Source organism: Protobothrops mucrosquamatus, unplaced genomic scaffold, assembly GCF_001527695.2.
Source record: "Protobothrops mucrosquamatus isolate PMUCROS unplaced genomic scaffold, P.Mucros_1.0 scaffold78, whole genome shotgun sequence".
NCBI classification, from domain to species: Eukaryota; Metazoa; Chordata; class Lepidosauria; order Squamata; family Viperidae; genus Protobothrops; species Protobothrops mucrosquamatus.
Genome location: NW_015386455.1, coordinates 959,289 through 1,019,493, shown reverse-complemented (window position 1 = coordinate 1,019,493; position 60,205 = coordinate 959,289). Strand labels below are relative to the sequence as shown.

The following is a 60,205-nucleotide window of genomic DNA, read 5'->3' as shown; positions in this document are numbered from 1 at the left end:
TTTTTTTAAAGATTTTAATAATGACACAGCCATAAATATATTTGGTTTTTAATTGGTTTTATAGGGGAAATGTTTTTTGTGTTGTTTTTTAATATGCTGTGAGCCGCCCTGAGTCCCGTGGGGAGAAGGGCGGCATAGAAGTTGGAAAAATAATAATAATAATAAATAATAATAATAATATATTTTGAATATTCTCTGGAATTTTTGGTAAGTCTGCTTTTTTAAAGTACTGCTGTATTTTTTCTTTTGAAATTTCCTCTGCTTTATAAAGTATCTCATAAAAGTCTTTAATACTTTTTTTAATTGTGTCATTTTGAAACTGTAGTTCATCATTTGGGTCTTGCAACTTGTTTATCAGTTTTTCCTCTGTTTCTTTTTTCAGTCTATATGCTAACCATCTCCCCGGTTTATTGGCATTTTCAACACAGTTCTGTTTAGCCCTTTTAATCTGTTGTGCCATTATTTCCACCTCTGCTAAGTTTAGTTTATATTTTATTATCTCCATTTGTTTTTTAAGTATTTTCTTTTGTGGGTCTATTTGTAGTTCTATTTCTAATTTTGTAAATTCTTCCTTCAGCTTTAACTGTTGTTGTTTTCTTTCTTTATTCTTTTTAGCAATATAGTTTATAGCCAACCCTCTGAAATATGCTTTGGCTGTGCCCCACACATTTTGAAGTGACATCTCTTCTTTCTTATTTATTTTAAAAAAGAAGTCAATTTCCTTTGTTGCTAGTTGTATAAATTCTTTTTCTTTCAATATAGATTTGTTCAAGGACCATCTTAATTTTTCTTGTATCATCACGGTAAGTTCCGAAGATGTCCATATCATATCAATTCTAGACCATGATTTATGTATATTTGAATAAAATGTATATTGCAGTTTGTTTGGATTTTTTCTCTCCATGTGTCTTGAATACAGAGTTCTTCTGCCATTTTTAAAAATACTTTAGGTAATATATTTCTTCCTTTCTTCCCTTGTTTGTTGCTTTTATAGTCCATCTTTAAATTTAACAAAAAGCCATACAGTTTCGTAATCAATTTTTCATCTGAAGACAGTAGTATCTGGTCAAACACTGTCTGATCTTTATAAAAACCAGATATTTTGGCATCTTTCTCATCTCTCATTTGTATTTGCAAGTACAGCCACAATGATAGCTCAATGGGGGCTTTCGGTTTCGTCACGCAGCCGCCATGGACGGCTGGGAGATCTGCTCTCTCTCCCCCGTTCAGTTTTGCATCACTGGGGGGCCCTGAAAAGGGCCAAAAATTGCCCCAAAGAGGTGATCAGCAAGGAGGGGCTTTTGCTGGATCGCAGGAGAGCAGCAACGCTCCTGTTAGACCTGGCAATCTCTCCAAACCGGTGGACAAAAGGACCGGCCATAGAAATATGGCTCATCCCTAGGCTGCTAACAGCCGAAGTCACATTAACATCTGGCACTTCAAAGCAGCGTGGAAAGGATTGGGTGAGATCTGCCTCTCTTACATCCTAATTACTTAATTACCTGCATAAGCTGCTAAAGTACTTCCCCCCCTGTGGTGAGGGAAGGGGGATTTTAGCCCTCCCTCCAGAAACAGCGGCTATCAACCACTTGGGAGTCTAAAACATTGGAAAAATACTGGGATCCTAATTGGAATTCTATTTTCTAAAACTGGTGGATTATAAGACTTGTAACTTTCTACTCTCTGTTTTTTTTCTTCTTCTCTGATTTTTATTCTAACTATTATTAAAGATTTGGGTTCTTTTTCTCCCCCTTAAAATAGAGGGGGAAAAGAAAACTGAAAAGATCTAACTAACTCTGAGATGACATTTGCTGGCTAAATTTGAGACTGTAATCTGCTATTCTTTAAGAGAGACTTGTTGACAGCTTTGAAAATAGATAAGATATAAACCAACCTTGAAGCACCATCTGCAAGAAACTCAGCTCAGCTTTTTACTTGGTGGACTTTCTGATTGTAAGCTTTTTGTTTAGTTTAATACATGACAATGGAAGAAGAACAGGAATGGATTTCTCCCACAGAGGAAGTACAGGAACAAATTCTTTATATGTTAAAAGCAATTATCCAAACTCTCCGTATGCAAGCTCAAACTATGACTTCAACTAAAGAATCATCTATACCCTCAAACTTCTAAGTGGGAAATGACCATCTTCACTGCTAGGCTATTGTGCCACTCTGAATACCCTGATATACAGTATTACTGTGAAAATGTAGAATCTGCCACTTACAGGCAAAAATTCTCATCCCATATTTGATACTAAAGGGTATTACTTTATTAATTCCCCAGAGGTGTAACTCTCTTTTTCTTGAAAACTCTCCCTCAATCATCAAATGTATATTCACCGTATATGTTTTTATTTAGAGATCCCAAATAAAACCTACTTCTATTCAAATATAAATCTGTACTGTTTTCTGATATAATATAAATAATTTTCACTATTGGATATTTCAATTGTTTGCTATTTGTAGGTCAGGGGTCGGCAACCTGAAACGGTGAAAGAGCCACTTCGACCCATTTCCCTCACAAAAGAAAAAACTAGGAGCCGCAAAATGCACGCCTGCGCATGCGCATGCGCACGCACATGTAACGGCTTGATTAAAGACTGGAGCCTAAGGCAACACATGCACCAGCCCTGCCCCCATCCAGCTCTCCCTCCCCGGGCCGAATGTTGCTGCAGTTGAGAAACGCTGATCGAGACCGATTTAATACCTGCTGCAAACAAACAACTCTGCAAACAAACGCAAAAGGTTTCGGGGTTTCGCCCGTCTGATTGGAGACCCTGCGCCACCCTTTCTCCTGTGGCCAGGGAAAGAGGGCCGACCCCGAGCCTGTCCTGGAGGACATTTTAGGCCCCGAATACCTCCACACACCCTCGCCCGTCAGCCCAGGCACTGTGGCTCCACAGCAGGAGGGAACCCTCTGGACCTTCGGTACTCCCGCTGGTGGCGGCGAGAGGACGGTGAAGGGGCGTGGCTGGCCGGGCCGAGGTGGGGCCGGGTGGCGGAGAGCCCCGTGGCAGCAGTGGGAGGATGGCGAAGGGGTGCAGCTGCCTGGGCTGAGTAAGGTGCCACCGATGGGGCCAGGTGGTGGAGAGCCCTGCGGCAGCGGGAGGACGGCGAAGGGCTGCGGCTGCCCGGGCCGAGATGGGGCCGGGAAGCGAAGGGGCGCAGCTGCCCGAGCCGAGGAAGGCGCCACCAAATGGGCAGAGGTGGGGCTAGGCGGTAGAGAGCCCCACAGCAGCGGCGGCAGGACAGTGAAGGCCTGCGGCCGCCCAGGCCCAGATGGGGCCAGATGGTAGAGAGCCCCGCGGTAGCAGGAGGACAGCAAAGGGCCGCAGCTGCCTGGGCCGAGGAAGGTGCCACCGATGGGGCCGGACAGTGGAGAGCCCTGCGGCAGCGGCGGCAGTGGGAGGACAGCGAAGGGCCGCAGCTGCCCAGGCTGAGGTGGGTCTGGGCAGCGAAGGGCCGCAGCTGCCGGGGCCGAAGGTGCCACCAATGGGGCCGAGGTGGGGCCGGGCAGCGGAGAGCCCGGCGGCAGCGGCAGTGGGAGGACGGTGAAGGGCCACAGCTGCCTGAGTCAAAGGTGCCACCGATGGGGCCGAGGTGGGGCCAGGCAATGGAGAGCCCCACGGCAGTGGCGGCAGGACAGTGAAGGCCCGCGGTCACCCGGGCCCAGATGGGGCTGGGGGGTAGAGAGCCCTGTGGCAGCGGGAGGATGGCAAAGGGCCACGGCTGCCCGGGCCAAGGTGGGACCAGGAGGCGAAGGGGCGCAGCTGCCCAGGCCAAGGAAGGCACCACTGGTGGGGCTGGGTGGTGGAGAGCCCTGCCGCAGCGGCGGAAAGGGGAGGACAGCAAAGGGCTGCGGCTGCCTGGGCCGAAGTGGGACTGGGCGGCGAAGGGGCGCAGCTGCCCTGGCCAAGGAAGGCGCCACCAGTGGGGCTGGGTGGTGGAGAGCCCCACAGCAGCAGCGGCGGCAAGGGGAGGACGGCAAAGGGCCGCAGCTGCCCGGGCTGAGGTGGGGCCGGGCGGCGAAGGGGCGCAGCTGCCTGGGCCGAGGAAGGTGCCACCGATGGGGCCGGGCAGTGGAGAGCACTGCGGCAGTGGCAGCAAGGGGAGGACAGCAAAGGGCCGCGGCTGGCCGGGCTGAGGTGGGGCCGGGTGGCGAAGGGGTGCGGCTGCCCGGGTCGAGGAAGGCGCCACCAATGGGGCCGAGCAGTGGAGAGCCCCGTGGCAATGGTGGCAAGGGGAGGACGGCAAAGGGTCGTGGCTGCCCGGGCCAAGGTGGGGCCAGGCGGCGATGGGGCGCAGCTGCCCGAACCAAGGAAGGTGCCACTAATGGGGCCAAGGTGGGGCCGGGTGGCGGAGAGCCTGGCAGCAGTGGCGGCAGCAGGACGGTGAAGGGGCACGGCCGGCTGCGCCAAGGTGGGGCTGGGTGGTGGAGAGTCTCACGGCAGCGGCGGCAGGACAGTGAAGGCCCGCGGTCGCCCGGGCCCAGATGGGGATGGGTGGTAGAGAGCCCCGTGGCAGCAGGAGGATGGTGAAGGACGGCGGCTGCCTGGGCCAAGGTGGGGCTGGGTGGTGGAGAGCCCCACAGCAGCGGCGGCAAAGGGAGGACAGCAAAGGGGCGCAGCTGCCCGGGCTGAGGTGGGGCCAGGCGGCAAAGGGGCGTAGCTTCCTGGGCCAAGGAAGGCGCCACCGATGGGGCCGGGCAGTGGAGAGCCCCGCGGCAGCGGCGACAAGGGGAGGACGGCAAAGGGCCGCGGCTGCCCGGGTCGAGGTGGCGCCGGACGACGAAGGGGTGCGGCTTCCCGGGCCGAGGAAGGCGCCACCGATGGGGCCAAGCGGTGGAGAGCCCCGTGGCAACAGCGGCAAGGGGAGGACGGCAAAGGGCTGCAGCTGCCCGGGCCGAGGTGGGGCCAGGCGGCGATGGGGCACAGCTGCCCAGGCCAAGGAAGGCGCCACCGATGTGGCCGAGGTGGGGCTGGGCGGCGGAGAGCTCGGCAGCAGTGGCGGCAGCGGGAGGACGGTGAAGGGGTGCGGCCGCCTGGGCCAAGGTGGGGCTGGGTGGCAGAGAGTCTCACGGCAGCAGCAGCAACGGGAGGACAGCCAAGAGGCGCCACGCAGCAGGTGGGGAAAGGGCTGGGCAGTCGCCATGGGGGAATCACAAGACAGCCGAAAGGACGGAGTGGGGAAGCTACCGAGACCCCCGGTGGCCCCCCTCCAACTAACAGAGGCAGAGGCGGCAGCAGAGCAGGGCGAGGGGAGATCCACCAGGCAGAGAAGAGGCATCTCGAGACTGGCTCCTTACCCAGGTTCTGCCGCCTTTCCAGCAATCCTTCTGGCTCTTCCTCCGCTGCCACCACGTGCAGTCCAAAGAAGGAAAGAGGTTTGTGGGCAGCCCCACAAACTAAAGAAGTTCAACCAATCAATTCAAACTTCGTGAGAGGGAGCCGCAGGAGACGGCTGAAAGAGCCGCATGTGGCTCTGGAGCCGCGGGTTGCCGACCCATGCTGTAGGTTTATATGGTGCGATTAAGACATTGGGATTGTCAACCGGAAGGTTGGCACTTTGAGATCCAAATACCATTTGACGGAGTGAACTTCTGATACTTGCCCCAGCTCCTGCCCACATAGGAGGTCGAAAGCATGCAAATGTAAGTAGAGAAATAGGTACCACTTTGATGCGAAGGTATCAGCATTCCGTGTGCCTCGGCATATAGTCAGTGGTGGGATTCAGCCAGTTCGCACCAGTTCGGCAGAACCGGTAGCTAATATTTTGTTGCCCAGGCCCAGAACAGACTTCCAGAAGCAGCATCCACACAGACAACCGGTTGTTCACATATTTGAATCCCACCACTGCATATAGCAGTGGTGGCGAACCTATGGCACGGATGCCAGAGGCGGCACTCAGAGCCCTCTCTGTGGGCACGCGCGGTGTCGCCCCAGTCCTAGGCCTTCAGCTGGGTTTTATAAAACCTTTTCGCTTTAGGCCTCCGCCGCCATGTGCAAAAAAAAAAGGTTCAATCAATCAGTCAATTTCAACTTCTCGTTGGAAAAAAAAGATCTCGCAAAGTTGGAATTGATTGATTGAATTTTTAGTCCCACCCAGTCTGCTGTTACCACTGAAGCCATGCCCATCCAATGGGCCACACCCACCCAATTGGCCACACCCAGCCAATGGGCCACACCCACCCAGCACCCGACAATGTATAAGTGGGTTTTGGGTTGCAGTTTGGGCACTCGGTCTCTAAAAGGTTCACCATCACTGGCATATAGTCATGCTGGCCACATGACCACAGAAATATCTTCAGACAACACTGGCTAATAAATGGAGATGAGCACTGCCCTCTAGAGTCAGACATGACTGGACAAGTGAAACCTTTACATTTTTTATGACTTAAAAAAACATTCTGTTTTTGGCAAATACAACATATGGACTATGCCACAGTTATAAACAAAGTTTGAAGAATTGTAGACTGAGATACATCCTTGTCTCCTTTTGACAAAAGACATTCAAACCAACGCATGAAACAGTGCATTTTATTATCATTATATTTTCCACCTCTGTTTTCAAGGGAACAGGGTCAGTAAAGGTGAATCCACAGGCCAACTGTCAGAAATTCTTCCTGGTAGCAGATGGAAGCAGAGGAGACATACACTTGTTTGTCAAGAATTTATAAAACTCTGCCTGGATCATGAATAACTGCAGATATGACCAGAAGAAAAAAAAGAGAAACAAAGCTTTTAATTATAATTGTCAGCAAGAAGCAGAAAGATAAATTACACGATCTTTGAACTTGAGAAATAAAACTGATAAAGGTTTCCTGCCCAGTAAGTGGAGCTTCCGTGTAAAAATAGAAATTCAGTCATGCAACTGATCCAGATGCAGACATACACCCAGAGAGCTACATCATTTCCTTAATCTATATTTTATATTACGATGAAGCCCAAATAGTTCTCAGATTTTTTTTCTGCATGAATCCAAATAAAATAACTACGTTTAAATATGTATGGTCATCACCTGGCCAGCCTACCAATATAGTTCATATCGTCCACGCTGCCTGTTGCTGCTGATTTAATAGTCAGACTGGCAAGCTATCCTGACTAAATTTCTTGTCCCCTCACCCTAGCATTTCCTTTGATCCTGGATCTTGCATTGAGGATTCCACACATTGTGCTGAGCACTGTTTGAGCTTGCTTTTACCAAAAACAATGTTCTTTGTCCCTTGTGGGATTCCCTTCGCTCCTCACATTAATTGCATCAAAAATGTATGCAATTCATCCTCTCTCCATTCTGTCTTTTGCTCCAAGTTGCTCCTTCTCATCTGATACCTATCAGAGTTATTGTCAATGCTGCTAACATCGGATGTTTTTGCTTTGACAACAGATGGAGATGTAGCCATTGTCTTCTTTTCGCTTTTAGAGTTAGATGATGCTGAGGAGGGGGGGATGTGCATGAGAGTTCAGCTAGACATAATAATACTGAACCTAGGGTGAGAATCTAGGTTATTTAAATAAGAGATGATAAGAATTGGTGGGCTGGAGAGCTGGAGGGAAAGCCCATGCTTTAAACTAATTGGGGAATGTGATTTATGACTGTTAATTGGAGGAGGGAATTGTGCATAGTATGTGCTCAGGGGAGGGGAATTCAGTTTTTGGCTTCGATTATGCAGTGCCGATGTTATGCTACTCAAAATAAAGATTCTTTAATAAAGACAATGCCTCGAAGTTCTTTGAAGAGTTTTATCTGTCGGAACATGACATTTATACAACAGTCTGATCACATCAAACCCAAAAGCTCTCAGTGCTCTTATCTACTTTTTCTGCTTAAAATACCTGCCAAACCACCTCCATATACTCTGTCCATTTTTTTTTCTGTCATTTTTTTCCCCTTATCGCTCTGATCCCACGGTCCATTCTTCGATTTCTATCTGGGCTTCCTGTCTCCTTCTGAGTCCAATATAGACATTCCGTGGTGTTGGACTTTTATTCTCTCGACTGTTCTGTCCTGATACAGTATGTGCCTGGCCTTGGTGTTGCTGCTACAGCTCTGCTACCACATATAGTCCAAATATCAGCTTTTTCTTTACCAGGAAAATGTGGTACTTATTGGACTTCGCTATATTCCCTAACCGGGCTAAGTTCTTTAAAATGAATCAATTATCTTGAAATCTTCCCACCTTAAAACTACACATATTGAAAAGATGTGCAGCCTTTTCAAAGAACATCTCAATAAAAACTACTTCTAAAACTAAGATAGGAGAAGTAGGCAAACCAATGACAATTCAAACTCAGACAAAGCAACTCTGCTTTGAATATTTTAAATCTTCCTGTATACAGCTATATTTTTTAAAGACTTCAATAAAATAAAATGAATAAAATTTTGAATCTACCTTCAAAATTTGCCAAAACGACAAGATTGCCATTTTTAAGAAAATTCCTCCGATACAATTCACTATATGGCAAGATGTAACGCCAACCCAACTTTGGACCTACGTGGGTGTTATACAAAGGATCAAAAATTCCAGTAATATCAGCCTTATCCCAAAGAAGTTTGCCATCTGTCAAGCAAAATAAACAAACATAAATAAACTGAAATGGATCAATAGTTTAAATATACAACCTCCAATAGTTTTAGTAGGTTATATAAGATTCAAATAACCAGGCACAACATTCCATCCAACATTTTTTAATAGACATGCTTAAATTCTATTTGGAATTTAAGATAATTTTGCTTCAGTGGTGGTGGGAGGGGAGTGTTGTCCTCCCTACATTGTTTTATAAAGTCTGTGTTAGTAAGCTTTCTCTTTCTCCAGGGTAATTTTTGAAAAAAGTGATCTTGGTCTAGTTACCATAACATTCATTATAGGTTCTGCTGGTGATTAACTATAAAGTCTTACATGGCTTGGGAACAGGGTAGCTGAGGAATTACCTTTTTACAAGAGTTTCTACCTGTCCAATTAGATCAAATAGAATGGGCATGCTGCAGATCCTATCAGCCAAAGAATATCAGTTGATAGGGGCTAGAAAAAGAGCTTTTTCTGCAGCAGCCCCTGCTCTATGTAACATCCTCCCTTCAGAGATTAGAATGGCCCCAATCCAGTTAACCTTCTTTAAAGCTTTAATAGACCTGGCTATGCTCCCTATACAGACATCTAATTTGAGTATATACACTACATATATACACTAATTTGAGCCTGGAACACTACATGCCACAAAGGCTCCGCCTCTTGGCTTTATTTTTAAGAGACCAGATGCCTTGCTTTGTATATACTCAAATTAGATGTTTTAATGTTTTTTAGTGTTTAAATGTTTTCATTGTTTTTATTGTTTTAAAATGTTTTTAAGATTTTAATTGTAATATGTGTATTTGAATTGCAAACCACCCAAATTCTTTTGCTGAGATGGATGGCTATAGAAATCAAACAAACAAACAAATAAGCAAGCAAGCTTTATATGTTATACAAAGTGGCTCAGACAGGGCATCTTGTTTATGATTGTGTCTGCATTATATTTTGCCAGGGAATACAGATATGTCAAGATGCTAATTTATTTTCAGAGACGTTTAAAATGCTACTAATAAACTTTGAGTCAATTATTGCCATGGTCTGAAAGCACCTGCTTTTCCAAAAGGGGGAGATGGGGGAATTAATAAAGTAGCCTGTAATACTATTAGTAGATACATTTCCAGGTGCCTAACATTTTGTTTTATTTTCAGGTGCCAACTAAAAATACTTTTATGCCTGATTTTTTTACATCTTATTGTCGCTTAAATATGTCATAGGTTCTAGGGATTGTCTCAAATTTACCACCAATCCAAGAATTTGTAGCATTTCCTTAGATTGGATTTCACTCAGTAAATTAGAAATGGAGGAAGAGGTATAGAATACAATAGTTGAGTTCTATTCTGCACAAAATTAGAGCTGCTTCCTCCTGCTAACCTAGCGTTCCAAAACTGAAAGTTCTGTCCTACTGATGCTACAATATCTCCAATAATTCTGATTTTTAATCTATACTATTTGATTTTAATCTATCTAGTTATGACTAAATAAGAGAGAAAACAGTCAATTCTGCACAACCCAAACACCCCTTAGACTTACTGAAACGCTGGTTGGGATCTGTAACAAAGCTTCGGCTTGCTGACATCCTTTGGGTGACGTCAGGATCTTGATCCACTATGGTGAATGTCACTTGCCTGTTCCCAGCTGGCCACTCTAATGCTCCATCATCCTTGCCACTACATAAAGAAAACATGATTCCTAGGTAATCTCCATTTGAGTTGGCTGGAGCACGGGGATAAAGACTGAGCACAAAGCAATAGCCCTCAGAGTTATAAAAGATGGGGCTTGGCAGATAATCTCCTTTTGAGGAACTTTTTAAAATGGAAGTGAAGTTTCTTATCTGCCAAACGCTGGTAGGACATTGTGTTTCAGTCAGAGTTACATCATCAATGTGAATTCCTCCCTTGGAATGTTGTGGGTCTCCTTTAAGGCCATGAAAAACATAGCGGAATTTGGTCTGGCTGTTGAAAGGAATGTTTGCAAAGTTCCACTGCTTCTCTCCATCACCTGAAAGGGGAGAGGGGAAAATCTAATATTTGATTCATTTACATATTCAACCCATTTCATGCTACTTTCCCTGCGATGATCTCAAAGTGATATGTAGCAGAAGTAAAGTGAGGAAGATATGAGGACAAAATTACTATAACTTAAAAGAGCTAATGAAGCAATTGTGCATTTAAAAAAGCTGGAAAGCCCTCCGCCATAGGATTGCATTACACGGATACCATGAATAATGTTTGAGGCCCTTTACTTGACCTCAGAGAAGCAACAATTTTGTCAAGGTGTGTTCCAAATTTTGCTTAGTAGTAAAGATAAAAGTTGAATCTTTGAAGTAAATCTTCAAAGGTCACTTGAGAACTTACCATGGATGCTTTTCAGTTTTATTGACTTCCTAATATTTCCAGTACCATCATCAGTTTTAAGCCATATAATCAGCTCATCTTTTGGACTGCCATCAAATTTGTAAAAAAATTGTAGGCACTTCTCATTTCTTCTTGGATAAAGAATACGGGACTCCAAAATGGCTGCTTCACCTGAAAGGCCTTTTGTGGTATCGAAGCTCATAACGTACTCTTTCTCTGTAAAGTAGATGAAGATGATTTAATGTCCTGTGGACCATGATTCATTTTGGGACAACTGTGCAGGATTTCACTGGGTTTAAACTGAGGCACTCGTGAAATTCTGTTACTGTAATCTTATAATAAAAGTAATATTAGCATTCATAACTTTGGCTTTCTAGCCCTGTCTACTTCAAAGGGCTGGCATCAGTTTTGCAGATCTGAATATGCTTCCCTCTCCTTCCCTCTTTCTGAAAACTGAGAAGGGTCAATTCTGAAATACTTTCTCAAATTGCATTTGTGCCACAGATCAGATTTCTTTTGTTTGACCATTGCCTTGGTTGTGGCTCTTCCTCCTGATCCTCAAGGTTACTCCTTCTGCCCACAACATACAATTTTTTTTGATGTCCATATATTTGCAGGAGGAACATAATAAGAAAAAAATATATCTTTCATCATAAGTAGATTTCCATTACTGATTACTTTGTCACATATTAACACTTTGGATACAATTAACATTTTAAATTTTCTCTTTTTTCATATGCTATATCCTCCCTATTGGATTTCATTATCAAATTATTTCCAGTTGTACAGCCACTCTCATCCATTTAAATTACACGCTAGTATGTTACCTAAGCAGTGGTTGTTGTTATCCCGACTTGTAGTCAAGGTATGTTCCCAGTCCTTGTTGTCTCTTCCGTTTTGTACCATACCACAGATACTGATGGACTCAAATGAACATTGGTCAAGGAGGGTAAGACTGGAAGCTGCAGGAAATATCCCCACATTTCAGGTTAAAGTAATCTAAATGCAAATAAGAGAGGCCTCTGTTCTGCCTAACAAATTTCTTCCCAAATTAGTGTTGAGCTCCTTTAGAGAACTAAAACATCATGAAAACTATCTTGTTAGGATAGCTTAATTTAGAACCATTCTCAGCTCCATATGAGCGAGTATTAGTATAGCATTATATGCTATAAGTGTTCTGAACCAATAGTTTTATAGGATGTAGTGAAGTAGCTGAGAGGCCATAAATGATCAGAGGATGCTGGAGCACTAAGTGGGGACTAATAGTCATTTGATCCTTTCTGCTTCAGGGTCACAAGCAATCTTAAGCCACAGGTTGGGTGTTCCCCAATTATGTAAGATTGCTGGTTGTTCAATGAAACAGTGTGTATATTAGTTCCTTGGGTAATTTAACTTCCTCCGGTCCTTTTCAAAGATGATTGATTGATTAGGATAATTTATGCTTAGAAGCGTCTGAAAGATTCCTTGGGAAAAGACATGTTGTATGATATTGTATGATCTTGGGAAAAGACATACAAGGCTTAAAAATTGCAATGGGTGCAATGGGTCTGCATTCTGATGAACCCCAAAACACCTTTGTGCTTTCAATCCTGTAGTTTTCATAGATCTATTCCTAATCTAATATAAAGTAATAGATTTAGTTGTTAATTGTTCTTTGATGTTAATGAATATTTAAGATGTAAGATTTTACCATTACTATAGCATAAAAAAGTTGAGTAAAATAGAATAAACTTACCACAATGGTACATGCGGTTAAGCCTTTCTACATCTATCTTGCTCATATCCTTGCTTTGCCCAATGATGTTGTTGAATTCTGGAATTTTTGTTGTAATTGTAGGGACAGAACTGTTCTTATTGAATGAATAAGCTCCATAATGCATGACAGATTCATAATCATATGGAGTGTTTAAATCAGAAATGAAACTGTCATTATATTTGTCAAAGTTATATGCCTGACCTAGGAAAGAAAATACCAAAGCTATCAGGCAAGTTTGACAATTAATAGTTTAATATTTTTATTAAACAATTAAGGAGGCAATCATTTATAATAGATCTAACTTGTACAACTTCATCCCTAATACATTATTTATCAGTTGGTTTCATCACATCCCTTATATTTTATTTAATATTTATAAGAATCCATTGGAAATTGCTTTGCAATTTTAGGTGAATTAATTTGTTGTTGTTGCATTTTAAGTTCCAAAGAGCAAACAGAATTCAGTAATGGGTTGGCTTTTTGTTTAATACCTGAAAGCTAAGGCAGTTAGATATGTTGAGTTTACCAATGAGACATTTGATCCAAAGAATAGTAGACTATTATGCTGTGCATGGTTTTATATAGCCTCTTAGAAAATGAGATTTAAAGTTTGGGAATAGTCCTCAACCTACAGTACATTTATTCTTGAATAATTAAGTGATAAATAACATCACATACAGATTTGTAGATTGGTCTATACTTAATGCACAATGTTGTTGCATTGTATTGAATCTACCTTTTGTGCCTCTTTAGCCTTGTGGCCCTGTGGCTTTCTGTTCTCTCTATTAATTGGAACAGATATTGATAGATCTATCTTTGAGATTTAGGAATTGTCTTTTAGATAAGAAAAACACAGAATTGTTCATCCTCTCTTGAAGCAAGTAAGAGGCCCAAAATACACAGGTCAGTCTGTTTTTTTCCTTGCCTGAGACATGTGGCATTACTGCCTTATGATAGGATTAATATCCTTTTTTAATAATTATAAGATAAGTAATACTTTCTAAAATCAAATTGAACGAGATGATTTCTAGCTGAAATTATCTGAAGTAGTAAGAATCCAAAGTGGGCATGAAAGATTTGAAAGGCGCCAAATCTTCCTAGTATCTTTTCTGTCCCTTCCACTTACCATCAATGATTTCATTCCACCAAATCTTAACATAGTCGTCTCGATCAGTGCGTGACTGTTCATGAAAAAATCCAAGGGCATGCAGGACCTCATGCTCCACAATATCTTTATATTCACAGCCTGATCCAATAGAAACGACCTGGCCAGCCTGAAGATCTCCCACATAAGACCAGCATCTGTTTTACCATGGTATGTTCATTCATCAAAACAGTTGATTTAATACGACAACTAATATAAACACAAAGCCATTTAGCCTACAAGAGCCAAATGATAGCAGAGTGAGAGGTCCCCCATCCGCCACATAGGATACCATCTTACTTTTCTAAGTTATCCATTAAAAAAAACATATTGATGCTGCTTTATATCAACCAAATGCAAACCCTTGATGATACCTATTCTTATAGTTCTTAATAGGCAGAAGATCATAGGGCTATTCAAGCCTTAATAAACAGGACTTATATCGAACATTCATGTTTTGCAGGAAAGTGTCTATATTCAAAGGCTTCTTTGCTTAGACATTAGCCTCACATAGATGGCAAGGAAGGATGATGTCACCTGAACAGAATTAGTCAACAGGAGTCTCTAACTTGGTTCCCTTCTCATTTAGGTATTAAGATATACAGGTTTACTAACATATACATTCATGTTTATTAATAATCCATGTGATCCAATGGGAGGATGGGAAAGGACTATTTATTGCATGTCCCTAAATCAAGATCTTGCAGAAGAGCTCAGTGTTGTTTATAAAAAAAACAGTGTAGCTTATTTGCAGATGGAGGTATAATATTTATTGGGGGACGAGGGGTGCGATGAATTATTTATGCTAAGCAACCCAGGGAGGAAACCTTGTAAAATGCTAGCATGTCAGGAATTCTAGAAATCTCCTTCATGATAATTAGGATTTACCTACATGTTTTCCTAATAAAGCAGTGTGCAGCCCCAAACTTGAGATTCTGTGCGCAGTAAGCTATCTGTGATCTCAACTGGAACTGCAATATGCAACCTGGGGAAGATAAAGAGCAAATCTACTATTCCTTCTGGCAACAAGCAGGAAATAAGTTTCCCTGGATGCACTGATATCCCAATAGGCTACACTGCAGACTAAATGGCACCTCAAGGGAAACATGCCAGATGATGCAAATAAATAGGTGGAGACTATCCAGATGACAAGAAGGGCATGCAAAAGGGCTTCCTCTTCTTGTTGGTAATAAACCATTTCAGTGAAATCAAGGACACACAACCTGATCCAGCCTTGAAATATGGTAGTCAAAGAATGTCAAGAGGAAAAGGCCTAGCTTGTGTTTTATACTAGGTTTCAATAAAGAACGAGGGAAGGAATACAGTATCATTTTGTGTACTTTAACTGTGGGCAATAATTATTTAAATGCAACAGCTTTCTGTCATGACGTTAGCTTGTTTGTTTGAATAAATTTACCCAGCCAGCTTTTCAAATTGGAGGTAGGACTTCTCTCCTTCATAGGGTTTAAAGTCAATGCAAGATTTGAGTCGAAACATCTCAAATGCTTGCAATATGACGCCCTTGGTATTCAGGTCTGAAAGAAAAGAATGCCTATTTTATATTCCTATCCAGGCAAATGAGATCAATGCTATTTAGAAATATTAGATAATTGTGTTTCATTGCTAGAAACCTCTTTCTCACTCAGTGCTCCTTCCTCTCTTCAGGGCTAGACTAGAAACATCCTGGAAGAAAGCAAACCACTTCCGTATTGCTGCCAAGAAGGTTACATGGAAATAGCTAATGGGTCAGACTCAAGGAGATTTTGTCTTTATCTACTAAAAAGCCTGACATCTGGAAGAGCTGGCTGGAAACATTGAAATTGAAGCCCAAGAGGAAGTGAGGACTCAGTTAAGGAAGGGAGCTCTGAAGGAACATTTTTAGGGAGTTGCAGGGGGAAGAGGGCAGATGATCCACTAAATTTGCCCTCTATTGGAGTTTACTGCTTAATCCATTGTATCCATCAAACTAATAATTAATCTAGTGTTCTAGAACAGAAAATGTCTTGTTACCTATACTGGCGCCCATTTTATATGGAATTGGAAGTTTCCATCTATAGGAGTCATTCCTCAGTGCATTTCTGTCAAGCTGTTAAGAAAATTAAACTATATTTTTTTAAAAGTTTATTTTCTAATCTCTTTATAAAAAGTAGATCAACCTTACATACCAGCATGATAATGTCGCCTTCAAAGAACTTCTTTCCTGTTGCTAAATGTGGAATGAACAACAGTTAAGGACAAAGCATTATTTAAGAAATTTTTACAGGTTATTGTTCTCTAAATCTTAGACACATAGATAAACACCCAGCATTTGATAGAATTTTTTCCTGTTTACTATTTAACATGTCCATGTTTAGGAATCAGTCTGGATTTTTGCTGCAATTCCTACAGATATTTAGCTTGAACATTTTTTTTACTGGACACAACAGAGTGAATCGACATATATTGGATGTCATTAGTCATACACTGATGTAGGGTCATTTATTGTAAACAGTCTTTCAGAGCATACTGTAATGTAATGGGTATGAAGGAAAATAATTGTGATAATGAGGGAGATATGATCAGTGGAGAAGAGAGAGAAGAAATTAAGGATGCAAGTCAAGTGTATTTGTTTTTCCAAAATTGTCCTCAGAGAACAAATCAGCTCTTCGTCTATGTGACATCCCTTCATAAACATGAAGAATGCAGTCATAGCTCCTTTAAACTTTTCTTCTCCAGACTAAACATTTCCAATTTCCTCATTCTCTTACGCTGCTTCTAATTTTTTGTGGGTTTTTGGCAGTGACAGAACTCATTTGGATTCAATATTGTAGTACTCAAAACTTCACATCAGACCAGACAGTCCTTCCAGATCTCACCACCAATGGATGAAACTAACATGCTATCTTGATTTGTTCTGTTTTGATGTTCTACAGGCCTACTCTTTTCTATTAATATCAGTGGATCCCAAGAATGTGTTTGGGGTTTTTTCGATTTATATAATACACATACGTACAATATTTACTTACCTGCATTGATTTCAGGGATGCCTTTCCTAGGTTTTCCTTCATCCAAGGAGTACCCTTTTAAATGAATAAATAGTGTATTAGTATCAAATATATACTTCTTTACAGATCATTATTTCAGACTGTATGCTTTCCACCTTAGAAAAAGATATTCTTTTATTTTATTTCATTTATTTCATTTTGAGTTTGTTTTGATTTACCTTCATGTTCTGCTGTCCTCTTGATCTGCAATGGCAATTGGACATTTTTAGAAAATCAAGGAAAATAAAATAGTATTATATCAAGTCAGGAAGCATCTAGGGAAGTACCATACCGTAAAAGTGGAAGAGACAGTCAGCAGTGTTGCCAGGCACAGGAGCTGAGGTAAAGACATTTTGAAGTGGCTGTGAATGATTGAGGGCATGGCATAAATAGTCTGTAAATTTCCGGTCTTTTTATGCAGTGTCAGAGAAAATTAAGAATTAAGCAACTATAGGTTAACATTTAATTCATCTTATTATTTCCTAATTATACTCTTGAGAAGGAAATCAACTTAAACAATTATTTTATTTATATATTCCCTGTCAACTTCTTGAATCAACAAAATGTAATTTGTCCATAGCTGAGAGAAACAATGTAAAAGACAGAACAATGTAACAAAGAGCCCTAAACCTGTCAGTCAGATAATTACTGTAACAGCCAGCCTGAAACTCAGGAAGGGCATTCCTCTGAAAGAATAGTGAACCAGACAAATCCTTTAAGATTTAGAGCTTTAGGAGCACAGAGGAAGGATGCCTACATGTACATACATATCTTAAAGATAACCTGAAAGATTTCGATAAGGCCATCTCCCTCCCAGAGTTGTACATTTGTAGGAAATAAATACTTCAAAACACATTTATACAAAGATTCACTTTCTCTATAAATACCTCTAATTGGGAATACTGAAACTGACAGAAGAGATGTTTGTAGCTCAGAGTTGAACTGTGGGGACCCTGGTGTTCTCTGAACTTGGTGCTTTTTCTTGCAGACCTTTCATTATCAAGTTAGGGGACATAATCAGTTATAGGAGGGAGTTGGCTTTGCCGTCTTTTTATATATACTACTGACTTGCTCTGTTAGTGCGGGAAATGTTCTTGGTGGTTCCTTAATTAGGCTCTTCTTTACTGTTAGATTGTTTGTCTGAGTTGGTAGTTCCTTGCTTAGGACATTGTTCACTTAACAGAATAACAGAGCTGGAAGGGACCTCAGAAGTCTTCTAGTCCAACCCCATGTTCAAGCAGGAGACTCTATACCAGGGGTGTCAAACTCAATTTAATTGAGGGCCGCATCAGCATTGCGGTTGTCCTCAGGGGGGTGAGTAGGTGTGGCCAGGGTGGGCATGGCTGGAGTGGGTGTGGCCTACTGGGTGGGCATGGCCAGCTCTACATCATTTGCGTCAAGGGTGCCTGTGGGGGCCTGGGCAGGAGTGGGACAGATCTGAGAGTCTCTGGCAGAAGGGGGTGGGACCAGGGCAAACGCCAAGGCATAGCCCACTGGAAGAGCTTGCTGAAACCCCTCCCCCGGAGCCCATCAAGCCGGATATGTGAAGTAGGTGAAGGCCATTTGCTGGCCACTTCCAGGTGATGGTGCATTTCTTCATTCCTCACAAAGGGTGACACCTCCCCAGCATGCACCCAGGGGGCAGGGCCGACACGGCAGGGGCTGGTTCCTCACTGTTTCCAGACGGTCTTGTGAAACTAAGACTGAATGCGTTTCAGCATAGATGGCCACCACAAAATTGTACATTGGCGCCCGGCTGGCCTGGGCCAGGGCCAAGGCAGCGGGGGCCGTTCCCTCACTGTTTCCAGGATGGCTTCGCGGGCCACATGAAACCACTTCGCGGGCCGCATCCAGGCCCCGGGCCTTGTGTTTGACATGTCTGCTCTATACCATTTCAGACAAATGGCAGTCCAGTCTCCTTTTAAAAATATCCAGTGATGGAGCATCCACAACTTCTGAAGGCAAGCCATTCCACTAATTAATTATTCTCACTGTCAAGAAATTTCTCTTTAGTTCTAAGTTGCTTCTCTCCTTGGTTAGTTCCCAACCATTGCTTTGGATGCTTTGCAAAACAGGTTGACCCCCTCTTCTTTGTGGCACCCCTCAAATATTGGAACACTGCTATCATGTCGCCCCAGTCCTTCTTTTTAGTAGAATAGACACACTCAATTCCTGCAACCATTTTTCATATGTTTTAGCCTCTAGTCCCCTAGTCATTTTTGTTGCTCTTCTCTGCACTCTTTCCAGAGTCTCAACGTCTTTTTTTACATTGTGGTGACCAAAACTGGATGCAGTATTCCAAGTGTGGTCTTAGCAAGACCTTATAATGTAGTACTAACGTTTCATGTGATCTTGATTCTATCACTTTGTTAATGCAGCCTAGGATTGCATTGGCTCTTTTGGTGGCTGCAGCACACTGCTGACTCACAATTAAGTAATTATCCACTAGGACTCCAAGATCTCTCTTGTAGTTACTGGTATTGAGCCAAGTTTCACCTAATTTGTACTTGTACATTTGGTTTTTCTTGCCTAGGTGTAAAATCTTACTTTTCTCTACAATTTTATTAGATAGGGCCCAATGTTCAAGTCCGTGGAGATCCTTCTGGATCTTGAGTCTATCTTCTGGGGTGTTGGCTATTCCTGCCAGTTTGGTGTTATCTGTAAATTTGATGCATTCCCCTTCTATTGCCTCATCTAAATCATTTATTGGTAGTCTAGAAAAAGGTTTCATTTTGGTAATGAAATATATAAGAAGCTGTTTATAAATTCCATGAATAAAACATTCATGTATATGGAACCATGGAAGTATTTCTGGAAACTCCTAGAGAGATGAAGGGCCAAATGAATGGAAAAGGCAAATATCCCTATCTTTCAAAAGAGGAGGAAATAAGAACTAAGGAACTGTAAGCCACTCAATCTAACAACTATATTTGTGACAATTCCAGAACAGATCATAAAGGCATCCATCTGTAAGCATCTTGAAAATAATGTAATAATTATCAGAAGTGAACATATCTTTCCAGATTAACTGTACCCATATTTTGACCAGATAACTTAGTAGATTGAAGGAATGCTGTAATCATAATATACTGTATTTGATTTGACAAAGTATCTGGTGACTCAGGTGGTGAGCAGCCGCTCTTCTCATCCTCAGTCCCGGGGAGCCTCTGCGGACAGGTCCCGGGCCGCCCCGGCTGCAGGAGAGCAGCTGAAGCTGCGTTTCGCGAGTTACCTCCAGGAAAGGTCGCTGCTCCGCACTTACAACTGCCGCTTCAGACTTACGGTGCGCCCGGGTGGGGTTTTGTGGTGAGGGGGAGGTTGTGAGTTTGAGTTCTGCCTTGGGCTGGGGAGGACTGGGGGGATCTGGGCCAGCCTCTCCCTCCCTCTCTTTGTCTGGCCAGCCCACCTCACAGAGTTGTTGTTGGGGGAGAAGGGGAGAAGGAAGGGTTTGGGGTGTTGGGCACCTTGAGTTGCTAGCAAGTACTAAGGGTGGAAAAAATGGTAAACGAGACTGGACAGCCATTGGTCTGACATGGGAGAGGGTCTCCTGCTTGGTCAAGGGGTTGGACTAGATGACCTCCCAGGCGCCTTCCAGTTATTCTACAATTCTACATTCTTGATTAGAAAATAAGCTAAATATGAGCGGGATGGAATGATCATTAAACTATCCTGAAAGCTAGGCTTATCAATGGTTCCTCACCAAATTGGAGGGGAATTTTGAATTTAATCTTCTTCTTATACTCCCAAATGTGCTTTTCAAAAGGTAACTGGACTTTCTTGGTTTTTTTCCTTGAAAATGTTTCACTTCTGATCCAAGAAGCTGCTTCAGTTCAGTACTCTAAAGACATATTTTTTTCTTAATGAGAAGAGAATCGCTTTCAAGAGGGGAAAAACTAGAAAGTCCAGTTGCCTTTTAAAAGCATCTTTGGGACAACCATGACTTGGATGATTGAGAATCTCCATAGACTTGTATTTTTCAACATTTTTATTAATGATAGATGAGAAAGTTTATCAGTTTTGCTGATGACACGAAACAGATGGGATACTATTTCCCGTATCCCAGAAGACAGAAATAAGATTCAAAACAATCTTGACAGGTTAGACAATCATAATAAATTTAACAGTGATTAAAGCAAATGTACTGTATACAAGCAGAAAATAGAATTCAAATGATTATAAAATGATATGGATATAGAATGGAACTTACCTAGCTTGGCAAGTATGTGTAAAAATTATTGGGACAGTAATTAATTAAAATTGAATATGAGTCAGCCATGTGATATGGTTTTTTTATCAACAGAGCAGCATTCCTCAAACTTGCCAACCTTAGGATGTGTGAACTTCAATTCCCAGAATTCCCAATTAGGATTCTGGGAAATGAAGTCCACACATCTTAAAGTTGACAAGTTTTTTAAAAAAAAAAAAAAAAAACCATTGCAACAGCTTGATTATGTTACTATGCCAAACCACAACAGCTTTCCTGGTAGCACAGGAGAAATCTTCTTTTATAGAATATGGAATAACAAAGATGGAAGAGACCTTGGAGACCTAGTCCAACCCCCTGCTCAAGCAGGAGACCCTATAAAATTCTGGACAAATCTCTTTTATCCAATCTTTTCTTCATAACCTCCAGTGATAGAGTGCCCACAAATTCTAGAGACAAGCCGTTCCACTGGTTAATTGTTCTCACTGCCAAGTAACTTCCCCTTAATTCTAGGTTGGATCTTCTTGTCTTGCCCTCAGATGCTTTGGAGAATAAGTCAATCCCTTATTCTGTGATAGCCTCTCAAATATTGGAAGGCTGCTATCATGTCACCTCTAGTGTTTCTCTTCATTAGATTAGAAATACTGAATTCCCGCAACTGTTCATCGTATGGTTTAACTTCCAGTCCCGTAATCATCTTTGTTGCTGTTCTCTTCACTCTTTCTAGAGTCTTGACATCTTTTTTGTATAGTGGTGATCAAAACTGGATGCAGCATTCCAAGTTATGTAGCAATTCATTCTATAACAGGACATGGAGGAACCCTCAGTCACCTTCTGTACTGTGCAGTTTACCTTTGATCTGGTCCAATCACATTCTGAAGAGGAAAACTAAAGCTGGATGCTCGTGGTTAGCATGTCATAGCTTTGGGTGAGAGCAAAATACACAGAGTTACTATCCACAGAAATCATGCTGGATTTCTTTTATGACTCTATGTGTAAGCAATCTAGCCGATATATATCCCCTCTACCTGATCTGAAATAACACGCCAATCAAACTAAATTTTAGAAGAATCGTGTTAAAATATAGGATCAGGAGAAATAATGAAGATTTGGTTGAGTTTTCTAAAGCAAGAAGGGAGAAACGTACAGCCATCCAATATTCACGATAAAGCTGATGTTCACTCTAGGCAATTTACCTTAAGAACAAAAATCATTGTCTGTTTCATTTAGTAATGAAAAGAAAAAGCAATTAAACCAATAGTCAGTGAATGCCAGAAGACTGTTATGAAGTGGCAATTCTTACTTGATTGTTAACCCACAAGTGGGCAAATATTTCTAGGTTTTGGATGAGCTGTTGGAATAGAATTAGAAAGGTCTGTGCTCTAATCCAGCTGAAATCCACTGGGTAACTTTGGCTCAGCCCTTCCTTAATTTAGTGCATTTCACAAGGTTGAGGGGAAAATGGGAGAAATGGGTGTGATGGATGCCATTCTGAGTTGGGCAATATAAATTGAATACATACATATACATATACAAGTGGGGGTATGCAATTGAGAAAATACAAGGTAATATGTAATGCAATCATTTATTTCCATAGTGAAAAAAGCAAGGCTGTGTGAAACCTGTTACCATCATACATAATACCCCCCTCCAAAAAAGGCAGGCAAAGGGGCAAAGTTCCAACAACAAGCAGTCCTTTATGGTTAACCATAAGATGCTTGGATTTCTTAGCTGGTGAGGTTGTCATTGGTCTAGTGGTTAAGGCACCAGGCTAGGCTGTTACCTGGTCTTATGCCCAGTGAGGTGTGGGAATACTCAACAGGCCCATCCAGGACATTCAAGCAGGACAGGCTGATTTTTGATGTCATTTCTCATATAAACTGGTGCCCTCCCCCTCCAGCCACACCTTTCATGCATTTATGTCAAACATAGAAAGCTGTCAATCCAGCCTCTAATGTGTACCTTAGAACTTCTCTGCCTTCCCATGAATACTCTACTGCACCAAAAATAACTGACAGCACTCAAGACCAGAATCTTCAGTTATATATTCTGCCTGCTCCTAATTTCTGTCCTTGATATACCAATTCCCCTTCCTTTTTTTATATGCATGGAAATGTCTACAGAAGCCACTGGGCCTTCATGTGTCAGAAAAGCCCTGCTGATGTATAAACTTGTTCAATTTCTATCTATTCTGCAGCAGTCAATGAGAACCTTTATGATTAAAGCATCCATCAAACTTTTTTTCCCATTTTTTTCTCTGTGGAGACATACCCATCTCTCATGATCACAGAAGTCATTAATTTTGTTGTGTTGATGCTCCTTTTGTCAAGCATATTTCTTTTTTTTCTTTTTTTTATATAACAAGTTTTATTAATTTTCCATTTTTACAAACCTTCAGGTATTTAAGGAAGCAACATGGTGGTTGAATAATACATAATCCAATAACACGCTTATCCATACATATATCAGTTTACATCATCAAAATTTTCCTCTGTTTCTCTTAATCATTATAACAAATTCAAATTGATAGGTTGCTAGTTATAACTCAATCATTTAAAACAATTATAAACAGCTTTTAGATTATATATCTCCAAATCCTGTTTTTAACTTTTGTCTGGTTTCAATTAGAGTATTTGAGTTGGCTTACTGTCCAATAATGTTTAGATTTCGGATGGCCCACGGTTCCCTTAATTCATACAAAATAGTATCATCTCTAAGATACACATTGTTTATTCCAATAAATTCTTAATTTATTTCACCATCATATTCTAATTCTCATTTTAATATAATTGCTTACTCATAAAATAACCTTTATTCTCTGAATCCATCTTCTATTTATAATTCAAAACAATTATTTAAATAACTAATTTATTTCCCTTATAGGTATAAATCTAACTATTAAATCCAATAATATCTTTTAAAGTCTCCTTAGCTCATTAGATAAAGTTTAAAGCTCTTCCATTAGATATCAAACAAAGAAAACCATTTTTTTACAATCTAACTCTGGCCTTCCTTTTATGCCAAGCCGGCTTCCATAAAAAAGCTTTTTGGGCCTCAAATGGCTCTCCCTTCCTTCCTGGATATATCATTTGAAACAGGTGAGACCATCCAATCATCAGCCTATCAAGGAAGCCAGTCCCTTCACAGTCGTTAAATTGTTGACCCAATGGTTTAAATCTCCATATCTGAGTTAATGTGTTTATCATGCATTCAGATTGGTCTTCTTCTAGTTGCAACTGAAGTAGATGAATAGTCATGTTCGATGTTGTAGTTGTTTTTGGATCATCTAGATTATCTGAAATCTCAGTGTATTGTCGTAAATCCTCTGGAAGTTCCATCTTAGCATTACTTTGATCAGTTTCTGTTGCTGTTGTAGTTGTCAAGTCTTTAAGTAAGATCAAGCTTTGAGTATTAAAGGTCTGAGTAGATTGTTCCTGACATTCTTCCACTTTGTTATTAGTTCCTTCTTCTACTGCTTTTTGAAGTGTGGGTTCCTCTAATGGGGTTAAAGCTGTCTTTTGTGGCTTTAAAGTGGCATGTAAGTCTTTCATTGTAGACTTCATTAGTTCAGTAGCCTCTAGAATTTTTTCAAGTATAAGTTTGACATTAAGCTGTGGGTGGTATTCCTCCATTTCTGTAATGTTAACAGTCTTTTAGTGGAGGCTATTTTTAATAAGAGTCAATAACTGTCCACCTCCACTATAAAGAACTATTTTCACCACCCAGCTGTTTCAAGTTCTTATCTTTTGGTTGCTGTCAAGGACAAATTTTAGTCTCAGAGATCTCCCCATCAGAAAAAAAATTATTCCACTTGTTGTAGCAACTTTTCACCACTAGATGTCCCCAATATCATACAAAATAGGGCTTTTTTCTGGTTCAAGAGGAAACAAAGAACATTCCATTTTCCCCCTGGGTTAATAAAAAAGTAAAACAGTAAGTTTTTGTCCAGATACAAAGCTTTTAGGGAGCCCAGGTATCCGGATATTACAAGTCCAGGTTAGTAGTCATTTAATCTTGTTCCTTTTTTTAATGTGTGTGTTTCTTGGTTTTATATTCCCGAAATGAGCAAGAGCTGCAAAATTCAGCTGGGGGAAAGGGGTATTTCAAAAATTTTTACAGGAAGGTAGTTGGGAGGGAAAAAAGAAAAAATAGGGTCTCACCCAACTCCTCCAGTTGCTTCTTCATGCTTAGTTGGTGCTTTGGGCTTTCAGCTGGTTCGACTAAGTGAAGGGCCATGTTAATGGCCGCTCTTTTCCTTTTCGGTCCTGGGGAGTTACTGCAGATCAAACGGAGAGGCTGCCGCCCCCTCCGCGATCCAGCAAGAGTCCCCCCCAACGGTGGTCGCCCCTCCAGGGCGACTTTTGACCCTTTCCAGGGTCTTCCGAAGGAGAAAAACCGGACGGCGGGGAGAGGAATCTGTCCGCATGTCCACCAGTGTCGAAAACCGGAACCGGAAGCCATCAAACATATTTTTGAAGAGAACTGCAAAACAGCCTTGAACCACCTTTATATATAGGTCTTTTTCAGTACAAGCTAATAATTTGACCTGGGAACATCTGGAATTAAAATAGTACTATGCTGGTGAAGAAGTGATTAATTCTGTCCTTCACATAGTATGTTATATAGAGGTGAACCTTGAAAGGTGATAAAGAAAAATAGTGCATAAAAGGACTCCAGTTTTGATTTTTATATCTGAGAATTGCATTTATAGGAATGTAGTTACAGATTTTTTCAGTTTAAGGCCAGATGTTATTTTTTCCTCTTTGGGAAAATCTGCATAGTTTGTGTACCTGTTTTTCTAATAGTGTTGAACTTAAAAAGAATGTTCATTATGATGTTTTATTAAAAGGATAAAAAGTTAGTTAGCAAAACATAAATAAAAAATAAAATAAACATACTAAATAATTGGACAGTTATTTTTATCATCAATCTAGCAATAAAAACAAGGTGTCAAATAATTTATGTTTGACAATAGAAACAGATCCAATCGCAATTGAAAAGATTGTTATTGTGATTGGTACTTTTAATGTTATTAACAGAACAAAGCTTTATGTTTTTCCTGTTTTTTATTATTTTGCTTACATAATGTTTAGCAGATACATTCTCCTTTCATTCCAATCAGTTAACCATTCTCTTCAAATATGCCAAAGCATGAAATAATAAAGATAATTTCTAAATGCTATCAGGTAACTTGGGTTTAGTTGCCCAAGTTACCTGATAGCATTTAGAATAATTGTTTCCTGCATGGTTACTCACTTTAAAGCATTCCCAGCTTTGACACCCATCAAAAGACTGTTCAGAAATAAAGCAATCTCAAGGGTGACCAGGGTGAGACCAGCAGTAATAAATGATAATACCAAAACAAATATTAGATGAACCTTAGAACAATTAATGCATAGAGGGAAAGAAGAACAAAGGAAAAACAAAGGTAAGATATATTAGAAGAAATAACATTAGAAGAAGTAAATATATAAATCTTAAGAAACAAAATTGATTTTGACCACATGCATTATACTGATGAGATTTTCCCACAGTGGATGTAGAAAGTTGATACATCTGTAGAAGATTTAAACATGTCCTTCATGCTAACTTTTTCCATGGATGTAGAATCATCATCTTAACTGCTGTCCAGTTAAACCTAAGTTCTTCATACTTCAGTAGATTTCAAATGTTTGGAATATAATTCAAATTTACCTTGTTATCATAGACCCTTATTTCTTATGCAAGCACCTTGTTTATCAGGCCGCGAGTATGAAAGCAATATGACATCAACACAGAGCAGATCCTATCGTCCTTCTGAAGTATTAACTTCCAACATGCAGAAACCCAGCCCTTGCTATCTTCATGGTAAGGTATTCTATATACAAAATATGTTATCAAAATAATCTTAAGGTAATGTCCCTAATTTAAAAAAATTTAAAACCCTAACCCTATCCTGTTAAAGCACAATATTCCAAACTATCCACATCTTTCTCATGTTTATCTTCAGACTATTTGTTAAATGGGAATGTACATTAACTTTAAGATTTCTTTATACACATTAAAAAGTAAGAGACAGATTTTCATCTGCATTTAGTGCAACTTTGTTTCCCACTTTGGCTATGTGCAACCTGGTTTCACACTTTGGCAGCGCCTTCAAATTAAAATATGGCCGGAAACTCTAATAAAATTAAAATAATAAATATTAATATTCCCAATGTTAATAAAAATATTAAGAGAATATTACAGCAAAGATATACATAGTGTAATCATAAAGTACGAAACATTATTAAATTAGAGGAAAGCTTAAAATATGAATATATTATACAAAGGTGTATGCAAAATTAATTAATCAGGCAAAATTCATATAAAAATAGAACTTTTCATGCATGCTTTTTAAAAATTTCTTAAACTGAGATAGTGATTAACTAGTTCAAAATAAGAAAAATAGTAAATGAAATAGATGAGTTTCAATGACTACAAAGTTAAGGTAGCTGAGACCCCCTTATCTGAAATATACCATTCTTCTCATTATTTTCTTGAAGTAAGTTGTTCACCATCCTTTCCCTGCATCTTGTGTTTCATATGTTTCTTTGGAGAGAAGGGTTTACTTTTCAAAAGTTCTTCCTTCTTAAGCTCCCAAGCTTCATCCTTCTCATCCAGTTGGATTCCCTTTGATTTTGCCTTCTGGCAATATGCCCTGTGTTCTATTTCAGCTCTAGATTAAAAGGAAAGAGGAAAATGTTTTGGATAAGCTGCTACCAATGGCTGATCACGACTTGAAAGGGACTCTTTCCATTTGGAAGGCTGGAGGATTTTGCATCCGTCTTTACCATAACCCGCTCTTGACGGCAGTTCTAAAATTAATTAAAAGCAAAAGAGCTTTGGCTTTGCTTTTTCAAACCCTACAGGACACTAATGCAACAAAATATGGGAAAATTCCTTAAATACATATGGGTGCTTTAGCATTAGTTCAGTTCAGCTCCACAGAGAAATATCAGGTTAACACCAATGAAGGCAACTTCACTGAATGTTTATTTAGGCAAAAAAAAAAAAGCAGAGGGCAAGTCACTCATAAAGATTTGTTAGTACAATTACTATCCTCAATCCAAATGGGTTATATATTACTTCCTTGAACAGAGTTCCGGATTTTAAAGTCTTGCAGAGTTCCTCCTAGAATGTGGAGAGGATGCATCAGAAGGGAAGGTGACAAACATGAGGAAGGGTTTTTTGGGGGGTGGGGAAGGGAATGGCAAAAAAGGGGTACAGGTACTTCTCTACTTACAATAGTTCATTTAGTGACTGTTCTAATTTACAACGGCACTGAGAAAAGTGACTTATGAGCGTTTTTCACACCACCATTGCAGAATCCCCATGGTCACGTGATCAAAATTGAGACTCTTGGCAACTGACTATTTGTGACGATTGCAGTGTTCTGGCTTCATGTGATCACCTTTTCCAAGTCGAGGACTACCTGTATTGATGGAAAGAGCAGGTCCCGAAGACCTGCTACTACAGAGGAAAAGCAACTGATTGTTCGCTTTCCCAACATGTACTGGGGAAAAAGAAGCAGGGAAATTCACCAGTTGGAGATTTGATAAGTGCAATCCATGTAAACTAGCGTAGCATTAATTTGGTGAAAATAGAGGAAAAGGTAGAAACTTTAGAAAGGCTGAGAGTTAAATAAAGGCTGCTGTGCAGAAAGTTCTTGGGCTTTAAAGCCGAAAACACTCTGAGTTGATTTAAGAACATTCTCAGCAACCCTGCTCATTGTCCCTTCATCCGATAATGCAAAATAATAGGAGAGGTGCAGCTCTTATGCCACTGCTCTGGAATACTGCTCCTACAATAGAGTTGGCTGGCTGCTCCTTTAATGTCATTTAGAAAGGCTTTAATTTTCAAAGAGCTTTCATATGCGATTTGACTGGTGTTTTTTTTTAAAGCAGATTTTTATATTGACTGATTTGAATACCATCAATTTGAATTGTTTTGATATTTTCATTTTCCCTCTAACTTTGGACTGAGGTGAGCTCCTCTACTCCCAATGCACAAGGAAAGTTACAAGGTCACCTGCCTTAATTCTTCTGCCAATACCGTGCTTACATTTCTAAGAATTTGACGCAGGCTTTGTGCCCATAGATTTCTGCAATTCTTCTTGGAACATCTCCATAGAGATCTGGGGCATCCATCGGTGCGTGCAAGGAGTGCAGTGTCCTCAATGCGCCCAGTCGCCCTGATTCTGCAGCAAAATGAACTGGAGTCCAACCTGCCTCCGTTCGCAAAACCAGACGAGCACCATGTGCCACAAGCAGCTTTACCATCTTTGAGTGGCCTGTTGAAAATGCAAACAGGACATTAGAGCAACAAGGACAGCTATCTCAAAAACATGATTCTGGGTGGCTAAGAACAATTTTTAAAAAGCAGACAAAACCAAAAATCCATTCCCAGCACCCCAAGGACGCTTCCATTGAGGACTTGGGAGATGGGTAGGGAAGGGGACATGCTTGGAGCAGAGGATTCCCCCATCCAGCCACTTCTTCTATGTAGGTTCTGCTGCTGGCCACGTCCTCTTATCCCCAAATATAGTATTACAGTCTCTGCATTTCTCGCTGCTTGGTGAAGTACTTGTAAGACATAGAATAGCACCTGAGAGCCACCATTTTAATCCCAGGGAAAACTCATGAAATATCACAGGTGAAATGGGAGTGAAAAGGAAGATACAGTGAGAGAAAAATTATTTGATCCCCTGCTGGTTTTGTACGTTTGTCCACTGACAAAAAAAATGATCAGTCTATAATTGTAATGGTAGGTTTATTTTAACAGTGAGACAGAATAACAAAAACAAACCAGAAAAATGCATTTCAATAAAGTTATAAATTGATTTATATTTTAATGAGTGAAATAAGTATTTGACCTCTTCACAAAACATGCTTAGTGGCAAAACCCTTGTTGGCAATCACAGAGGTTTCTTGTAGTTGGCCACCAGGTTTGCACACATCTCAGGAGGGATTTTGTCCCATTCCTCTTTGCAGATCCTCTCCAACTCATCTTGAAAGCCACCTTCGGCTCTCTCCACAGATTTTCTATGGGACTACGGTCTGGAGACTGGCTAGGCTACTCCAGGACATTAATGGGCTTCTTCTTGAGCCACTCTTTTGTTGCCTTGGCCGTGTTTTGAGTCACTGTCATGCTGGAATACCCATCCATGACCCATTTTCAATGCCCTGGCTGAGGGAAGGAGGTTCTCACCCAAGATTTGATGGTACATGGTCCCGTCCATCATCCCTTTGATGCAGTGAAGTTGTCCTGTCCCCTTTGCAGAAAAACACCCCCAAGGCATGTTTCCACCTCCATGTTTGACAGGGGATGGTGTTCTTGGGGTCATAGGCAGCATTCTTTCAAATACGGCGAGTTGAGTTGATGCCAAAGAGTTTATTTTGGTCTCATCTGACCACAAAACTTTCACCCAGTTCTCCTCTGAATCATTCAGATGTTCATTGGCAAACATCTGCCTGTACATGTGCTTTCTTGAGCAGGGGGACCTTGCAGGCGCTGCAGGATTTCAGTCCTTCACAGAGTAATGTGTTACCAATTGTTTTCTTGGTGACTATGGTCCCAGCTACCTTGAGATCATTGACAAGGTCCTCCCATGTAGTTCTGGGCTGATTCCTCACTATTCTCATGATCATTGAAACTCCATGAGATGAGATCTTGCATGGAGTCCCAAACTGAGGGAGATCGACAGTTATTTTGTGTTTCTTCCATTTACGAATAATCGCACCAACTGTTGTCACCTTCTCACCAAGCTACTTGGCGATAGTCTTTAGCCCATTCCAGCCTTATGTTGGTCAACAATCTTGTCCTTGACAGCCTTGGACAGCTCTTTGGTCTTGGCCATGGTGGAGAGTTTGGAATCATATTGATTGGTTGGTTCTGTGGACAGGTGTCTTTTATACAGGTAAAAGCTGAGATTAAGAGCACTCCCTTTAAGAGAGTGCTCATAATCTCAGCTCATTACCTGTATAAAAGACACCTGGGAGCCAGAAAACGTGCTGATTGATAGAGGATCAAATGCTTATTTCACTCATTAAAATGCAAATCAATTTATAACTTTTTAAAAATGCATTTTCTTGGATTTTTTGTTGTTATTCTATCTCTTACTGTTACAATAAACCTACCATTAAAATTATAGACCGATCATTTCTTTGTCAGTGGGCAAAGGTACAAAATCAGAAGGGAATCAAATAATTTTTTCCCTCACTGTAGCTCCGGGGTTCCTGCTCTCATTCTTTTGCCTCATGCCACGTTGAAATCATCGCTGCTGTCAAACCGTTGCTTTACTGGTGCAGAGTAAAGGAAGGATCACCTGGTGACCCCTTTTCTACTTTTATCCCACCAGGTACTTAAACTGGGATAAGGAAAGGCCACGCTAATAACCCTCCGTGCTAATTAGCCGCAGCACTGATTCCCCAAACAGCAGCGGATCCACCCGGGCAGCGTCCGTCCGCCTATCTCCCCTCTCCCTTTTTTGTGCTTCTAGTTCTGCCCAATGGCAGTGCAGAATCCCCTTTCCATTTATAGGCAGCGTTCTTGGCTTTTGCGCCTCAGCCTCTCGTAACTTTGACTCCCGTTTTGATTTCTGTTACACCAGGAAATATGATTTTGCTAACCGATCAGTTTGCGCGCTTGCTCTGATCAGGACGTGGCGAATGGCTGGGAATACGGCGGCTGCAAACTGAACTGGAAATTACCCGCTCCGACTTGCTCCGTACACTCGCGTTACTTTCGGGCCCCGCGTTTTTCCTTCAGTTTCCTTCTGGCGCAGGCGCGTCCCCCAACATGATGGCTCACCGTTTGCTGCCGCCCAGTGGAGAGGCGTTCTGTCGCTCCAGTCCGCGTCTTGGCAATTTGGGTCGGCGAGCCCGGTCGAGAGGATGGCTTCCGCTAAATCGTACTTACCCAAAGCTGCCGCTTCGTGCAGCTCCGTCATGCTGCCTTTCGCCGACCTCCTCAACCCAGCAAAACCTCTAAGAAGCCGGTTTTTGTCCCTAAGGGATGCGGCGAAGAAAGAATTCCGGACCCGTTTCTGCCGGTACCGCCATCCACTCCACGGGCTGCTAATGGCAACATAAAAAAGATATAAAACCATTCCCTTCGGTGATTAGGACCGAGCCCTCTCCCGGGCGATACGAGAGGCCTCCCGTCTGTTGTTACTTGTTTCCTATAGAAACTGGCTCCTCCTGTAGGGAAGCCTTCGAGTTGCCCTCGGGAGCCCTCCGTTCACGGCGGCCTGCCGGAGAGCGAGAGAATGAGCAGGGAAATCCTCCGACAGTAGGAATAGTTTGAAGTGATGTAATATTTTTTTTTCCTGGTCGCCAAGCTTTGCTTGAACGGGAGGAAACCCTGCTTGAAGGGCACTGAATCGCAGTGAAGGAGCAAAGCTGCCCTCCAAGCAGTGAGATGGTCTCTGCTGGAAAAAGCGGGGGTCGCTTGCAGAAACCGGGGAAAGTTTCGGCACTTGCTGCTCCGGGCACGGGCTCTGCCTCCCCAAACAGCAGCGGATCCACCCGGGCAGCGTCCGTCCGCCTATCTCCCCTCTCCCTTTTTTGTGCTTCTAGCTCTGCCCAATGGCAGTGCAGAATCCCCTTTCCATTTATAGTAATGGATAGGCAGGATAACCTCCTTTCTGCCACTAAATACTGGGCATCCTAAGCAGGTTCCTTAGTTGCTTCTTTACACTTAAATGTTTTCTAATTCACCGTCTGTACCTTTCTTAACACAAGACAAACATTTTAGTTTTGAAGGGATAGAGTTGCACTGCAAGAGAGGATCCACAAAGACTATGCCATCCAGTAAAACCAACTTCCATAAAATTCAGAAAAAAATACCAGATAGATTGGTTACTTTTTCCTCTCAAATGAAGCACTGAGTCGTGAAAATGAAATACGTACAGGGCCCCCTTTTGGTGCTCCAGGCAAAATCACATTCAGCTCTTTTCCCAGCCATGTTCCCGTATTGTTAGGAACTTCAAAAAGGCACCCTCTTTCTTTCTTTTTCTTCCAGTGTTTGACCTTTACGCTTACAATTTTCAGCCCTGGACAATTTTTTTCTTGGACATTTTCTCCCTGTCTACACAGCTCATTAAGTGATTTTAATCTCTTCAGCAGTCATTGTCATATAGCAACAATTCTGCAAAATCCATATGCTACTAAAACTCCTGTTTTTTCAACTTTCAAGAGAGTGAAATAGTGCATCATAGGGCAAGGCATTTTCAGCTTAGGTACCTCAAATGAGCTAACTTACATAATGTGTCCAAAATCTGGGACTTCTGACTCCTGTGGAACTGAAATTTAGCAAGTTTTATAAAACATTTTATTACATAAAAATCTTCATAAAACGACTTATGATATAACATTAAATATCATAAAATGTTTCCTGTGCTGATGTTTGCCTGTGCTGTACAGTTCCACGTGGGCTATTTTCAAGGCAGATATATCTCTGAATGTGTCCCAACTTTTCCAGTAAAGATAATATATTAGAAGTTCTGTCACAATTGAAAGCAGTGGGGAATCTGGTAAGGAAATACCTCTGAAAGGAAGACCAAATGGGTCATGGGTTGTCTACTAATATTTAATCCTTGTGGTGGTTCATGAAGGACATTGTTATTGCTTCATTTTTTATTGTGTTTTTCAGAAATGTTTTCTGCTTGGGCATGTTCTAAAATTTAGCATTTCTAGAGTGATGCCTGCTCTGCTTTAACCTAGAGCCAGTCTTGTGCACATATTTATATCTTCCTTTCTGTAGGTCATATAGATATATAGGTGTTATTTGCACTGAACTGAAATTGTGCAGAACTGAAACTTTCCTTAGATTATCATGGTTTTAACATTGCTGGGACATTTGTCTATCTACACAATTTGCCGTAAAATTATATAAATATCTATGATGGACTATCTCAGTGAGGTGGATCCCCAGAAGGGACAGGGTGCATTCCAGAGGAATAAGAGGTGATCAAACACAGTTATGTATGGGAGAAAAGAGGGTGAAGACAGGCTCTCTCTAATAGTTCACAGAGTATATTGTACAAGCAGATTGTAGGATCCCCAGTCTGCCAATAGTCCATAGATGTGAAACAATAAAGAACTCTGAAGAATTGTCACTGTCAGGTCCCCAAATCATTATTGTTTCCCCTGCATATGTGCTCTTGTTTGGGACCTGCCATTCTGCTGGGTGGGGAGAGTTTGCTTTCATTTGGGATAACTTTCACTTTTCTTCTCCCACATCTATCCATTTGAGAAAAGACTGTGTCTCCCTTATCAGGGAGACAACTATGGAGAAATGAAACTGGAGAAGACCTTGAGATGCCAGTTACCCAAACATCATACCACCTGTGGATTGGCTGGATTTCAAATGGACACTGACTTTGGTGGGAGGAAGATTGCTAGTTTAACTATACCGTTTAAGTGGGCTTTCCCCAAGATCTCGCCTTGACTTCCCTACTGTCACTAACGCCTAATAAAAGTTCCTTTTGAAACAATGCCTGTTTCAAGAGTTCTGCTTTCTTGGGTGGTTAGCTGAGGTAGGTCCTTACAGTCACATTATTCTTGGTTTTGGACATGACAATATCCAGGCTTACATAACATAACATTTACCAGTAGGAAGACTGTTTTTCCTAAATGATGACCTGCAAATGGGATAGTCTCATTTACCTCTATCTATATACTACTAAAACTCTCATTGTCATGCTTTTTAACTGGGTAAAACAGGCCATCATATTTTTTGAACTAAGGCACTTCAAGTAGCTAATTTACAGAGTGTGTCCAAATCTGGGACCCATGACACCCATGATTAAATTAGGGAACGTTGTGGCTGCTTAGTTCTACTGGTTGCTGCTGTGCTGGTGGGTTGATGCTGCAATCGTGTGATTTTCGTTTTCAATATTTCATGACAGTTTTCCAGACAGTCTCCCAATTCTCTGCTTCTTCCCCTACCCAGCAGCCTCCACTAACCTTCCTGCTGGAAGGGAAGGGAAGGGAAGGGAAGAGAGGAAGGAAGGAAGGAAGGAAGGAAGGAAGGAAGGAAGGAAAGGAAGGAAGGAAGGAAGGAAGGAAGGAAGGAAGGAAGGAAGGAAGGAAGATTGATTTCTGATGCTCCCTGCCCGCTTCCCACGAGGAGACTCAATGGGGAAGCTGGCAGAAAGTCAGAAGTTGCTTCCACTCCCATTGCTTTTTTGCTCAACCATAGTCATTCTGTTTCTCTGTTTAGGTAAGGAAATATCTCTGAAATTATTACCCAATGGGGCATGGGTTGCCTAGTCCATGAGAAAAATAGAAGTTGTAGAAGCCAAAGGAATGAAGAAAATGAAGATTGAAAATTAACCTAAAAATGACTAGTGCTTAAGAATGGTTGTTTGCCTGCTTAATGTACAGGTAGTCTTTGACTTAAAAACACAATTGAGCTCAAAAATTCTGTTGCTATGTGAGACAGTTTTTAAGTGAGTTTTGCCCCATTTTATGACTTTTCTTGCCATAATTGTTAAATGAATCTGGCTTTCCCATTGCTTGTAAGAAGGTTGCAAAAGACGATCAGATGACCCTGGGGCTTCAACCATCAGAAATATGAACCAGTTTCCAAGCAACTGCCCAGTTGCCTTGGGGATGCTGCAATGTTCATAAGTGAAAAACGGTTATAAATCATAAATCACTTTTTTCACTGCTGTTATAATTTTGAACTGTCACTAAACAAATTGTTGTAAGTCAAGGACTACCTGTAGCCTTTTTATAAGATCCAGAGAGGGCTTTTCTCTTTTCTTCCTTTTTCTGTTTGTTACTTTTTTTCTTCATCTCCATTCAGTTTTGTTTCCCTCCTTTTCTTTTAAAAAAGCAGTTTCTCTTTCCTCTTAGTAGCTTTTCCTTCTCTTTTTGTTGGAGGGATGGAAAGGAAATGCCTGTGTCTGTGTGAGTGAGAATGGTTGGTATATGGAGATGGGAATCAATGAATTCTGGGATACTTTATTTATAGGCAATTAATCCCCCAACTTGACTTTTCAAGGCTTCCAGGGGTGCACCCGTTGTCACTGTAACTGAGTCCATCCGCTCCCTGCTGATCATCCTCTTCTTCCATTTCATCTTTCCCAACATTAGAGTCTTCTCAAATGAGCTAGGTCAGGGGTAGGCAACCTTGGCTCTTTTATGACTCGTGGACTTCAACTCCCAGAATTCCTGAGCCAGCCATGCTGGCTCAGGAATTCTGGGAGTTGAAATCCACAAGTCATAAAAAAAGCCAGGGTTGCCTACCCCTGAGCTAGGTCCACACGTATTGTGTTCAAAATTTGAGCCTAGTCATTTGCAGGTAGTAAGTTAAAATCAGTAAACATTTCTATTTTATTTTTTGGGGAAGGGTTCTTCTGGCATATATATACATACATGCAGTACATACATACATACATACATACATATGTGTGTGTATATATGTATATGTATATACACTCACATAACTGTAACATACACACAATTGAGGGGCTGAGGATTTTGAGATTGGTTTTAGCTGACGTTGGCCTCTCTTGGTTGATAAGACAGAAAGGCTAGCTATGCACAGGATTTTGGACTGTATTGATAATTAAGATACTAAATTATCTGTAGCTCAGAGTTGAGTCCTGGGTGCTCTCCCAGTTTGCTTGCTTGCTTGTCTGCAGATATTTCTTTACCAGACTAGATAATATATTCAGTATGTTGGTAATTCTTTTCTCTATTCTAGCTTTATGGAAGAGGGGAGGCCAGTTTAAATTACTTTTAAAGGTCACTTTGGGGTAAATACTATACATTCCAGCCTCATAGCTAAGCTAGTGTGAAGACCAATGAAAGCACAAACATTTTTTTTATAAAACTGAGCATGTGGCTTTAATGATCCTAAATCCATTGTCAGAAATACTCAGTGCTGTATCTCCTCATTGCTAACACCATCACCCATTCATTGGTCTTCATGTGGTTACTGCTATGGCTGTCATTGCTCTAATTCTTGCACAGGACATTAAACTAAGAGAAAAAGTGGGAATAAAAAACACCAGAAGATTATACTGGTCACATTGCTTTCCAAGGGGAAGGAAGAAATCCTGTGCAGTAGGGTCACGGATTGCACAATAGTTGTTAATGGTTACATTAGAATGATGTCACAATGCTTCTGGAGGAAGGCATGACATTTTTCTTGAACTTAACATCCCTTGAGAATGTATAATAATGATATGCATATAGGAGTAGGAAGGTAGTTTAGTAGCTATAAATGTAGGAAATTACTTCGTTAACGGTTATAGACAAAACAAAAACAGCTGCAGATATGACACAGGATAAAAGAGAGAAGATTGGCATCAAAACTAATAGCAACCAAGCCAAAACAAAAACCTGTGATCAAAGGACCAAAAAGAAGCTTTCTGCCACTCTTTTGTAAGTATATCATTACTTTGACCCAAGGAGAGGGAAGCGTCCCTGGTCACTGTTGGGGTTCATCTTCCTTTGGCATTTGCCACTTACTTTGAGACTCCATGTAACTCAGTGACAGGGCCTAAAGGAAGCCTCACCCAGTGGTGGGATTCAAATATGTGAACAACCGGTTCTCTGGATGCCACTTCCGGAAGTCCATTCTGGGCCTGGGCAACAAAAAATTAGCTACCGGTTCTGTTGAACTGGTGCGAACTGGCTGAATCCCACCACTGGCCCCACCTCTTTTCACTGCAGCCCAGATTGAAGGATTAAATTATTAAATTAGGGTTACATCTTCAAAAATACAATAGGCACAAAAGGGTGTCCCATGCTGGTACAAAGTCTTACCATGAAGTTCTTCTTGCATTTGGAAAAAAGATTTGTGTTTATGTAGCAACTTTTGGGAGAGTGGAAATTTTCATTGGAACCATGGCAAGGGATAAAAGATTGAACTCCCCATTGCTCATGGTGATCATTTATGCATCCATGCGGTTGCTATTTGCAAAGGTTATTTCTTCCTCTTAGTCACTTGAGATGTACATCCTTTAAATGAATGAACGAATACAAAGATACATATATAAAAACTTGGATTTTTGCAGGAGCCTTTTGGACACTGAGGATGAACTTTCTAGTATCCGGTGGGATTCAGTACCTATGGATGTAAAGGAGTGGTTAACAGGCACTTTTGCAAGGAAAAAAGAGGCATACAGACTTCAACCTGATGAATTAACAAGCATTCGGAGTATTTCATATGCTTTAGAGAATGGCGTTGTGATAGAAAGGCAAGCATAAATTGCATAGAGCACATTATGAGCTTCTCAGAATATGACCAAAATGATGTAGTTGATAATTAGAAAAATGAATTCCAGATCTGAGCTGGAATTGATCAGAGTTGTTGTTATGGGAAAAGGAGGAGGAAGGAGTATTATGTATGTTCATGGTCTAATAAATAAATCTACAGTAACAAAGAAATAAAAATAAAGATCATCTAGTACAGGGATTAGTAAACCATTTCAGCTTTAAGTAGGAGTGTTAGGTGCTAGATCTCAAAAATGGTTGGTCATGTTTTTTTTATACCTATGGTACTATAAGTATAGGCTGCAATCATCATTGGGGCCATGTAATCCCTGCAATTGTGAAAAATGAATCATGTGCTAATGCAACTCCATCCCCTAATATATGTGTCTTCGAAGTGTATAAAAGTCAACATGTTCTTGCTTGCTATTCCTTTCTATTTGTTTGTATGGCCAGGAACTTATGGTGGACCTTGGCTGGATAAAGCAATCTCTTTGTTTTTCTATTGTATGATGACCAGGTGAGATGACCAGGTGAGCCTGAGGGAGGGTTCAAATGCATCATCAATCATGAGTCCCTTTGTACCCACAAGAGATCTATGTCTAGCCTACCTTGAATTCCTTTGATTATTATCTACTGCCAATTTGCTTTGACCATTGGTAGTTCAGATTTTTGTAGAGAGCTTTAGCTTGCAATAAATCTTTATACTCATTTGAACTGCGTGGATTTCCTAATTTCCCTGGTGCTTGACATAATCTCTCTTACCTATGGCTTGCCCAGCCCCAACTTCAGGCTAGGTTCTACCCCTTGAGCCATTCATCACTTCCATTAAGAAGACTACAGGTAGTCCTTGACTTACAATCATTCCTTTAATGACCATTGACATTTACAATGGCACTGAAAAAAGTGACATTACCGTTTTTCACATTTACGACCATTGTGACATCCCCATGGTCATGTGATCAAAATTTGGACTCTTGGCAATTGGCATGTATTTATGATGGTTGCAGTGTCTTGGGGCCGTGTGATCACCATTTGTGACCTTCGCAGCTGGCTTCCAACAAACAAAGTCAATGGGGGAAGCCAGATTCGCTTAACAACCACATCCTTCTCTTAAGTTTACTGATTCATATAACAACTATGGCAGAAAAGGTCCTAACATGAGACACAACTTGCTTAACAACTGCCTTGCTTAGCAATGAAAATTTTGCACTCAATTATGGTCATAAGTCTAGGACTACCTGTAGTATTAAAGCTGCAGTATGAGAAAACATCTGGTTCAGCATTGACACAATCACCCCTTAAAAATCATCAAAACAGGAGGGGAGAAAAGGAATGTTGTAGGAAAATAATATAAGATCTTGAATGAGCTGCATGTAATTCTGGGATAAAGCTCTGTATTATTGGAAAATCTTGGAAACAGGTTTTATATATTCAGTCTGGGTAATTTATAAAACTACTAGAAATTTACAGAACATGATTGTGTAACCAACCATTGATTCCTGTTAAGTGTATTTATAAAAGTCTGAGTCATTACTTTGATATATTCTGTTGTCTATCGGCCAAGCATGGCAGAACAAATTCGTTTTTAGGATACTTAGTTAATCATTGTAGTTGGCTGTATAAAATGACATTATAAATAATAAAATGCAAGGTTATGATACCACACAAGTCAAAGGAGAATGTTTGTAGATCATTTCAAGAAGACCAAGAAACAGAGAGACATCAGCCAGAAAGAGAGAAAGGTCAGAAAAATGAGAGGATCTGAACATTTCATGTGGAACAAAAACACTCTGGATTTATTTATTTCACCTATTTATTTAACAAATTTACATAGCCATCTAACTCATGGATAGATGATTCTTTACTCAAAAGGGAATTGATGAGAATTTTTCAGAAGGAAGGAAGGAAGGAAGGAAGGAAGGAAGGAAGGAAGGAAGGAAGGAAGGAAGGAAGGAAGGAAGGAAGGAAGGAAGGATATACAGTATATATTTATATATGTTCCATATATAATCAGAAGCTGACAGCAGGCAAAAGTAGTAATGGGGCTGGAAGTGAAGTGGAGAGCAAAGAAATATTTGTCCAAGTTCAATCAGGGCAGGAGTTGTCTCGCTTCAGAACCTTAATTATGTTCCAGTTCCTTTGTCTTTCCCAGTGCATTATTATGCCATTCTTGTTTTGCCTGAGAAATTTATAGCTGATTGAAGGAAAAGGAGGAGGAAAGTAGAGAAGATTCCTAATGCTGGACTGCAGATTGAACCACACTTTCTCCAGTAGACATTACTACATCAGGTCCGGCAGTGGATTTCTTCAAGATGCATCAATAAAAAATGAAAGACTTGGTGAGCAGGCCTAATTGAAGCTGCCAAAAATACAGCACCTTAGCTTTCATCCTACTTCTATAGGAATGAAAATCCAGAGACTGTTTACATGTAATTTTTAATCATTGTTAAAATTAACTTCTATACAATGCATGTGTAAATAATAATTTCTTTTTCAACTGAATTCTCATATTTTGTTACAAATTCCTCTGTCATGGATCAACTCCTTAACTGAAAAACTCAGTGAAATAAAATGTACCTAGTATTCACCAAGATGGCGTTCTGAGGCAGCAGGAATTTTTTTTTCTCTCCTGCTGATGGACAGCTGGTGTCACTGGCTTTTTGGCAGCACACTCCCTGGTGATGAATGGAAACTACAAGGAATGACTCAAGATGACTCTTGGATGACCACGGTCTACCTGAGAAAAAGACTTAGAAGAAAACAATTCTAGGTTGGAGTGTCAGAAAGCCAAGTCTCCATCTTTTTCCTTTCCAATGTCTGCTTTTTAAGAATGCCTGGATTTTAACTGCACATTTTGATATGTTTTTTATGTCTACTTTTAAATGTTAATCTACAGGTTGAATGCTGATTCAATTTAACTCCCTGCTAGATCTTAAGGTGGCTTTTTTAATGTTCTTTTTATTGTTATATTAACTACCATACACCAGTTCTATCTCTTCTGCATGGAAGCTACTGCAACTCTGAGTAGTGAAAGTGATCTGCTTCAATTTCAATTAGTATTGAAATTTCACTACAAATTTTATAAATTTATCAAGACAATTCTTGTCTTAGTTTTTTTAACTTCTGATAAAGATCTCTCTCTCTCCTCTCACTGGTTTTTTGAGATTAATCTGTTATGGTGCTCTCATCTCTGATGATCTGTTTACAACTAAAAGTTTCAGCTGTAAAAGTTTAACTACTACTTCAGTTTAATCACTGAAGTATTTTGGACTATATCAAAATATAGTCAAAATGCAAGCAATATATCAAGATAAAGTTTATTAAGAAAACTGGGCAGAAAGAATATTTTTCAACTTGCAAGTTCAGCTTGAAAATTTGGATAAGAAGCTTGATAAAGTAACAATGATTTTTGAAGGTGGTAACCAGATTCAAGCAACAGCATTACAACAAGATTTACAATAAGATGCACTGGACTGTAATTCTCTGCTTCCAGTCCTGAAAGATGAGGTTAACTTGGAAAATACAAGTTGATTAGAGGATTCAAACAAAGGTATGGATTCTAAAGATTCAAACTTGATAGAATGGACTAGTGTTGAACACTTTTTCAAGAAGATTGAGGAAGACCAGGGAAATAATGTATTATACCCAATTGGAAAATAAATGTCAAGAGATGTTATCTTACAATTTATAGGAGACATTTTTGTACAACAAATGTGTAGAGTTGCACACTACAGAGACTCGTGACTTTCGGGAATAAAATCCAATTGTTAGAAAAAAATCCCATTTAATTTCTTAAAGAAAACCCTTATTATTAAGAATCAATCAAGGATATTTGATTCTAGATGGACCAGAGACAACGATTGCTATGATTTATGATAAACCAGAAGCCATTGAAGATTTTCTGCAAGTAAAATACATTAAATAGACTGTTAACAGAGAGTTTAGAAGTTTAATTTAGCTGATGGTTTTACTTGTTAACAATGTTTTTATATTCTAGATAGATGTCAGACTAAGTGGGTTGGGTAAACAGTGTTTTACAAATTCACAAATGATGAATTTGTGAATGCTTCACAAGGAAGGGTTATAATCTTTGGAATATATTTATCAGCACTCAGGTATTGCCCAAACTGCCTTTTTGCCTGAGACAGAGAAATGCAGCATTGATGGGATTTCTTAATACTCCAAGGTAGAAAAGAAAGGTGGGGAGTGGGAGGAGAGGGGAAAGAAGGATTTAATATCTTTGGGGGGAATAAAATAGGATTGTGCCAGATTTGGGGGTCAATGGGAAGGAAAAGAACCTCTTGATTTTTCTTCTACCTTAACTTTTACCCCTAGTACGTTTCTATATTACAAGTTTATGTGCTCCTATTTTGTTGACATTTCTATTACACTCACAGAGGAAATTAGTGGAAATTTCAAAGAATTCAGCAGTTTTACAAGGTTAGCTTGGTTCTGAATGCACCCCTACTTCAGAGAGCCATGACAAAACTGTGAGGTAATCTGGCTCTAAATCACTCTTAAAATTGAAACTATCTGTAGTGGCCTCAGATTTCAAAGCTGAGTCCCCAAGAATTCCACTGGATCCACTGAAGATCCTATGGTTCAAAGATCCTGGGACCAAGCATGCCTCCGCCTAACTACTGGAAGCTTAATGTGAAATGTCAAATTCCACCCCACTCCCTAAAAAAATCTAATAAAAAATAAACCTCACAGTTTTATACAGTAAATCATTTATTAGTAAAGTCAGTCAACCCACTTACTGAAATGCATCCTTCATCTTGTTCAATATTGATGGACATCCCCACTGAGCAAGGAGGAAAAATTCTGTTTCTTCATTTCCTCATCATTGCTTACTTTCAAGTCACCTCTTTATCTTGTTCCTGAGATGGAGAAGATCCCTCTCCTACCCTGCTTTTTTCCTGATTCCTACTTTCCTTTGAACTCTTTCTTACTTTTTCCTCCTCAGCTTCTTTTTCTCCTTTGTGTAGCACTTTCTCCCTGTCTAGCTAGATTTATGCTCTCTGTTTCTCCTTTCTCCTCACCCATCTGCTTTTCCTCCTGTATATCCTCTTTCCTTCAGTTTCGGTGTCTTCACACTTCATGGAGCATTATTTATGTGCTTCAGTCCAGTTCTTGGAAGTTGGTTGTAATATTTTTTATGAATGAACATGAATATACGTGTTCCAGGATAATGTTGCAGGATCCAATTTGGTTGGTCATCAGGACTGGAGTTTCTGTCTTCTGAGCTTTTGGACGCATGCTGGAGCCCATCCTTGGGGAACTTCTCTCTAGCAGAGTATGTGTTTTGGGGTATTCTGGGTAGTATCTATGTGGTTCCTGTTGTGTGTGGCTTTTTAGATGTTTATTGAGCTGTTGAGGGTGGCTATTAATCATTGGCTGTTGTTTCTTGTGGTGCCAAGCCTTCTCCTTTTGATGGGTACTTAGTCAGGCAAATGTTTAGGCTGGATTTGGCATTTGTACCCACCAATTGAGTCCTTCCCAAAGGCTTGGGGTAGGCAGAATTATTTGATGTTGCTAAAAGTATCATCACAGGATGTAAGCCATTTCAAAAAAGCTGCCTTTTGCAATTGACTGATAGTGATTTTGTCAGTGATGATAGTGTTCAAGTGTTGTTCCAGATATTTTGGGATTGCCTCCAAGGCAGCTATTACTTTTGGTATCATCTTTGCTTTTTTTTGTCATTCTACTTTTATTTGCAGGCCTTTGTATTTTGTGATTCCCCCCCCCCTCCTGTTCCTTTTATTCCACTGTCTTCAGCATTGCCACATCCACTATCTTTTTCTTTTTTATCAACTGTTGTGTAGCAGGAGCTTGCCTATTTGAATTCTTGCACTTTAGTATTTAGTATTATTATTCATCTGACTACTGAACATTATCTGTTCAGGAGTTGAGTTTACTAAAGAAAATATTGGGAGAGAAAACAAAGTTAGCCACAGCAGACTGATGCTGTCATTTTCCCCACACAGCTTGTTCTCTAGAGATCTACATTTTACATTATAACTTGTTATACAGATAGGATGTGAAAAAGGACATGATTAAAACTACACGGTGCAGTTTATATAAAAAGGACTTTAAAATCTTCAATATTTATGAAAATGTGTATTTTTTCTCTCAGGTGGGATGATGGAATGAGTTGATGATTTGCCTAATACCTGGATGAAAGATTGAAATATTATCATGGACTTGGATGAGTCAACATGCTGTCAATATTAATGTTGCAGTGCTCTTTGTATGATGAGCTAAAGGGGGATTTTTATGTAGGTTATAAGCTTATTTGCATCCATTGTTGCATTACTTGTAAAATACATATGCAGACAGAGTGGATGATATAGATCATACATACACCAATGACTTGTTTTTTAATAAGAAAAATGCTGGCAAAACTTCTAAAGGAGCTGTACATTAACAGGCTTTTTAAAACTTGCACACTATGTTTAATAATTTCCTCTGACAATATTGGGAAGAATCGATATTAACATTAATGCCCTATGGGGATCTAGGGCAACATATAAAAGTAGGGTCATGACTTTTGGAATAGAGGCAGATGTAGAAAAAAGTATTTCCTGGTCCAACAATCTAACCCCTAAACCATCTGATATAGCAGTCTCATAACTGAATTTGACCAAGTCTGTACATGGAATTATAGCCTTAGTAAATAAGATGGCTTACATGTATTTAATTTGTTCTCCTAGGGAGTTCCGCACACCCACTAGTACAATGGGTATGGCTTACGAATTGGAAGTAGTACAAGCTATGAAGGTGAAATCTTTATTATTGTTGTCTTTCAATAAAATAGGATAAATCTTTCAGAAAAAGCAGTTCTTTTTTATAATATTTTATTGATTTTCTCATTTTACAATTGAATATTTAAAAAGCAACGTGATGGGTTGATCAATAGTTCAATAGTGTACATAAGTCTTTAGTATAAATCTCATGTTACAACATCAAATATTTCTAAAGAGGATGACTAAAATAGAATCAACTTAGGTTACATAAGAAAACTATATGGTAAATTCCAATTAGGGAAAATAATTCTGATAGGATTTTCTCCCAGCTTCAACAAGAATTATGTATTGTTTCTGGTTATTGGTATATGAAAAGAAGTGTAGCATTAGTAACCTACTAAGAAAAACCCAGAAGGAAGAAAAATCTCCCCCCACCCCCAAAAAAGAAAGAATTGTTATACCTAAATGCAATAGTGGTAGAAAATTTCCTTCCTAGAGCCTAAGTGTATTTAAAATTGACAGCTGAGTCTGCCCTCAACCTGCCACTGGCCCTTCTCAAAATATGCTCTTCTTCTGAACTGAGCTGTCATTCCATTCCCCATATCCCATTGGAAAACTCAAAGACCTTGCTCAAAACCCCTCACCTCAATTTGAGTTCGGTTAGATACTCTCAATTCTGACTCTCTTTCACAATGGAATTTGTCTTCTTTCTTCTTCTCCTTCTCCTTCTCCTTCTTCTTCTTCTCCCTCCCTCCCTCCCTCCCCTGGTAATAACAATAATTCAAAATTAATCAGTTTCCACTGTACCTAACTCTCAGGTTTTACAGTCATGGGGTACTTCTGTCTAAATTACTTTCCATTGAAAAGTAATAGCATTTCCCTATTTGGTTTTGCCCTGGATGGTCTTAGTCCTCATTACAGAAGATGCCTGGTTCAAGTTCCATCATAGCTTCTGGTATCCCTGCATTACTGCTGCATATCAGCACCAAGTTCAAAGCTATAAATATAAGGCAGGGCATGTGGTTTGAGCAGCTGCCATCTGAAAGACATCCAAATGTTTTTTGCTGCATGGAAAAGGTTTTTTGTATTTTAGATGAACTATAGTAGTGAGATAAACCATTGCTGGCTAGCAGACAAGCATTACTTAACTGATCCATTTCTGTGCTCATCTGTTGGCAGAGAGGGCAAGCCATGAGAGGCTGTCAATGAATTCTGTTAGTTAGAAAGATGTGGTTGTCTGGCTGTTTGTTCAACTAAAAGCCCAACTTTCATGACCAGTGGTGAGGGATATTAGGAATTATGGTTTGATAATATTATTCCTTATTTCTGTTGTAGAAAGACATAACATATACTTTTTTAGATTTTTAACTAGTAGGATTAGGATATATTTGCTGAAATATTTATGATTATAAAGAATATTCCAGTATTTGAAGGGCTGCCACAAAGAAGAGGGGGTCGAATTATTCTCTAAAGCACCAGAAGGCAAGACAAGAAACAATGGGTGGAAACTGATCAAAGAGAGAAGAAACCTGGAATTAAGGATAAACTTCCTAACAGTGAGGACAATTAACCAGTGGAACAGCTTGCCTTCAGAAATCATGGGCACTTCATCACTGGAGGTTTTTAAGAAGAGACTGGACAGTCACTTATCTGAGATGGTATAGGTTCTCCTGCTTGAGCAGGGGGCTGGATTAGAAGACCTCCAAGGTCCCTTCTAGCTCTATTCTATTTATCTTGCTAATGAAAGGGGTAGCTGCAGTACAGTACTGTCACAGTCTTACACAGACACACAGAGAGAAGGGAGGGCACAGTTCTTCAATTCTCCCATTTCCTTATAAAAATCTTCATAAAACTCTCCACACATGCCCATAGAGACCAAAATAGTGATAGCTCTATCCTATGGGCTGACATTAGTTGTTTCTTCCTTTCCCCAGACAATTAACAGATGTGCTTAGCAGGTATTCTGACATATCATACTCCTTTTCTCCAGCCATGTTTCATTTTTTTTACTGAAAATATTGCTTGTCTCTTTTTTTAAAAAAAAATCAGCATTTTCAGATGTTCAAATAAATCTTGGCATGGCGGTAGAGATAATGCTATCATGCTTGCCAACTAATTAATACTTTGCCCAGCTGACTTTTGTACAAAAATCTGCCTTTCCCATTTTTGACCATGAAAAAGCTATTCATTCAGATAGCCTGGACTGGATGCATTTCCTATATGTAAGTGACAGTTCAGTCTAAATTCTCTTGCAATGCAGTAAAATATGAGCAGGATTCTTAATTTAAAAACATACTCCTTCCTTTTGCTTTTCATACCACAGCTGTGGCTCCTTCCTCCATCCTCCCCCAAAATGCATATGCACTACCGAATGCTGTGACCATATTTTAGATTATTTATTGCCTTAGCTTGATGTTGATATATAACTGTCTCTCTCTCTCTCTCTCTCTCTCTCTCTCTCTCTCACACACACACACACACACACACAGACACACACACACCTTTACACAGAAGAGTGTTAAGATTGGTACCAGGTTCAGCAGGGACTATGATGCTCCACCCTATTTGCATAGTGGGCTCAACTTTCAGCCTGGCTCCTAGCTCCTTCCCCCCCCCCCCCCCCCCCCCCCCCCCCCCCCCCCCCCCCCCCCCCCCCCCCGCTGGGCCAGCATCAGACAGATGCTGCTGCAAAAGAACTTTGCTGGCAAGTCTGTGGTTGGCTCTGTGATCAGATTGTGCTGGAACAATTCCAGGACATCAATTTGAATTAATGAAAAACTCACATCCAACGTGGATGGCATGAAATTATATTAACATGACAGGTCTTTCTATTAGGGGTCATTTCATGCCACAAGTCCTGTTTTTTATGTCTATATTTAAGGACTATTGTGTCCATATGGGTCACATCTAAGACTTTGAGAGTATGTACAGTAGAGTGGTACTATGGATTTTGTACAAATTATTCAAATGAAACTTGCACATTCATAGTGCACATGCTCTCGAATTCTGTTCTGACCCATTTAGTATGAAATGTATAAGGTGACCAATTTTGGAAAGCTAAAATATTTGTATTTATGTTTTAGCTTAAATTTTACAATTCTTGTTGTGGCTGAATTCTGGCTTAAAATATTTGCTTATTTGCATGTTTTTCATTATTGACAGACTATCGATAAGTGGGATTTTAATGTGTTTACCTTAGATGAAGCTGCTGAAGGACACTGCTTAAAGTTTATGATGTGCGAAATATTCACCAAATATGATCTTCTGAAACGTTTCCAGGTCCGAAGCTAAATAGCAAACAAAATTATAATATGTCAAATATCTCTCTCTCTCTCTCTCTCTCTCTCTCTCTCTCTCTCTCTCTCTCTCTCTCTCTCTCAATACAGAAGTTTGATCTTTTTAATAGCTATTGTGCACATTCAATTCTTGTCTCTCACAGATACCAATTACCATTCTAATTTCCTTTGCAAAAGCTCTGGAAGCTGGTTACAACAAATATAAAAATCCATATCACAATTCACTCCATGCTGCAGATGTTACTCAAACTGTGCATACCCTTATGCTTCATACTGGAATGATGGTAAGAGATGACACAATACTCCAGAGAGATACATTCTCTCTTTAAGCTTCTGACATAAGTCACATATGATAGTTGAATGCTACATCTGGCAACTAGATACTACCTGGAAATTAATAATGTGCTTTATGTACTCAGTGGAAAAGTAAGTTTTTACTCATGAGATTTCCAGTGGCAAATAAAGCTCTGCTGTCTCAGAGTCTATTTGTACTGACCTCTTCTTCCCCATCAGTGAAGTAAAGAAGCAGGTCTGGATACACTCATAAGGTTGTATCTGTCTTCATGAAGTAGTAGGTAATAAGCAATCTAATGGTGCAGACCAACATTCCCCAAAATGTAACCCAGATTCTATTGTCCCTCCTATTGTTATTATTATCTTCCTATTCTCTTCCTGTGATGACTTCCTTGACAATATTTACACTGCCCTCTCATTGGGACAAAAAACAAACCAACTCAATAATACTGCAGGTATAGAAAAATAATGGAACCAAATTGCATTTTACACATATACAATGAAGCATCATTGGAGAATTATAAAGGCAAGCAAATTTGTGATACTTTGATCCTTCAGATAAGAGTAGCAATTTGCTTGTAATGTTTTTATTTGTTCTACGTTCCCCTTTCCAGTTCCTATAGCTGCTGGATACTTTATTTCAAGTCATGTCCAGTATTTTCCTTCCTACCTCTTCCAAACTGTGTAAATTCTCCATCTGTTTCTGGTTTTGTAGCCCATATTTCTAAACCTCAAGAGTATCTTGGATGCCTGACATAAAAGGGAGAAGTTTCAGATGAAACTTTCATTGGCAGGGTAAAGGTCATCTGGAACCTGGCAGAGGAGCTTCTTTTTGATTGTCCTCTGTGCCTCCCAGAGAAAGTTGTGAACTAATAAATTTGCTAAAGTTGTCAAGATGGGCATTCTAACCAGATGTACAACAAGCCAACATTCATCACCATTGACATCATGGCACACATTGTATGATTTTTGAGTTACTGCAGTTTGTGCTGGTATGTCTGTGTTTATCAGAGAATCTTACATATGGAGATGCAGAACGAGGAACTCATTGGACACTGGCACAAGCTAAAGTACTTGATAATGCACTTGAGATCCACCTGAAATTGCCATTTATTGCACATGAGAGGACATTCATTTCAATAAAAGTCCTTTCCTCCCACTCCCCATCTATTTTGCAAAATAAAAGATAGTATTCACAGATACTGTATACATTGTATTTTATTGCATTAAGGAACATCATGGGCTTCTAATTCTTTCCACTAGCAATGGTTCACTGACCTGGAGATCTTAGCAATTTTTTTTAGCAGCACCATCCATGATTATGAGCACACTGGAACCACAAACCATTTCCACATAGAGACAAGGTAAGTCATCTGTCCTATTCTACCTGTTGCCAAAATGGAAAGATTGAGTGGTTTAATGAATTACGGCTGATACACAAATGTGAGTATTTAAGTTCAGCAAATCAAACGCTCCCTGCCCGTGTCTTCCTCTGAGATAGGGCATTATTACTCCTTCTGAGATAAGCACTAACAAACAGGTAGGTGTGTGATGACTCAGAGCATGAGATGAAACTTTCACTCTCCAGTTCCTACAGTTGATATCATCCAGCCATAGCGGTGTAGAAGCTAGTGTGATTTAGTGTTTGATTTATTTCCCATTAACAGTAGTTGTAGAGTAGCTGAAGCCCAAAGCATTCATTCCATTATTCCTGCTTAAAAATCCACATGTATTTCATGTTTTTCATCTCATCTTCAGCCAATAATGTTACCAAAATGAGTTACACAAGGTAACCCAGCCCATTCTTTCTGACATAATTGCAGTCTAAAAGGCAGCAAACAATATGGAGATGAGCTAGAAATCAAGAGGAAGCCAAGGGAATCACATATTGTTGCATTAAACAGGCATAGGTTTTCCACATAAATTTGAGATGGAGACACATAACCGCATCAGTGAAGTAGATTTTGTTTTGATTACTGAAAGTATATACAAAAATCTTACATCCTTTCAAGTGCCAAGTATCCAACTCTTTATGGCAGAGGGTGGACCTGGCAGTGAACTTCACTGTTGACAAACTTCTGGCCAACAATATGTTTCTTGACTGTTTGTGGTTTCCATTAATAATTCTTTTATGATGAAAATACAATATAAACTACTTAATTTGCTTGCAAGACTCCATTTTTTAATCTCTCTTAAAATGTTGTGCAGGTGGAAGGGGACCAAGGCATGTAGTTCTCTCTCAGCCAGCCATAAAATTGCTCCCAAATAATCTCTATTCAGATAGACATTCATGAAGTAAACATAATGGCTATCTTCTGTCTGTCTGTCTGTCTGTCTCTGTCTGTCTATCATCTTCTTCTTCCATCAATTTAACACAAACATTTTTTGCACTTCTACATTAGGTCAAAAACTGCTCTTTTGTATAATGATAGATCAGTTCTTGAAAACCATCACCTGAGTGCTGCTTTCCGCCTTCTACAAGACAGAGAGACAAATATCTTAGGCAACTTAACCAAAGATGAGTGGAGGTGAGGCTATATATTGATATGTTGCTAAGCTGTTTCAAAATATATTAATTTCCAGTTTCTTTGGGATTTGGTGTTTCTTTTGCCTTCAGAATTGTCTTTAAGGGGCTATATTAAAACCTCCACCTATGTCTACTTGTCATATATGACAGCCGTAGCCTGTTAGGCCATAAAAGTACATTAGACAGGTGGCCAAGCAAATGTGGGCTAATAGCTATGGATTCATTTGCAAAGCTGTTACGACGGTTTTACACTTTACCCTTTATTTATTTATTTGTTGTTTTCTTTATATATTTAGGCATTTTGTCTACTACCTAAAACCTGCCACACTGTGGGAAGCTTTCCAAATGTACAACTATCATAGTAAATCAGTGTTTTGAAAATTGATTAAATCATAAGATCCATCACCTAATACACAGTTTAAATGCTAAGATTAATAGGTAAAATAATTTGGTATTTGATATGGCAGCATTAGTTGCCATTAATTTCTAAAGGCCTTCTGGAAGAGCTATTTTTCTACCTATTTTTCCAAGGCCACAAGAGTGGGGGGACTCTTGTTTCTTAGAGAAGCTATTGCAAAAATGTGAAGTACAGGTAGTTCTCGACTTACATTTCATTTAGTGCCAGTTCGAAGTTACAATGGCAAAAAGTGATTTATGACCATTTTCACCCTTTCGACCACTGCAGCATCCCCACGATCAAATGATCAAAATTCAGATGCTTGGCAACTGGTTCATACCCATGACGTTTGCATGTCCTGGGGTCACGTGATCCCCTTTTGCGACCTTCTGATAAGCAAAGTCAATGGGGAAGCCAGATTCACTTAACAACCATGTTGCTAACTTAACAACTGCAGTGATTCGCTTAATAACCGTGACTAGAAAGGTGGTAAAATTCACTTAACAACTGTCTCACTTAGCAACAGAAATTTTGGGCTTCTAAATTGAGGACTACCTGTAGTCATATCTTGTAAGTTGCTACAGTGTAAAATAACCATGGTTTTCAATAACTCTTTGAATTTGCCCCAGAGTTGTTTCCCTGCTTCTTTCGTGTTGGGGATGTGATGACTATTTGAAACATTTCTCAATAGTCCAAATGTGGAAGTTAATTTGTTCACATTTGGAGATGGTCCAGGGATTGTTTCCATGCAAACTTCACTGAAGCAGAACAATTAGAACAAGTAGTGAATGCATCCAGTGAATGGGTTATACAGATGGAAATAGATAAAAATCCCAAAATCAGACTTTGCAGCAAGTGCCTGAAAATTGTTTTTCCCAAGTAGAAGACAGTATATAGTGTGTTTTAGGGCTTGGTAATATTTGAATCTTCTTATTTTGACAACATCTAGAATAAAATGTTCCTCTGTCTGCTTTCAGGGAATTGCGTCGCTTGGTTATTAATATAGTTTTATCTACAGATATGTCGCATCATTTCCAGCAGATAAAAATCATGAAACATATTCTGCAGTGTCTCCAGCTAGTTGACAGGTTAGTTGTATTGGAAAGGGAAGCTGTTGTCACTCTGAATAGGGAGCAGGAGCGGGCATGGAGAGTGGTTAAGTGTTCTAAAAAAAATTTATGGCTAAAAAAAAAGTGGATACTTTTTTGTCTGGTGATCAGAATGATCTTAATTTGACAGGACACACAAGGATAAAATCATGTCTTTTTTGGTACACGTAGCTGACATCAGCCATCCAGCAAAGCCTTGGGAACTGCACCATCGATGGTCAGAAGCATTACTGGAAGAATTCTTTGAACAGGTGCTGTATTTAAAAGTCTAAGCATATATTATAGGTCTGTGCAACAATTCAGATTCAAAAGCAAAAAGCTGATTCTGAGTATACATGATGCAAATTTAGTACCTATCTGCAACTTCTTAAATGTTTTGAGGGACTTTTTGGTCTCCTCCTTATTCCTGCTTTCCTTCAGCACTCCCCAACTTTGCTATGGAGCATATGAAAAAAAAGACAGAGGAGAGGGGTAGCATATTTGCAGTGTCAATTTCACTGATGGAAAGAAGTTGCTAAAATCTTCTGATACCTTGTGGCTCTTGGTATTTTTGCTAAAATGTATGTATCTCTTTTCCTCTGTTTTAGAAAGAACATTTTCAAAATACTGTTTTTAACTCTTTTTATAGTATAGCATGTTTAAAGCGTCACTTGTTTATAAGAGCTCATGCTTCTGTGAATTCCTTCCTCCAATGCTAGGGAGACAAAGAGGCTGAAATGGGACTTCCAATTTCTTCGCTTTGTGATCGCAAGACAACCAATATTGCAGAATCCCAAATAGGTGAAGCTCATTGAAAAGGAGGGAGGCAATATTTGGTTTTTTCCCCCCATTCTTTTTACTTCTGACATTAACTCTTCTTCCTGACCATCCTCCAAAGAATGACTGTCCTTTATGTAAATTTTGTATTAAATTACAATGTCATATTTTCCTCTTCTAGGGAAAACTTTTCCCTCATCAGTCAGATTGGGGTAATTCTTTTAATTGTAGCAAAGCAACTATCAGAACAAAGAATGATTCCCTTTTACTTAGTTAATGCAATGTATCATCACATTGGCTGAGTTCATATATTACATGAAGCCATGGTTTCAATAAGGGAGAATATTTATAGCTCAGGGATGAAGTGAGGGGTCTTTGGTGCTCTCTGAGCTTGATTGTTTTCTTGCGGACATTTCATTACCCAAACTAGGTAACATTATGATGTTATCTAGTTAGGGTAATGAAACATTTACAAGGAAACAACCAAGCTCAGACAGCACCAGAGAGCTACATTTTGTTTCACTGATGATTTGTTGAATCACATGGATATGGTTCACATATAACATTAAGCTGGAAACCATGATTTAGGAGGCTGGTGAAAAAAACATGCTTTTCAGAGGAAATAAATTCTGCTTCCACCTACTTTTTTGAGAGATCGATCAAAGATTAAAAATAATGCTTCTACACACAATATATATATCCAGACAATGTTTTGCTGTAAAAACCCCCATCAGGCTAGAAACACTGTGATACTATGAGTTCAAGTCCTGCCTTAGCCATGAAAGCCACCTGGGTGACATTAGACCAGTCACTCCTCTCAGCTCAAACCACCTCACAGAGTTGTTGTGGGAAAAATAGGAAAAAAGATCTAATGGATATGTTCAGTGCCTTGAGTTATTTGTAAAATACTAAAGGCGGGATACAAATAAATAAAGAATGCTATACATTTTATAAATTAATGAACTGCTCTTTGTCAGCCTTCCCAAACATGGTCTTCTCCAGATGTATTAGACTGCAACTGCCCTAACTTCTAGCCTGCAAAGCTGATTTTGTAATGGTATGTGGGAATGACCTTGGGAGACAGGGCAAAGAGACACAACCAAATAAAAGGCAGCTAAGCCCGCAGCAGTACTGTGGGTGGAGCCAGAGGCTCCGAAGAGACCCTAGTTTGGGGTCTGTAAAGGGACGGAGGAAGAGAAATAGTGTCGGACTTGCAAGATTCTGTTAATGTAACCTTACAATAAAGTATAATTAGGTCGCCTGGTTGTGCTTTCTATCTGGTCTACCTCATAAGGCTAACAGTTTTTGAGTGTAGAACTAATAATTTTACTGAGGCTTTTTCTAAGGAGCTACTAAATGACAAAGCATTTTATCAGACTTCTGGCCATAACCTACACTCAGCTGAACCTGAGTAAAGCTTATTTGTTCAGTTTTAAACTAATAATTGTGTTTAGATTTTTCTTTCTTTCTTTTTTCTTTTAGGTTTTATTGATGTTATAGGAAAACCAGCATTTGTTCTTCTACTTGAAACTGTGGAAAAAGTGTCTACAGTTACATCTGAAGCTGCTAATTCTCTATCTGAAAAAGATAGGTATGGACTTTCTTGCTTGTTTCAGTTACTTTGGCTTCAAAACTCTGTTTCAGTTCTCCTTTAAGAAATTTCTTGAAATAAATTTATCAAACTAAAAATTATAATGTCATGTGCCAAACACTTTACATATGTAATGCAAAGAGCAAGATAGCACTCTTCTTTCCATTCATTGTTTCCAGTCTTGGGAATATGAACATACATTTTCTTTTCACTCTTCCAAATACTCTTTTCCATTTAGTTTTAACATAGTTGTGGGTTTCTAGAAAAGTTAACAGGGGAAGAAAAGAGACTGAAGAAATACACAGAAGGCTTGGGGCAGTTTCACAGCTGGAAAAGTTGACAGTTTTAACTCCATAACTTAGCAGCTCTTGCAACAATGGTGACACGTTGTAAGGGACATTATAATATTCTGTACCAGCCTTTCTCAATGGCTTTAAGGGAAGAAATTGTTATAGATGTGGGTGGAGTTTATGGTGTTGGTGCTTTTTCACCATAGTTTTGGGAAGAAACTATATAAGAGTTTACTTTCATAGGTATATCTATCTTCTGTATTCTTTTGCAATTCATACTATTCAAGTGGTCTTCACATTAAGTTTACATTATAAGATATTAGTGGTATCTCATAATATTGTATTTGTTTGGTGACTCATGACTGTAATTAGTTGAATCTCTGCAACATAGTGTATGCACAAAACATATATTATCTATTTGTTGTTGAATTGAGAAATAACAGCAGCTTAGTGCCTGTTCTTTGAAGCCTGGTAAGCAGATATAGGATTATGTAGTATTCCCTAATCTTTGTGTCATGTATTCTGTCTCATATATTCCAGCCCTTATTCTCCCCAGTTTCCACAAATTAAGTGCAATGATCTGAAGAAGAACTGTCCTCCCATTTGCTCCCACATCTATATAGTCCTGTTCAGACTTTCTCGTGGAGACTGGGAGAATGTGGGTAGAGTGGAATGTTAATGTAAGGATAGAGCAGAGGGCTAGTGTACAGACTCATTCAATTTTTTTCATATAATTTGTGCATCTGAATAGGATTCATTTCACATCCAGATCTCTAGGTCATATTATTTATCCTGTCCTATTGCATTGTTCATTGCTTTTCCTATAATTATTTCATTGCTTGCTCCACATTTAAGATACGATGCTTGCTTTGTTTTAGGAGTTTTGCAGCTTTATTTATGAATATTCTGCTTTGGGAGCTGTACAATGGACTAATATAAAGCTCCCAGAGACATTGCTTATCTGAAAAGCAGAATTTATGGTAACAAGTCCATGTTGCTGTAAATATTTATTAAATTGTTTATGTAGAAATATAAACAACACTTTATGTAAACTGAATTAGTTCTTTTGAATGCTTTTCAAGGAAACATACTCTTTCCTGGGAGTATAGAAGAACTGGTAAACTTGAGGCAACTATCTATCCCAAATCTCCATGTTGCATCTTACAGAGATGTAATAAAATCCCTTAATTCCTTGATTCAGAAACTCCCCTATTACAGATCCTTAGTGCAGCTAAGTATTGCTTTCTACTAATCAACTCAAAATGGAATTTTAAAAAAAATCATATACTACTTAATATAGGATTGCCTTTGCTATGATTAAGATAATTCTTTTAACTTTTACTTTGCCTATGTGATTACAGTGTGGATTAGGGCTTAGGATCAACATTTTAATAATCTTTTGATATGCTACTTTTACTTCCCAAATGTCTGTTTCTATACTGGGTGGAATGGAACACTGAACGTCAGAAGAAAATACCTCCAATTCTAAAGCAAAATAGTAGCACTCACATGCAGGAGAAACATTCAGTCAGCAACCCATCTCAACCTCAGGAAATACCCCATATTGGAGAACCTCAAAGCAGCCTAAGTGGGAGTGGGCATGCTCAGCATTGTAGCACATTGCCTTATTTTAAAAGAGCAAGTGATAGCTATAAGGGGAAATGGAATGGAGTAGTTATAAACATACTGGTGAAAAAGATCCATCCATGTAAAATGGTAAAGAAATTCAGAAGAACAGGGACCTCTGATTTTTGTTGTTTCCCTCTCCCCTGAAAGTTATTTAAGTGCATAACATAAATGAACTCCAGTACTGTGTTATTATAAAGTCCTCCTTAACTGTATTATTAGATTTTTATCCCACCTTTATTACATTATAAGTAACTCAAGGCAGCAAATATACATAATACTTCTTTCTCTCCTGTTGGACTGAGAGTGAATGACTAAAATAATTTCTAATTGTGGCACTATCCTGGCTATTACAGGTAGTCATTAACTTACAACCATTCATTTGGTGACTGTTCAAAGTTACCATGAAAAAAAGTGACTTATGACCATTTTTCACACTGCTGACTGTTGCAGCATCCCTGTGGTCACATGCTCAAAATTTGGACATTTGGCAACTGGCATGTATTTATAATGGTTGCACTGTCCTGGGGTCATGTGATCACCTTCTGTGACTTGATAAGTAAAGCCAAAGGGGAAGCCAGATTCACTTAACAACCGTGTTATTAACTTAACTGCAGTGATTCACTTAACAACTATGGCAAGAAAGGTCATAAAATCAGACAAAATTCACTTAACAACTGCCTTGCTTGGCAATGAAGATTTTGGGCTCAGTTGTGGTTGTAAGTTGACAACTACTTGTATTAACAACAAACCTACTGTCTCCTCTGTTAATTATTTCAGGTTCACTTTAAAATGTAATTTGCATTTAAATACAATCTACATTAATATAATGACAAAATAGAATTATATGATTAAAACAATCATGTTAACAATTCCTTCCTTCCTACTTGCCTACTGGTGTGACTGCCTTTCTAGCAAAGAACAATCCATGGAGAACAATGAAGTAAATCCCAGTGGAAACTGTCTCCCTAAAGATTATGGGATTTGCCTAGAAATTAAACAGGAATTAAACGTACCAAGCTTTAGGGACCAAATTCTGCAGAATATTGAAGCAAATAGAAACAAATGGAAGGATAGTACAGAAGCTGTTAACAAAGGTATGTATAACACATGCCTACATATTTGTGTTTGACCTTAATGCAGGTTTTCATACAAACAAAATTTTATATTTTTTTAAAAAAAATTGAGATAATTTGAGATGAAGGCAGTGCCAATAAAAATTAATGCTGCCTTTCGTTAATTTAGCGTTTCTTTCCCATAAACTTTGCCAGTTTTCTAATCTATATGTCCAAAGTTCTTTGCCCATATTATCATTGTTTCTTTTACTTGTTCCTCTTCCATCTTTAAAATTAACAAATATTTATAGAGTTTCTTAATCAATTTTTCATCTGTTTTTAACAATATCTGGTCAAATTCTGTCTGTTCTTTATAAAATCCCGTTGTTTTAGCATTTTTTGCAATCTCATTTGAATTTGCAGGTATGGCCACCATATAAATCAATACCTTGTTCTTGTAAATCTTGTCTATCTTTCAGTTTCCCTTCATTGTCCAAAATATCTTTATAGGTCACAACTTTCTCATAGTTAATTAAATTTGGGTAAGCGAATGCTTCCATTATTGAAAGCCATCCATATATTTTAATATAGATTTTCGCTTTTATTTTTTCCCATTCTAGAAGAAGTGCATTTCTTATAAAGTGGTTTTGAAAGTATCTATGTATTTTATTCTTCCCATACCACAGAAAGGCATGCCAACCAAGTTGTAGGTCATGCCCCTCTAGGTATAATAGTCTTTTTATTCAGTTTTTACAGCGTTTTATAATTCAGAGGCTCGGTTTGTATGCTTTGGTTATTGGAATATTTTAGTCTGTTTCACAAAGGCTAGCAATGAGTCCAAAGTGTTGGTTTCCGTAGGTTTAATTCCTTTAAACAAATGTAATTAGCTTTACCCCCTTATCTTGAGTCTGTCTATGGCTTTTAGCAAGTTTTCTTTGTAAGTAAACAGGCTTAATTTAAGGTTATAGCTTTTCACAATTGCCGAGCCTTTTAGGCTCAGGTTTCTACATTGTTTAAAACTGAGACACGCTTGAGGCAGCTTAAAGAAAAAAATCCCCAGAGTTTAGTGTTTCTTTATTCTGGGAGGCTTTTGTGAGCCTTTCTTGCTTTGCGCTTGATTCCTGTGTCTTTAAGGGTACAGGGAAGGAACTGGTGTGTGTGTGTGTGTGTGTGTGCATTCTTACCACACTGTGGAAGGAGAGCTCAGAAGGCAGGAAGGAAGAAGAGAGGGAGAGAGGAAGAAGGGCCGACCAGCTAGCTCAGGGGTCTACAAACTTAGCAACTTTAAGACCTGTGGACTTCAACTCCCAAAATTCCTCAACCAGCCATGAAGGCTGAGGAATTCTGGGAGTTGAAGTCCACAAGTCTTAAAAGTGCCAAGTCTGAAGACCCCTGAGCTAGCTGGTAGTGGTGCATATTAATAAACATGGATAAATTCATCATACATTTGTCAGTGCAAAGGGAAAGAGATTCAGTAAAGGAACAGCCACCGAAAAAATTAAAACCGGTACTTTTTTACTTTTTCCTATAGTTTGTAACATTAGATTATGGAATAAAATACAAAAATACAAAAGTAAATAGTAGGATACAGTGGGGAGGAAAAGGGGGGGAAAGTAGGGGGAGAAGGGAAAACAAACCAGACTTCCTCTGTTGCAATAGAAGGAAGCATTAACACTGAACCTCAACCTTTTACTTTTCCATAATATTATAGCCATTTCTATAACAACAAATGAATCTAATCAGTAAAACCCAAAATCCCCTTTTTTTAGTCAGTACATCTTGCTAAGTACCGATGGTACTCAAATATTGTCATGTCCTAAAAGTGGTACAATCTGTGAAAAGATTGAAAAGCCCTGGACTAGAAGACCTCAAACTCTGTTAGTCTGTTCTGTTCTGACTCTCCATATGCCACTTTGTTGAAATCATTGGATCTCTTAAGGATGTGTTGTCCCCAAAACTGGGTCTTAGGTTGGTGTTGAAGCCAATTAATCACCAAACACAAGATGTGGACAGATGGACTTTTACTTTGGTACCAAGAGATAAAAGTGGCCTCAGCTTTGAAAGCTACCAAGGCGGCAATTACAGTTTTGCAGCAGTTTTCATTATCAAAGGTGATTCACATATACCCCTTTGCCCTCCCAATATATCCCTTTGCCCTCCCCCCAATAATATATGCATAACATATAATATTAATTGGTTACCTGGATTGCAGCCCCCTA

At 39.6% G+C, this 60,205-nt stretch overlaps 2 protein-coding genes across 3 annotated transcripts; both read right to left on the bottom strand.

Moving 5' to 3' along the window:
• Positions 1-8,152: 8,152 nt before the first annotated feature.
• Positions 8,153-24,598, bottom strand: LOC107284262 (meprin A subunit alpha-like). Its single transcript, XM_015812293.1, has 14 exons — positions 24,168-24,598; positions 17,136-17,205; positions 17,023-17,047; positions 16,826-16,879; positions 15,986-16,026; positions 15,831-15,906; positions 15,238-15,355; positions 13,803-13,978; positions 12,656-12,877; positions 11,748-11,882; positions 10,921-11,136; positions 10,097-10,564; positions 8,390-8,557; positions 8,153-8,247 (listed from the first exon to the last, which is right to left on the bottom strand). Exons 1-14 carry the CDS (start codon positions 24,596-24,598, stop codon positions 8,153-8,155), a joined length of 2,295 nt encoding a protein of 764 aa, XP_015667779.1.
• Positions 24,599-27,256: 2,658 nt separating this feature from the next.
• Positions 27,257-32,188, bottom strand: ANKRD66 (ankyrin repeat domain 66). Of its 2 annotated transcripts, none has more exons than XM_015812350.1 (3): positions 31,878-32,188; positions 29,130-29,358; positions 27,257-27,744 (listed from the first exon to the last, which is right to left on the bottom strand). In XM_015812350.1, the coding sequence occupies exons 1-3, from the start codon at positions 32,173-32,175 to the stop codon at positions 27,558-27,560; spliced, it is 714 nt and encodes a 237-aa protein (XP_015667836.1). In that variant the 5' UTR covers positions 32,176-32,188; the 3' UTR covers positions 27,257-27,557. The 2 variants fall into 2 exon arrangements, with proteins under 2 accessions (XP_015667836.1, XP_015667835.1); XM_015812349.1 differs by having other exon boundaries at positions 31,986-32,188.
• Positions 32,189-60,205: the final 28,017 nt, after the last annotated feature.

Coding starts and splice junctions, on each gene's coding strand:
- LOC107284262 (XM_015812293.1), bottom strand. CDS start 24,598: ATGAAAGACTTACATGCCACTTTAAAGCCACAAAAGACAGCTTTAACC. Junction 17,048..17,135: donor CTGTCTCTTCCACTTTTACG/GTATGGTACTTC, acceptor TTGCCATTGCAG/ATCAAGAGGACAGCAGAACA. Junction 12,878..13,802: donor GTGGAATGAAATCATTGATG/GTAAGTGGAAGG, acceptor TTTCTTTCCTAG/GTCAGGCATATAACTTTGAC.
- ANKRD66 (XM_015812350.1), bottom strand. CDS start 32,175: ATGGTTTTATATCTTTTTTATGTTGCCATTAGCAGCCCGTGGAGTGGA. Junction 29,359..31,877: donor CCACTGGGCGGCAGCAAACG/GTGAGCCATCAT, acceptor CATTTTCAACAG/GCCACTCAAAGATGGTAAAG. Junction 27,745..29,129: donor TGCGTCAAATTCTTAGAAAT/GTAAGCACGGTA, acceptor CTTTTAATCTAG/AGCTGAAATAGAACACAGGG.